The 72,089-nt window shown below is 47.5% G+C and overlaps 3 protein-coding genes and 1 non-coding gene across 4 annotated transcripts; 3 read left to right on the forward strand and 1 right to left on the reverse strand.

Annotated features, from left to right (window-relative positions):
* Positions 1-17,559: 17,559 nt before the first annotated feature.
* Positions 17,560-21,551, forward strand: LOC121796781. The gene is made up of 3 exons (XM_042195562.1): positions 17,560-18,309; positions 18,451-19,468; positions 19,861-21,551. Exons 1-3 carry the CDS (start codon positions 17,560-17,562, stop codon positions 21,549-21,551), a joined length of 3,459 nt encoding a protein of 1,152 aa, XP_042051496.1.
* A 7,589-nt stretch (positions 21,552-29,140) lies between these two features.
* Positions 29,141-29,243, reverse strand: LOC121797528. The gene has a single exon (XR_006049892.1). It is a non-coding gene; the product is annotated as a U6 spliceosomal RNA (small nuclear RNA).
* Positions 29,244-30,251: 1,008 nt separating this feature from the next.
* Positions 30,252-30,725, forward strand: LOC121796782. Its single transcript, XM_042195563.1, has one exon. It carries the CDS (start codon positions 30,252-30,254, stop codon positions 30,723-30,725), a length of 474 nt encoding a protein of 157 aa, XP_042051497.1.
* An 11,393-nt stretch (positions 30,726-42,118) lies between these two features.
* On the forward strand, positions 42,119-43,279 carry LOC121796783. Its single transcript, XM_042195564.1, has one exon. The coding sequence runs from the start codon at positions 42,119-42,121 to the stop codon at positions 43,277-43,279; it is 1,161 nt and encodes a 386-aa protein (XP_042051498.1).
* Positions 43,280-72,089: the final 28,810 nt, after the last annotated feature.

Raw genomic sequence — 72,089 nt, forward strand, 5'->3', positions numbered from 1 at the left:
AATCCGGAGCAACTCTTACGAAGCCGGGTTAGCCGATGACCAAGCCTAATCAAAACGTCCAACGCAACTTGAATACGTCCTCGGCCTCGGGCATGCATGCGACGGACTCGGGAATGCACGAGATGGAGAGGGGAACGCCCCGGCCTCCCGATGTAGCAATGAACGAGAATGACTCGAGCAATGGATCACATAATGGAACAATCCCCGGGGTTAATACTAATGATAACCCGACACACAACCCTTTGGGAGATGACACCGGGCCAAGTGTGAAGAACCCCAACAAGAAGAAATCAATGGCCGACATGGTGAGAGGGGCATCGACTAGTGAGGGTCCACAAGCCTTCGACCCGGAGAACATACAAAATATTGGCTTTGCGTCCACGGCAAACGGAATCCCATCCATCTACTTCTCCGGATCAGAAATCCAAAGGTTGGCATCATCTCTCGGTCATGCAATTGTAGGTAAGTTTTCGCATTCGATACCGGCCTCCTCTCAAATTCAAAAGGCGCTAGACAACATTAAGTTTTGTCGAGGTTACACTTGGAAATATATTAATGCCAAACATATTCTTGTTCAATTCGAGGACATGGCGGATTATGCTCGGCTCCTTAGTGGTCCCAAAGGTACTCCGGTGTGGTTCATTGACCGGCATCCGATGAGAGTCTTCAAATGGTCACCGGATTTTGATGCCTATTGTGAGTCCCCAATTGCGGCAATATGGTGCAACCTAATTGGGCTCCCGATACACCTGTTTGATCAATCGGCCATCTATGCCATTGGGAAACTACTTGGTACACCGATCCAAATTGATAGAGCTACGGCCAACAAGTCGAGACTCTCATTCGCACGGGTGTGCATCGAGATCGACATCACGGAACCGCCACCGACCGAAATCATCCTTGACATTTGTGGACGTGAATTGGTGCAACAAGTTAAGTGGGATAAGATCCCGGACTATTGTGGGGATTGTAAACACGTGGGCCACAAGAGTGAAGTTTGCTATGCTTCCGGAAAGATGGAGCGACCCCCAAAAAGAAACTACAACGTTGCGCCACCAAAACAGTAACAACATGTTGGGAGTGGAGCTAAGAAGAACAATGATGGCACGAAGATGAACGTTGATGATTCGAGACATACCGACAATAACATGGAATGGAAACAACAAGGAAAACACAAGGGGAAGGAAAACAACAACCGGATGAACCCGAAGGCTAGTGTGCACACGGGGGTGGTGTGGTCGGGACGGGACTTCTTGGGTGATATGCATGGCTCGGGGAGTGAGGTCACGACAATCGCCCATAATGCACGAGTCCCAAACCAAGGCAGACAGGCGCACACTAAGGCCCCTTCATTTGAACATGGACGAAAGACCAAATCGGGAGAGGAGGTCCGGCCCCGGCATGAAGGTCAATCGGCTTCGGACGACCTAGTCCAACCAAAAGGCCATTTCAAGCCATTTGCCTTCGAGAAGGCCGAGGATCCGGGGTCATTGAGTCACATGAGCACCAATCGTTATTTCTCCCTCATGGCCCAAGAGAACTTCACGGAGAATGATATGGAGGACGATGAGAATTGGGAGGACTCCTTCTCGCACAAGGAAGACGAAGATGGAGCCAATCCAGCCCTTGTGGAGGCCGAGACACCCCATGGAGGGAGCAATCTCCAAATCACTGAATTTCAAGGGGGGGCGTCAATCCCACCGGGTACGATCTCCGCTAGTTAATGATGTCTTTGAACTTTCTATTTTGGAACGTTAGGGGGATCGCAAATGCGTCAACCCAAAACGTCCTAAAGAGAATAATTAAATCTCATAATATTTGTTTTCTTGCAATAATGGAACCACTTGTCGACCCTAATGATATGGATTGGGATACGACGAAGGACCCGTTGGATATATTGATCCAAGAACCCCACGTATAATGATTGGCAGCGGATTTCCTTGATTGATAATCTGGTTTGATCCACTTCCAGAGCTTGGAAAACCTCGACCCGTTGGCTATGTAATCAGCCAAGAACCTCGGTATGGTTGAACGCCACAAGAACTTGCTCAAAGTATCTTGATAAGTTCCAAACAAGTGAAAAACTCTACAAAGAGAATTCAACTCACAAGACAAACTCTATTTTCGTATTTGATCAATGATGTCCTCAAATGACATGCTTACAAGCCTATTTATAGGCTAGAATGGACTCTTGAAAGTCTCATATCATTAGTACAACTTAAGACCTTTAGAATGACTCATAATAAGTGAAAAGTAACTCCTAACTATTGGTGTGACTTTAGGACATCTAAAGTCACTTATTTAACTCAAAAAGTAACTTAAAAATGACTCTTCATTTTTGCTGCTCCAACTTGGACGAAAATGCATCATTTATCTTCAATTTGGGCCTCCAAAATGTGATATATATTGACTCAAAACTTCATGCATTGGGCTGCCCACTAACTTGAATAATATTCACCATTTGGCCCAATGTTGAATGGTCTTGGAATTGGGCTTTTATTTCATCAACTAAAAGCATCATGGACTCCTTTATCTTCTTAGCTCTAGCTCTTGTAATTGGTCCACTTTGAATGATTAATGGATCCATCTTCTTGTCCTTGTTGATCAGCTTGGGTGTACCTCCATCATTCCCTTCTTCTTCAAGAGGATTCGTCCTCGAATCTAATTCACCAACATAAGGAGATAAATCAGAAACATTGAAAGTAGCACTTACATTAAACTCACCAGGTAAGTCAAGTTTGTAAGCATTATCATTGACTTTTCCAATCACTTGGAATGGTCCATCTCCTCTTGGCTGCAACTTGGACTTTCTTTTCGAAGGAAATCTCTCCTTTCTCATATGCAACCAAACCCAATCTCCCGGCTCAAAGATGACTTGTTTCCGACCCTTGTTGGCTTGCTTTGCATATTGTTCTGTCCTCTTTTCAATGTTGAGTCTTACCCTTTCATGCAATCTTTTCACCATTTCAGCCTTAGCTTTTCCATCAAGACTTGCACGATCTTCAATAGGTATTGGAATCAAATCTAGTGGACTCAATGGATTGAAACCATACACAACTTCAAATGGGGAAAAGTTAGTAGCAGAATGGACACTTCGATTATAAGCAAACTCAGCAAAAGGTAAGCATTCCTCCCAACTTTTCAAGTTCTTTTTAACTAAAGTTCGTAGTAATTGAGACAAAATCCTATTAACTACTTCAGTTTGTCCATCAGTTTGTGGATGACAAGTAGTAGAAAACAAGATTTAGTTCCCAACTTATTCCACAACACTCGCCAAAAATGACTCACAAATTTAGCATCTCGATCACTCACAATTGATCTAGGAACACCATGCAAACGGACAATTTCTTTAAAGAACAAATCAGCGATATGAGATGCATCATCAGTTTTGTGACATGGAATAAAATGTGCCATTTTTGAAAACCTATCAACAACCACAAAAACTGAATCTCTACCTCTTTTTGTTCTTGGCAAACCAACAACAAAGTCCATTGAAATATCCTCCCAAGGTGCACTAGGAATTGGTAACGGTTTGTACAAACCATGTGGGTGTGATTTAGACTTGGCTTGCATGCAAGTTATGCATCTTTTACAAATTCTTTCAACATCCACACGCATTTTAGGCCAAAAGAAATGTTCAAGCAAAACATTCATTGTCTTATGGACTCCAAAATGACCCATTAAACCACCACCATGAGCTTCACGCACAAGCAATTCACGCATAGAACCTTTAGGAATGCATAATTTGTTTTCTCTAAACAAATAGCCATCATGCCTATAGAACTTGTCAAATGCAGCATGCTCACAAGCTAAATAGATAGAAGAAAAGTCCGGGTCATTATCATACATTTCCTTAATCAACTCAAAACCAAGCAACTTAGAACTCAAAGTAGTGATCAAAATGTACCTCCGAGATAATGCATCATCCACAATATTTTCTTTTCCCTTTTTGTATTTGATTACATAGGGAAATGATTCAATGAATTCCACCCACTTAACATGTCTCTTGCTAAGCTTACCTTGACCTTTCAAGTACTTGAGAGATTCATGATCCGTGTGAATTACAAACTCTCTAGGCCACAAGTAATGCTGCCATGTTTCCAAAGCTCTAACCAAAGCATATAACTCCTTGTCATACGTTGGATAGTTCAATTGAGCTCCTTTCAACTTTTCGCTAAAGTACGCGATTGGCTTCCTATCCTGCAACAAAACAGCTCCTATGCCTACCCCAGATGCATCACATTCAAGCTCAAACATGTTATCAAAGTTAGGCAAAGAAAGAATTGGTGCAGTTGTAAGTTTTTCTTTAAGGAGATTAAAAGCATGTTCTTGTTTTTCTCCCCAATAAAAACAAACATCCTTTTTCACAATTTCATTCAAAGGTGCAGCAATTGTACTAAAATCCTTGACAAACCTCCTATAAAAACTAGCAAGACCCTGAAAACTTCTAACTTGTGCTACATTTTGAGGAATTGGCCATTCTAAAATAGCTTTCACCTTCTCTTTTTCCATTTCAATCCCATTAGCACTTATAACAAAACCCAGAAAAACAACTTTATCCATGCAAAAAGAACACTTTTTGAGATTTGCATACAATGATTCTTTTCGTAAGGTATCCAAAACTGCACGCACATGGTTAAGATGTTCATTCACATTTTTGCTATAGACAAGAATATCATCAAAATAAACAACCACAAATTTTCCAATGAATTTTCTCAAAACATGGTGCATCAACCTCATGAAAGTACTTGGTGCATTAGTTAAACCAAAAGGCATTACTAACCACTCATATAGACCAAATTTTGTTTTAAAGGCTGTTTTCCATTCGTCTCCTTCTCTAATTCGAATTTGATGATAACCACTTTTCAAATCGATCTTACTAAACACAACAGAACCATGCAATTCATCAAGCATATCATCTAGCCTAGGAATAGGATAGCGATACTTTACCGTGATTTTGTTGATTGCTCGGCAGTCGATGCACATCCTCCATGATCCATCTTTCTTAGAAACAACAATTACCGGAACAGCACATGGACTCATGCTCTCACGGATTTTTCCATTGTCCAACAACTCTTGCACTTGCCTTTGAATTTCCTTAGTCTCTCCGGGATTGGCTCTATAGGCTGGTCGATTTGGTAGAACTGCCCCGGGAATAAGGTCAATTTGGTGTTCAATACCTCTTAATGGCGGTAATCCACTTGATTCTTCCACGGGAAAAACATCTTCGAATTCCTGTAAAAGAGACACAAAAGCACTTGGCAAAGAAGTGGTTAATTCGTTAGTGGTAAACAAAGACTGTTTGTACACTAAGATGAAAACACTCTTTTTTTCAACTATTGCACTCTTTATTTCTCTTGCTCCCACATAAAAGTTCTTTTTTTCATTCGGACTCTTTTCACTTGACTCTTTTTCAATGCCCTCACCTTTTTTCCTCTCATTCTTACTTTTCTCTCGACTCTTTTTTTCACTCGACTCTTTTTCAATGCTCTCACTTCTTTTCCTCTCAACCTCACGAGCTCTCCTTGCTTGTGACAATTTCTGTTGGTCCTCTTGAACTTGTTGAGGTGTTAAAGACACAAGCATAATAGACTTGTTGTTGTGCTTGAAGGTGTAGTGGTTGTGAAATCCATCATAAGTCACTCTACGATCAAACTGCCATGGCCTCCCCAAAAGAATGTGACTAGCATGCATTGGCACAACATCGCAAAGAACATCATCTTTATAATTGCCAATTGAAAACGAAATTAGAACTCGCTTAGTCACTCGAATTTCTCCACATTCATTAAGCCATTGTAGCTTGTACGGATTAGGATGTTTTTCCGTTGTTAAGCTCAACTTTTCCACCATTTCAGAACTTGCAACGTTTGCACAACTACCACCATCAATAATCATTATGCAAAGTTTACCTTGGACCAAACACCTTGTGTGGAAGATGTTCTCCCTTTGCTGATCATCGTTTCTGTTTTGCATGTTTAGAGCCCTTCGAACCACCAAAAGTTCTCCATGTTCTGGTTCAATCTCCTCCAATTGTTTATCCTCCTCCTCCTCATCATCATCTTCACGTTCACTTTCAGATTCTATCTCTCCATTTGGCTTCAAAATCATCACCCTTTTGTTTGGACATTGAGATGCAATGTGTCCAACACCTTGACAACGAAAACATTTGATATCTCTATTTCGAGTAGAAGTAGAAGTAGAAATACCTTTACCCTTCTCAAATTCTTTGGACTTGGATGTCGACGCCTCATTTTGGGGTTTAGAACCTGCCCCAAAATAGGGTTTGGTTGAAGTCCACTCTTTTGTCCTTGAAGAATGAGAACTTGTTGAAAAATTCTTTTGGATTGTTCCCTTCTTCTTCAATTGTCCCTCCAGCTTCATGGCCATATGAACCATGTCCTCCAACTCCACATAGTGTTGAAGCTCCACAATGTTTGCAATCTCCCTATTCAGCCCACATAAGAATCGAGCCATAGTTGCTTCTCTATCTTCTTCAACATTTGCCCTAATCATGGCAATCTCCATGTCTTTGTAGTACTCATCAACAGATTTAGTACCTTGTTTCATAGATTGTAATTTTTGATACAATTCACGAAAATAATGAGAAGGTACAAATCTCTTACGCATTATGCTTTTCATTTCTTCCCAAGTCGAAACTGGTCTTCCTCCGTATCGCCTTGTACTAGTTGTCAATTGATCCCACCAAACTATAGCATAGTCAGTGAATTCAATAGCAGCAAGTCTAACCTTTTTCTCCTCGGAATAGTTGTGACATTCAAAGATGAGATCCACCTTTCTCTCCCACTCCAAATAAGCTTCGGGGTCACTCCTTCCTTGGAATGTTGGGATCTTCAGTTTGATGCTTCTCAAATCACCATCCACTTCATTTGTACGCCCTCTTCTACCGTTTCCACGTCTCTCATTTCGATGCCTATATGAAGCATCATCTTCTCCTCCACTCTCTTCCTCCTCGTTATTATTTTCATTTGTTGCCTGAACTTCTAGCCTCTCCAACCGCCCTGAAACACTTTCCAGAATCCGTGCAAACCTTGCAAATTGTTGTTGCATGGCTTTCAACGTAGGATCAACTGGAATATGATCGTCAGTAGAATCCATCCTCACAGTTCACTCGTGTATCACACAAAATTAAACCTCACAAAACACTCGTGTATATCACTCGTTGGCTTTTACCTCCCCTCAAATAACCTCACCACTCAAGCCTTTTACCACTCTTTCTCTTTTGCAAAGATAACACAAGTAAAAAAACAAATCAAAAACAAAACAAGAACTAATAACGACCAACCAAACTTCAGCCCTTGAATGAAGGATGAAAGGAAATGGTCAAGAAAATATGAGGTGAAATACGTATTGGGGTTTTTTTTTTCGGATTTTTTTTTTGGATTTTTTTTTCGAATTTTTTTTCTGATTTTTTTTTTCGGATTTTTTTTTGGATTTTTTTTTTTGGATTTTTTTTTCAAGGATATGAAAGATAAACAATGTAAGATAAAGCTATGGATAGATCAATACCAGTTGGCTCGTGATACCAAATGATATGGATTGGGATATACGACGAAGGACCCGTTGGATATATTGATCCAAGAACCCCACGTATAATGATTGGCAGCGGATTTCCTTGATTGATAATCTGGTTTGATCCACTTCCAGAGCTTGGAAAACCTCGACCCGTTGGCTATGTAATCAGCCAAGAACCTCGGTATGGTTGAACGCCACAAGAACTTGCTCAAAGTATCTTGATAAGTTCCAAACAAGTGAAAAACTCTACAAAGAGAATTCAACTCACAAGACAAACTCTATTTTCGTATTTGATCAATGATGTCCTCAAATGACATGCTTACAAGCCTATTTATAGGCTAGAATGGACTCTTGAAAGTCTCATATCATTAGTACAACTTAAGACCTTTAGAATGACTCATAATAAGTGAAAAGTAACTCCTAACTATTGGTGTGACTTTAGGACATCTAAAGTCACTTATTTAACTCAAAAAGTAACTTAAAAATGACTCTTCATTTTTGCTGCTCCAACTTGGACGAAAATGCATCATTTATCTTCAATTTGGGCCTCCAAAATGTGATATATATTGACTCAAAACTTCATGCATTGGGCTGCCCACTAACTTGAATAATATTCACCATTTGGCCCAATGTTGAATGGTCTTGGAATTGGGCTTTTATTTCATCAACTAAAAGCATCATGGACTCCTTTATCTTCTTAGCTCTAGCTCTTGTAATTGGTCCACTTTGAATGATTAATGGATCCATCTTCTTGTCCTTGTTGATCAGCTTGGGTGTACCTCCATCACCTAACCCGGACAAGTTTTCAAAAGTGTTGGGGCTGCATTATAAGGGATCGAATGCCAATGGGAAGATATGGATTTTTGTGGAGGAAGGGATGGGTTTTGAGGTGGTGGATGACTCGGAGCAACTATTGCATGGGCTGTTCACTTGCCCCCGGACTCCAACACCTATTTTAATCTCGGCCGTGTATGCTAAATGTTCGAGAGGAGAGAGGCTTGCTTTGTGGGAAAAAATGAGGGAGCTGACCCAAGTCTCGGAAGGAATGCCGTGGTTTATTGGAGGGGATTTCAACACAATCCTCTCTGCGGGAGACAGAATGGGGAGTGACACAAACCGCCTGGCTGAAATGGTGGACTTTGCAGAGGCTATTGAAGACTGTGGTCTCTTGGATCCAGGGTATGATGGATCAGACTTTACTTGGGCTAAGAATGGCCTTATGGAAAGGCTAGACAGGGTGCTGATTAATGAGGTGGCGTCTCAACGGTTCGAGGCAATACGAGTCACAAACCTCCCCCGTATTGCATCGGATCATGGCCCTCTCCTTGTCCGATGCAAGATGCCTAATACCCCCGGAGGAGGTAAAGCCTTTCGGTTCCAAAACATGTGGGTACGGCATGAAGGATTTAATGAATTGGTGAGGGAAGATTGGGGGACCCCCACGGAGGCGGCGGGTCTCCTCAACTTGAAGCTCAAGCTAGCAAGGATTAAGAGAACATTAAAACGGTGGAATAGAGAGGTATTTGGGAACATTCACGCCAACCTCAAGTCCTGTGAAGAAAGCATTGCCATAGCCCAAGCGGAGTTCGAAGATGATCCCTCGGTCCGGAATAGAACGGAGGTCAACAAACAAATTGCGGAGTACATCCTCCTTCTTAAGATGGAGGAGGACTTCTGGCGTCAGAAGGCGGCACTACGGTGGCTGGAAGATGGGGATAAAAACACCAGATTCTATCAAAGCTGGGTGAAGCAGAAGAGGGTTCGGCTACGGATACCCCATCTCTCCCGCCCTATTCGTCCTGGCCGCGGATTACCTCTCGAGACTTCTTGATAAACTCATCCTCGGCAACAAAGAAATGACGTTCAAAGCAACCTGGGGAAGTATTGAGATCAGCCACCTCGCCTATGCAGATGACATCATCATCTTCACGCAAGCGGCGGCGAACCCTCTCCGGAGGCTACGAGCATGCCTTGATCATTATGCCGAGGCGTCCGGCCAATAAGTCAACCTTGGGAAAAGCAATTTTTTCATTGCCGAGGTTCATGAAGGGTGGACAAACACAATACAAAGGGAAGGAGGATTCTCTCGAGGTACGTTCCCGTTCCTTTACCTTGGAGTCCCTATTTACCGAGGTGTGAAGCGCTCGAGCATGTTCTTGTTCCTCCGTGAGAAAATCGCGGCTAGGATCTCTGGGTGGGCCCATCGACACCTCTCCTTTGGGGGGAGACTTACTTTGATTAAAAGCACACTCGAAGCGATACCACTTCATATCTTCCAAGCTATCGAGCCTACGGGCGGTGCCCTCAAGCAATTGGATCAGCAAATGGCCCGTTTCTTTTGGGGGGCAACTAATGAGAAGAAGAGGACGCACTGGATAAGCTGGGAACATGCTTGTCTACCAACGGCCGAGGGGGGATTGGGCATCCGGAAGATCAAGGAAGTCTTAAGAGCCTTTAACATCAAGTTATGGTGGTGGTTTAGGGAACAAAATTCCTTGTGGGCTACGTACTTAATGGCTAAATATTGTCAAAAGGTCTCCTCGCTAACAGCTAGACCATTGGGGAGGGGAAGCCCTACGTGGAAGAGGATTCTGAAGGCTCGGCCTCTTGCTCAACCGCACATTCGATGGGTGGTGGGAGAAGGGAAGATGCTATTTTGGGATGACTTACGGCTTGGAGAGACGCCTTTGAGAGAACTTAGCCTTGATGATAGAGGAGGGCCTCTCGCTCGGGTGGCGGACTACATTAAGGATGGTGCATGGGATGAGCCTAAATTGCGGAATCTCCAAGCGCAAGCTGGCCTAGCACAACATATCGTACAAAAGATCCTCGACACACCCGTCATCTCGGATGGGCCGGATGTACCAAGATGGAGATTATCAACCAATGGAGAGTTCTCACTTGCTACTACATGAGAGACTTTACGAAGTCAAATGCCGATTGTGCAAGGCCTCGACGACATTTGGAGAGCGGGCCTCACGTCCTCTATGGCCATATTTTTATGGCGACTTCTCTCCAACCGCATTCCGGTGGACACAAAGCTGCAATGGAGACGAATGGAATTGGCCTCCAAATGCCATTGCTGCCCACATCGACCAGGGATTGAATCCCTCCAACACCTTTTCATTCAAGGGGACGGGGCTCACGGGATATGGAGGGAATTTGACACATGGTTCGAGGGTCCGTCACCACCCCTCCGGATCAATGACACCATACCGGAACGACTTGTGGTCTGGACGAGAAGAGTTCGGCAACCGGGCAAAAAACACCTAAGCAGGGCCATGCCGTATCTCATTTTATGGTTCATTTGGGCAGAACGGAATAGGAGCCGGCACCAGTCCGTACAATTTAGGCCTTTCAATGTCATTTGGTAAGTTCAAATCTACATCCGGAATAGTATGACGAACGGGATATACAAGAAGAAGCATTGGAAAGGGGTACGTCTTAAAATCAATGTCCCGAGGCATGATGAAATTCGGAGCCCTAGGCCGCTCGCAGTAGCAATCAAGTGGCAACCGCCGGAGGACCCCTGGATCAAGCTCAACACCGATGGTGCATACTTGGAAGAGTCGGATAAGGCCGGGGGAGGTGGTATCATCCGAGATCACACGGGCAAAGTGGTTTCAGCCTTTGCATCTCCACTTGAGGCCCACTCCGCCCTTGAGGCGGAGCTCCTTGCCATCCAACTCGGGTTAGAACTTGCCCTGGAATTCAACCGGCCTATCTGGATTGAGTCGGATGCACAACAAGTGGTCCAGCTCCTTAATAGCATGCGATGGGGGCCGGCACACACGAGCCGGGTGGTGGCGCGGATCTCCCTCCTCAAGCAACAACGAGGTGTGCGTATCACCTTCACCCCCCGGGAAGGGAATTGGGCCGGAGACTTACTTGCAAAGATGGGAATTGACAGTCTCGACTATTGCCGTATGAATGCCCACACGATGCCGAGACACCTCGCTGCAATTACTAGGATGGATGCACTTGGAGTCCCGAACATTCGGGTCCATCATAATGATGAAGAATAGTATAGTGTTTTGGAGGTTGGGAGGGTACCACCGTTGTTTTCTTGATTCTTTGTATTTTGTGTTTTGTAATGGTGTAGGATGAGGTCCGGGTTTATGGCTTGGGACCGCATACTACTCCTATGTTTGTGAAGACACACCACTTTTGGGTGTGGCCACGTATTGTAATCGTCACTTTTTGAAATATAGGGATGAGGGACCCACGAACCCTACACCATGAAGGTGTTTGGGAAAAAAAAAAAAAAAAGGGGGAGGAGGAATTATTCGAGACCATGAGGGTAACCTGCTTGCAGCCTTTGCATCCCCACTCAAGGCTCACTCAGCCCTCGAAGCGGAGCTACTCGCCATCCAATTCGGGTTGATACTAGCCTCGGAATTCAGAAGGCCTATTTGGGTCGAATCAGATGCACAACAGGCGGTCAAGCTTTTGAACAGTACAAGCTGGGGACCAGCCCACATCAGCCGGGTGATGGCACGGATCACAAACCTCAAACGCCGACAGGACACCCGTATCACCTTCATCCACCGGGAAGGGAATAGAGCAGGAGATCTCCTCGCCAAAATGGGACTAGAAAGAACCAACTACTGTCGTATGGATGCCATCACGGCACCAAGACTCCTCACAGCAATCATTAGGATGGATGCATTCGGAGTCCCGAACCTTCGGGTCCAAAATGAAGATAAAGAATAGGCTTGAGCGTCGGATCAAAGGAGTGTATTGTTTTCCTTTTTAGTTTTGGCTTAATTGTAGTTTGAGGTTCGGAAGGGAGTATGATGAGGTCCGGGCCCATGTGACCGGACCGCATACTACTCCTGATTTTGGTATAGGCACGCCACTATTGGGTGTGGCCATGTTTTGCATACATCTCCTTTGAAATATAGGGATGAGGGACCCACGAACCCTCCACCATAAAGGTGTTTGATTAAAAAAAAAAAAAAATCAATGGAGCACCGGCTGGTTTCTTAAAATCCACTCGTGGGTTGCGGCAAGGGGATCCTATCTCTCCTTCATTATTCATTATTGCAGCGGAATATCTATCAAGGGCGTTGGATGAGCTTATTTTGGGGAAGATGGAAATGACCTTCAAGTCTAAACGCGCATGCTCCGAGGTTAGTCATTTGGCCTACGCTGATGATATTGTTATTTTTACGCAAGCGGCCAAGGAATCCATCCAACGGGTTAGAGCTTGTTTAGACGAATATTCGGCCGTCTCCGGGCAGAAGAACAATCTATCGAAGAGCAATTTTTACATTACCGAGACTAACGGTGACTGTGCGGGCACGGTGGAAACGGAGGGTGGTTTTACTAGAGGTACATTCCCCTTCCTCTATCTTGGCGTACCTATTTACAAAGGTGTCAAAAGGACCGACAAGTTTCTCTTCCTCCGAGAGAAAATTTCAAGAAGAATTTCGGGGTGGGCACACAGACACCTATCATTTGGGTGCAGGTTGACCTTGATCAAGAGTACCCTCGAGGCCATCCCAATACATATGTTCCAAGCGATCGAACCAATATGCCTCGCCACTACGGAAGATTCTTCTAGGGCACTGTGGAGGGCAAACGACGTACACACTGGATTGCTTGGGAACAGATATGCCTCGCCACTACGGAAGGAGGCCTAGGGATTAGGAAATTTGAGGATGTCCTAAAGGCCTTCAACGTCAAATTGTGGTGGCGCTTTAGAGAGCAAAACTCCTTATGGGCCTCACACATGTATAGCAAATACTGTGCCTCAAAATCACCTTTGGCTCGACTGAACTTGGGTAGGAGCAGCCAAATGTGGCGACGACTCGCGGCCGCTTAGCCCCTGGTCCAGCCAAACATCCGTTGATCATTGGTGATGGACGAGCCCTGTTTTGGGACGACAAGGGGTGATCCCACGACAAGGGTTGCAGAGTTTTGGATGAATGGTAAGTGGGATGGGGCTAAGGTCGGCACCACATGCAACCAAACGGGTATGCCGCCTCACGTGGCTGAGGCCATCATGAGCACCTCTATCCTCCCTGACAGCCCCGATGTCCCGAGGTGGACTTTGTCTCGAGGAGGAAATTTCTCTCTGTCCTCGGCATGGGATTCTAACAGGGCTAGGCAGCCCCGTATCCCGGCTCTTGGAGACATCTGGCACGGTGGCATCTCAACAACAATCTCGGTTTTCATGTGGAGACTTATTTCGAATAGAATACCGGTTGACGCAAAACTACAATGGAGGAACATCTCCTTGGCATCTAAATGCCAATGTTGTCCTAGGCAGCCGGGGTTGGAATCCATTCAACACCTTTTTATTAATGGACAAGGGGCGAGCATGGTTTGGAGGCTTTTTGATGAATGGTTAGATGGTGCGAGCCATCCCCTTCGGCCATCGGACTCCATTCCATCTAGACTCGAAGCTTGGGCAAAGAGAATCAACCGGTCCACAAAAGACCACATGGCACGGACCCTTCCTTGCATCATCCTTTGGTATTTGTGGGTGGAGAGGAACAACAGCCGACATAATGGGGTTTGCTTCAGGGCTTATAACGTGGTATGTCAAGTCAGGCTATATGTCCAGAAACTGGTGGAAAGTGGGCGAGCACGGGCGAAGCACTTCAAGGATGTCCGTTTTGAGGGGTTAACACTCCCCCCCCCCTCGGCCGAAGGAACCAACAAGAAGGGCATTGGCTATCAAATGGCAACCCCCGGATGCTCCATGGCTCAAGTTAAACATCATGGGCAGATACGATGCGACAACGGACAGAGCCAGTGGAGGTGGGATCATCCGAGACCAGCTCGGTAATATGGTGGGGGCTTTCTATACGCCGATTGGTGCACACTCCGAGCTAGAGGCCGAGTTCGAAATCATTCACCGAGGTATGGCATTTGCCGAGAGGCAAGGCGCATTCATCTGGGTAGAGTCAAGTTCACATCAAGCTAGGGCAGCTATTTAGTCAAGCGAGGATGGATGTTGCTATGTTTCTAGAGAGAGACGCTCCTCCTTCTCTCTAGCAATACCCACATCTTGATTCATCCCGCCGCCCCCACGCTTTCACGTCCAGCCGCCATTACTCAATCAACACCGCCCTCAACCTCCCCTCTAACACTCCCAATCGGCGCATTCAACCCTCGGTCACCGTCTCACTCCTCCCTACCCCGGCGAGTCGTCGTGTTGCTCGACATTTTCACCAACACACGGCCTTGGCCGCCGAACCAACCTTGTGCTCCACGTCCGGCCATGCCGGACCCACCTCCAAACCCAGCCGCGGCTCCTCCGGACCCCGAGGAGGCTAGATCTATTCCGGACCAACTCATGGTCTTCCGATCAAGTGAGGACCAAACTCCGAAGATCCCGGCCAAAGAAATGAAAATGACAAGCAAGAAGGGAAAGATAGCGGCTAGGAAGAGCACGCCGGCTCCCATCACCAAAGGCCATGGCCGGAAAAGATTCGTACTCTCCCCTTTCCCGGAGGACAAACAACTCACGAAGAAGCTCGACTTTGGTGCGGTCACCTCCGAGCTAGAGAGCTCCGGATCGGCCTCCGGCCTTGAAAGTCCTAAATGTAAGGTAACACTCTTCTCGCCTCTCTCCATGGATGAAAAAGCAGCACAAGATAGGGAAGCCCATCCCATGAACTTGTCCGATGTGGATGGAACTCATATGGAGATGGTGGTGTATGGAAAAGCTCCGGCTGCCGACGCCGCGCCGTCCGCCCTTGAACCCGGCATGGGTGAGAAGACCGTTGGAGGTGAGGAAGACGGTCCCCTAGGCGTATCCCATGAGGATTCGGACGTCACATGTGTGACAAAAAGCACATTGGGGAGTGAGATAGTCAACTTTCCCGAAATGGATATGGGAACAAATTGCCTTTTGGAAAGTGCCTTTGTCCCATACCAAAAATGGGAGTCACATGTGGAGCATCATTCACCACCTCCAATGCAGCAAGTAGAGCCAAAAAGGATGGAGATCCCTCAAATTATTGACTTGACCGTGGCGGAGAGGCTTGACTCGACGGTGGCGCAACCCCTCCTCGCCGGGCCCACGCCGGCCAAGGTCGAATTGCCTAGAGTCAACCTTGTTACAAATGGGAAAGGAAAAGACACGGAGGCATGTAGGCCTTGCTTGGAGATTGAACCATCCTTGGAAGACTTCCCGCCACTAGAAAAGGGAAGAACCCGGCGAATCCTAGCATCTTTCGAATCCGGAGCAACTCTTTCGAAGCCGGGTTGGCCGATGACCAAGCCTAACCAAAACGTCCAACGCAACTTGAATACGTCCTCGGCCTCGGGCATGCATGCGACGGACTCGGGAATGCACGAGATGGAGAGGGGAACGCCCCGGCCTCCCGATGTAGCAATGAACGAGAATGACTCGAGCAATGGATCACATAATGGAACAATCCCCGGGGTTAATACTAATGATAACCCGACACACAACCCTTTGGGAGATGACACCGGGCCAAGTGTGAAGAACCCCAACAAGAAGAAATCAATGGCCGACATGGTGAGAGGGGCATCGTCTAGTGAGGGTCCACAAGCCTTCGACCCAGAGAACATACAAAATATTGGCTTTGCGTCCACGGCAAACGGAATCCCATCCATCTACTTCTCCGGATCAGAAATCCAAAGGTTGGCATCATCTCTCGGTCATGCCATTGTAGGTAAGTTTTCGCATTCGATACCGGCCTCCTCTCAAATTCAAAAGGCGCTAGACAACATTAAGTTTTGTCGAGGTTACACTTGGAAATATATTAATGCCAAACATATTCTTGTTCAATTCGAGGACATGGCGGATTATGCTCGGCTCCTTAGTGGTCCCAAAGGTACTCCGGTGTGGTTCATTGACCGGCATCCGATGAGAGTCTTCAAATGGTCACCGGATTTTGATGCCTATTGTGAGTCTCCAATTGCGGCAATATGGTGCAACCTAATTGGGCTCCCGATACACCTGTTTGATCAATCGGCCCTCTATGCCATTGGGAAACTACTTGGTACACCGATCCAAATTGATAGAGCTACGGCCAACAAGTCGAGACTCTCATTCGCACGGGTGTGCATCGAGATCGACATCACGGAACCGCCACCGACCGAAATCATCCTTGACATTTGTGGACGTGAATTGGTGCAACAAGTTAAGTGGGATAAGATCCCGGCCTATTGTGGGGATTGTAAACACGTGGGCCACAAGAGTGAAGTTTGCTATGCTTCCGGAAAGACGGAGCGACCCCCAAAAAGAAACTACAACGTTGCGCCACCAAAACAGCAACAACATGTTGGGAGTGGAGCTAAGAAGAACAATGATGGCACGAAGATGAACGTTGATGATTCGAGACATACCGACAATAACATGGAATGGAAACAACAAGGAAAACACAAGGGGAAGGAAAACAACAACCGGATGAACCCGAAGGCTAGTGTGCACACGGGGGTGGTGTGGTCGGGACCGGACTTCTTGGGTGATATGCATGGCTCGGGGAGTGAGGTCACGACAATCGCCCATAATGCACGAGTCCCAAACCAAGGTAGACAGGCGCACACTAAGGCCCCTTCATTTGAACATGGACGAAAGACCAAATCGGGAGAGGAGGACCGGCCCCGGCATGAAGGTCAATCGGCATCGGACGACCTAGTCCAACCAAAAGGCCATTTCAAGCCATTTGCCTTCGAGAAGGCCGAGGATCCGGGGTCATCGAGTCACATGAGCACCAATCATTATTTCTCCCTCATGGCCCAAGAGAACTTCACGGAGAATGATATGGAGGACGATGAGAATTGGGAGGACTCCTTCTCGCACAAGGAAGACGAAGATGGAGCCAATCCAGCCCTTATGGAGGCCGAGACACCCCATGGAGGGAGCAATCTCCAAATCACTGAATTTCAAGGGGGGGCGTCAATCCCACCGGGTACGATCTCCGCTAGTTAATGATGTCTTTGAACTTTCTATTTTGGAACGTTAGGGGGATCGCAAATGCGTCAACCCAAAACGTCCTAAAGAGAATAATTAAATCTCATAATATTTGTTTTCTTGCAATAATGGAACCACTTGTCGACCCTAACCCGGACAAGTTTTCGAAAGTGTTGGGGCTGCATTGTAAGGGATCGAATGCCAATGGGAAGATATGGAGTTTTGTGGAGGAAGGGATGGATTTTGAGGTGGTGGATGACTCGGAGCAGCTATTGCATGGGCTGTTCACTTGCCCCCGGACTCCAACACCTATTTTAATCTCGGCCGTGTATGCTAAATGTTCGAGAGGAGAGAGGCTTGCTTTGTGGGAAAAAATGAGGGAGCTGACCCAAGTCTCGGAAGGAATGCCGTGGTTTATTGGAGGGGATTTCAACACAATCCTCTCCGCGGGAGACAGAATGGGGAGTGACACAAACCGCCTGGCCGAAATGGTGGACTTTGCAGAGGCTATTGAAGACTGTGGTCTTTTGGATCCAGGGTATGATGGATCAGACTTTACTTGGGCTAAGAATGGCCTTCTGGAAAGGCTAGACAGGGTGCTGATTAATGAGGTGGCGTCTCAATGGTTCGAGGCAATACGAGTCACGAACCTCCCCCGTATTGCATCGGATCATAGCCCTCTCCTTGTCCGATGCAAGATGCCTAATACCCCCGGAGGAGGTAAAGCCTTTCGGTTCCAAAACATGTGGGTACGGCATGAAGGATTTAATGAATTGATGAGGGAAGATTGGGGGACCCCCACGGAGGCGGCGGGTCTCCTCAACTTGAAGCTCAAGCTAGCAAGGATTAAGAGAACATTAAAACGGTGGAATAGAGAGGTATTTGGGAACATTCACGCCAACCTCAAGTCCTGTGAAGAAAGCATTGCGATAGCCCAAGCGGAGTTCGAAGATGATCCCTCGGCCCGGAATAGAACGGAGGTCAACAAACAAATTGCGGAGTACATCCTCCTTCTTAAGATGGAGGAGGACTTCTGGCGTCATAAGGCGGCACTACGGTGGCTGGAAGATGGGGATAAAAACACCAGATTCTATCAAAGCTGGGTGAAGCAGAAGAGGGTTCGGCTACGGATACACAAGATCAACGTGAATGGGTGTGAACTCACGGAAGACTCGGCCATCCAAGCATCGGCGGTTGAGTTTTATCAAAACCTTCTTGCTCCATGCAATCCGGTACTCACGGAACCGGACCTAAGCCTCCTACACCGACTTCCCCCTTCGGAGTCTTTGGCGGCCCTCCCCGAACCTCCAGATGCGGATGAAGTGAAAAGAGCGGTCTTCGACATCTCGGCCAATAGTGCTCCTGGACCGGATGGCTATTCGGCTCTCTTTTTCCAAGCCTGCTGGAGCATTGTGGGATCCGATGTGGTGGATGCGGTTAGACAATTTTTCGGTGTGGCCTTTCTTCCCCGAAGCTTCACGGCCACAAGCATTGTACTCATCCCGAAGAAGCCCATTCCAGAGTCATGGGGAGACTACAGGCCCATTAGCTTGTGTAATGTGATCAATAAGGTGATTACTAAGATACTCTCCAAGCGACTGGCCCGTTTACTCCCACGCGTGGTAGCTTCCAACCAAAGTGGTTTTGTCAAAGGGAGACTCCTCAATGATAACGTACTACTTGCTCAGGAGATGTTCCATGAGCTACAACGAAGCACACCGGCCCCTAATGTTGCAATCAAGATAGATATGGCCAAGGCCTATGATCGAGTTCAATGGCCGTTTCTCCTAAAAGTCCTTAAACACATGGGATTCCCCGAGCCGTGGATGGACCTCATCAAGAGATGCATTGGGTCTTGTTGGTTCTCAATCCTTGTCAATGGGGCGCCGGCGGGTTTTTTCAAATCTACCCGTGGCCTTAGGCAAGGGGACCCCATCTCTCCCGCCCTATTCGTCCTTGCCGCGGATTACCTCTCGAGACTTCTTGATAAACTCATCCTCGGCAACAAAGATATGACGTTCAAAGCAACCAGGGGAAGTATTGAGATCAGCCACCTCGCCTATGCAGATGACATCATCATCTTCACGCAAGCGGCGGCGAACCCTCTCCGGAGGCTACGAGCATTCCTTGATCATTATGCAGAGGCGTCCGGCCAACAAGTCAACCTTGGGAAAAGCAATTTTTTCATTGCCGAGGCTCATGAAGGGTGGACAAACACAATACAAAGGGAAGGAGGATGTTCCCGTTCCCGTTCCTTTACCTTGGAGTCCCTATTTACCGAGGTGTGAAGCGCTCGAGCATGTTCTTGTTCCTCCGTGAGAAAATCACGGCTAGGATATCTGGGTGGGCCCATCGACACCTCTCCTTTGGGGGGAGACTTACTTTGATTAAAAGCACACTCGAAGCGATACCACTTCATATCTTCCAAGCTATCGAGCCTACGGGCGGTGCCCTCAAGCAATTGGATCAGCAAATGGCCCGTTTCTTTTGGGGGTCAACTAATGAGAAGAAGAGGACGCACTGGATAAGCTGGGAACAGTCTTGTCTACCAACGGCCGAGGGGGGATTGGGCATCCGGAAGATCAAGGAAGTCTTAAGAGCCTTTAACATCAAGTTATGGTGGCGGTTTAGGGAACACAATTCCTTGTGGGCTACGTACTTAATGGCTAAATACTGTCAAAAGGTCTCCCCGCTCACAGCTAGACCATTGGGGAGGGGAAGCCCTACGTGGAAGAGGATTCTGAAGGCTCGGCCTCTTGCTCAACTGCACATTCGATGGGTGGTGGGAGAAGGGAAGATGCTATTTTGGGATGACTTATGGCTTGGAGAGACGCCTTTGAGAGAACTTAGCCTTGATGATAGAGGAGGGCCTCTTGCTCGGGTGGCGGACTACATTAAGGATGGTGCATGGGATGAGCCTAAATTGCGGAATCTCCAAGCGCAAGCTGGCCTAGCACAACATATCGTCCAAAAGATCCTCGACACACCCGTCATTTCGGATGGGCCGGATGTACCAAGATGGAGATTATCAACCAATGGAGAGTTCTCACTTGCTACTACATGGGAGACTTTACGAAGTCAAATGCCGATTGTGCAAGGCCTCGACGACATTTGGAGAGCGGGCCTCACGTCCTCTATGGCCATATTTTTATGGCGACTTCTCTCCAACCGCATTCCGGTGGACACAAAGCTGCAATGGAGACGAATGGAATTGGCCTCCAAATGCCATTGCTGCCCACATAGACCAGGGATTGAATCCCTCCAACACCTCTTCATTCATGGGGACGGGGCTCACGGGATATGGAGGGAATTTGACACATGGTTCGAGGGTCCGTCACCACCCCTCCGGATCAATGACACCATACCGGAACGACTTGTGGTCTGGACGAGAAGAGTTCGGCAACCGGGCAAAAAACACCTAAGCAGGGCCATGCCGTATCTCATTTTATGGTTCATTTGGGCAGAACGGAATAGGAGCCGGCACCAGTCCGTACAATTTAGGCCTTTCAATGTCATTTGGCAAGTTCAAATCTACATCCGGAATAGTATGACGAACGGGATATACAAGAAGAAGCATTGGAAAGGGGTACGTCTTAAAATCAATGTCCCGAGGCATGATGAAATTCGGAGCCCTAGGCCGCTCGCAGTGGCAATCAAGTGGCAACCGCCGGAGGACCCCTGGATCAAGCTCAACACCGATGGTGCATACTTGGAAGAGTCGGATAAAGCCGGGGGAGGTGGTATCATCCGAGATCACACGGGCAAAGTGCTTTCAGCCTTTGCATCTCCACTTGAGGCCCACTCCGCCCTTGAGGCGGAGCTCCTTGCCATCCAACTCGGGTTAGAACTTGCCCTGGAATTCAACCGGCCTATCTGGATTGAGTCGGATGCACAACAAGTGGTCCAGCTCCTTAATAGCATGCGATGGGGGCCGGCACACACGAGCCGGGTGGTGGCGCGGATCTCCCTCCTCAAGCGACAACGAGGTGTGCGTATCACCTTCACCCCCCGGGAAGGGAATAAGGCCGGAGACTTACTTGGAAAGATGGGAATTGACAGTCTCGACAATTTGCCGTATGAATGCCCACACGATGCCGAGACACCTCGCTGCAATTACTAGGATGGATGCACTAGGAGTCCCGAACATTCGGGTCCATCATAATGATGAAGAATAGTATAGTGTTTTGGAGGTTGGGAGGGTACCACCGTTGTTTTCTTGATTCTTTGTATTTTGTGTTTTGTAATGGTGTAGGATGAGGTCCGGGTTTATGGCTTCGGACCGCATACTACTCCTAAGTATGTGAGGACACACCACTTTTGGGTGTGGCCACGTATTGTAATCGTCACTTTTTGAAATCTAGGGATGAGGGACCCACGAACCCTCCACCATGAAGGTGTTTGGATTAAAAAAAAAAAAAAAAGCTATTTAGTCAAGCGATTGGGGACCGGCAGCATGTCGTCACACAATGGTACGAATCCAAGGCATTATGAAGGAGGGTAAGTTCAAACTCAACTATGTTCATCCGGAAGGCAACAAGGTGGCTGGGTACTTAGCTAAATTGGGAAAGGAATCCCCGCATCATCAAGAGGTAAATATAGAGGCCGCTCCTAGGCTACTAACCGCCATGGTTCGCCTTGAACGGCTTGGAGTGCCGAACATCCGCTTGGAAGAAGATGACAATGGATTGGCAGGAACATATGGGGATCCCCAATGCCCGAGCCCAAACCGAAGAAAGAAGTTAGAAGAGGTTTGCTTGTGATTGGCTCGACTAATTTATTCTGGAGATTTTTTGGTATGATTGGCTTTGTAAGATTTGTAATAGGTTTGATTTGGTTAGACCTTGTGATAGGATTACTGTTGGGAGTATGATGAGGTCCGAGCACAGGCCCTGGACCGCCTACTACTCCTATTTTTTGTGTTGGCACATCACTTTTGGGTGTGGCCACAACTTTGTAATCTGCTCCTTTTTAATATATAGGGATGAGGGACCCACGAACCCTCCACCGTAAAGGTGTTTGATAAAAAAAAATAAAAAAAAATAAATAGCTCTAACCAAAGCATCAACCAAAGTTAGAAACAGAGTATCCATCTCCCTCGTTCCAAAATCGGCGCCGCTTCCCTCCCACTGTCTCTCCGTCGAAGGCCAACCGCTGCCACTGACTCCATCGCGGCTTCACCGCCTCTGGTCGCCGTTGTTCGCCGCCGCCCCAGGCGGTCAGCTCCTCTGTCGGCAGTGTCTAGTCTCACAATTGGTAAGTCCCTCTCCCCAATTCATTCTAATTCTATTTCTCCTAATCGATTTTGATTTGTTTCTCGGATGATTAAATTTTCAGTTGAGACAAAGGCTAAACTTAAAGATTGAAACTTTGTACAGAGCACGATGATTTAGAATTATCCTAAATGAATGCAAGGAATTCAAGGCTGGGAATTGATCGGTGATTACCTTCTTCGGCGGCAGAAAACTCTCTTCTCCAACTCGGTTCTTTCTCTAGATTTTAGTTCCCGATTTTTCTTGGTATTGAATTTATGTGTAGAAAGATCGTGGGATTGATTTGATATATATAGGCAAAACTAATAGATATTGAAAGATTTAGTGGTTGGAGAGATTTTAGGGTGTGGAGATATGGGAGAAACCGTATCATATTTTGATAATTTGAATTTGTTTGATATTTATTTGCAGATCACGGAGGAGGAAAATCATATCACTGAGGAGGAAAATCATATCACGGAGGAGGAAAATCTTTGTAGAATCTTTAATTATCTTTGAATTATTGACTTGGTGAGTCAACAGGAAAAGATTTAATTAGATAAATTTGATTTTTTTTCCTCTCCTTTATTTTTCGGGGTGTTACATATCGGCGGGCTCGGAGAAAGCGGTTTCATCCGCTCCGAAGATGAGTTTCTTCCTAAGTTGCTTGTCCTCCGAGAGTGGGGATGGCACAAACCTTTTACGGCCCTAACCTTTGGTGGGAGGCGCCGGCATGCTCTTCCTAGTCATAACCCGATTCTTCTTAGTTTTCAATTTCAATCCTTTGGTCGATATCTTCGACGTTGAGTCCTCGTTCGAGTGGAAGACCATATGATGATCCGGGATAGTCCTTGCCTCCTCGGGGTCCGACGGGGCCGGGGTGGGGTTCGAAGTGGGGTCCGGCATGGCCGGCCGAGAGACGACCTCGAGGAGCCGGTTGTGATTGCTCAAGGTTTGAATCAACGGGTTGAGGGAAGGTGTTGGATATGGTACCGCACGGAGTAGAATGGGAGTGCGGCGATGTTGGGAGCGGGTGGTTCGACGCCCGGCGGGGAAGCAAGCCTTGGGACGGTTGGGTGGAAGGGGTGGCGTGGTCTCCGACTTGGTGTTCGCCGGAGTGGAAGGGCCGTGGGTGTGTACGGGTGAAGGGCGGCGGATGTTAAGGTGGGTGGATTGTTAGAGAGATGGAGGAGCGTCTCTCTCTAAAAACTATAAAGTTGGCGCATGTGAAGGTGTTGATGCATGTGAGTCACAAGAGGAGGAAAAGGCAAAGGATACTTTACATGGGAAAGAAAATGTTGCTCCATTTATTTTTTTTTAATCAAACACCTTTACAGCTGAGGGTTCGTGGGTCCCTCATCCCTATATATAAAAAAGGAGCAGATTACAAAGTTGTGGCCACAAAAGTTGTGGCCACACCCAAAAGTGATGTGCCAACACAAAAAATAGGTGTAGTAGGCGGTCCAGGGCCTGTGCTCGGACCTCATCATACTCCCAACAGTAATCCTATCACAAGGTCTAACCAAATCAAACCTATTACAAATCTTACAAAGCCAATCATACCAAAAAATCTCCAGAATAAATTAGTCGAGCCAATCACAAGCAAACCTCTTCTAACTTCTTTCTTCGGTTTGGGCTCGGGCATTGGGGATCCCCATCTGTTCCTGCCTATCCATTGTCGTCTTCTTCCAAGCGGATGTTCGGCACTCCAAGCCGTTCAAGGCGAACCATGGCGGTTAGTAGCCTAGGAGCGGCCTCTATATTTACCTCTTGATGATGCGGCGATTCCTTTCCCAATTTAGCTAAGTACCCGGCCACCTTGTTGCCTTCCGGATGAACATAGTTCAGTTTGAACTTACCCTCCTTCATAATGCCTTGGATTCGTACCATTGTGTGACGACTTGCTGCCGGTCCCCAATCGCTTGACTAAATAGCTGCCCTAGCTTGATGTGAACTTGACTCTACCCAGATGAATGCGCCTTGCCTCTCGGCAAATGCCATACCTCGGTGAATGATTTCGAGCTCGGCCTCTAGCTCGGAGTGTGCACCAATCGGCGTATAGAAAGCCCCCACCATATTACCGAGCTGGTCTCGGATGATCCCACCTCCACTGGCTCTGTCCGTTGTCGCATCGTATCTGCCCATGATGTTTAACTTGAGCCATGGAGCATCCGGGGGTTGCCATTTGATAGCCACGGCCCTTCTTGTTGGTTCCTTTGGCCGAGGGGGGGGAGTGTTAACCCCTCAAAACGGACATCCTTGAAGTGCTTCGCCCGTGCTCGCCCACTTTCCACCAGTTTCTGGACATATAGCCTGACTTGCCATACCACGTTATAAGCCCTGAAGCAAGCCCCATTATGTCGGCTGTTGTTCCTCTCCGCCTACAAATACCAAAGGATGATGCAAGGAAGGGTCCGAGCCATGTGGTCCTTTGTGGACCGGTTGATTCTCTTAGCCCAAGCTTCGAGTCTAGATGGAATGGAGTCCGATGGCCGAAGGGGATGGCTCGCACCATCAAACCATTCATCAAAAAGCCTCCAAACCATGCTCGCCCCTTGTCCATTAATAAAAAGGTGTTGAATGGATTCCAACCCCGGCTGCCTAGGACAACATTGGCATTTAGATGCCAAGGAGATGTTCCTCCATTGTAGTTTTGCGTCAACCGGTATTCTATTCGAAATAAGTCTCCACATGAAAACCGAGATTGTTGTTGAGATGCCACCGTGCCAGATGTCTCCAAGAGCCGGGATACGGGGCCGCCTAGCCCTGTTAGAATCCCATGCCGAGGACAGAGAGAAATTTCCTCCTCGAGACAAAGTCCACCTTGGGATCGGGGCTGTCAGGGAGGATAGGGGTGCTCATGATGGCTTCAGCCACGTGAGGCGGCATACCCGTTTGGTTGCATGTGGTGCCAACCTTAGCCCCATCCCGCTTTCCATTTATCCAAAACTCTGCAACCCTTGTCGTGGGATCACCCCTTGTGTCTAAGCAAAGATCTCTGATTGGCCTATCCCCAAGCCAGATGTCGTCCCAAAACAGGGCTCGTCCATCACCAATGATCCAACGGATGTTTGGCTGGACCAGGGGCCAAGCGGCCACGAGTCGTCGCCACGTCGGGCTGCTCCTACCCGAGTTCAGTCGAGCCAAAGGTGATTTTGAGGCACAGTATTTGCTACACATGTCTGAGGCCCATAAGGTGTGTTGCTCTCTAAAGCGCCACCACAATTTGACGTTGAAGGCCTTCAGGACATCCTCAAATTTCCTAATCCCTAGGCCTCCTTCCGTAGTGGGGAGGCAAATCTATTCCCAAGCAATCCAGTGTGTACGTCGTTTGCCCTCCACTGTGCCCCAGAAGAATCTTGCCAGTTGTTGCTCCAAGAGCTTAAGGGCTCCTTTTGTTGGTTCGATCGCTTGGAACACATGTATTGGGATGGCCTCGAGGGTACTCTTGATCAAGGTCAACCTGCCCCCAAATGATAGGTGTCTGTGTGCCCACCCCGAAATTCTTCTTCAAATTTTCTCTCGGAGGAAGAGAAACATGTCGGTCCTTTTGACACCTTTGTAAATAGGTACGCCAAGATAGAGGAAGGGGAATGTACCTCTAGTAAAACCACCCTCCGTTTCCACCGTGCCCGCACAGTCACCGTTAGTCTCGGTAATGTAAAAATTGCTCTTCGATAGATTGATCTTCTGCCCAGAGACGGCCGAATATTCGTCTAAACAAGCTCTAACCCGTTGGATGGATTCCTTGGCCGCTTGCGTAAAAATAACAATATCATCAGCGTAGGCCAAATGACTAACCTCGGAGCATGCGCGTTTAGACTTGAAGGTCAATTCCATCTTCCCCAAAATAAGCTCATCCAACGCCCTTGATAGATATTCCGCTGCAATAATGAATAATGAAGGAGAGATAGGATCCCCTTGCCGCAAGCCACGAGTGGATTTTAAGAAACCAGCCGGTGCTCCATTGATTAACACCGAGAACCAACAATATCCAATGCATCTTCCAATGAGACTAAGAAATGTCTCCGGGAATCCCATACGGCGCATGACTTGGATCAAGAAAGGCCATTGTACCCGATCATAAGCCTTTGCATATCAATCTTGATTGCAACGTTTGGCGCGGGCCTCCTTCTATATAACTCGTGAAACATTTCTTGGGCTAAGAGGACATTGTCGTTTAGAAGCCTCCCTTTAATAAAACCACTTTGGTTTGGGGATATTACCTTAGGGAGGACGGGGGCCAGCCTTGAGGCAAGGACTTTTGTGATGATCTTGTTTGAAACATTGCAAAGACTAATTGGTCGATAGTCCGACCAAGATGCCGGGTTATCCTTCTTTGGTAATAGAACAATCATTGTCGCGGTGATGCTCCGTGGGAGAAAAGCCCTGTTAAAAAATTGTATTACCGCATCCCCCACATCCCGACCAATGATATCCCAACAACTATGATAGAAGGACGCGGTGAATCCGTCGGGGCCCGGTGTGCTATCAGCCGAAATGCTCCATACTGCCCGTTTGATCTCCTCTTCATTGGGGGAAGTAGCGAGGCTCTCCAAGTCCGAGGCCTGTGGGTGTCGCCGAATCAAGTTCAAATCTGGATCGGCCAGAGGGAGAGCCGATGGTGCAAGTAACTCTTGAAAGAAGTTAGACGCCGAGTCCTTGATCTCTCTCTCGTCTGTAATGGATCGGTCTCCCGCAAGTATGCCATGGATTCGAAGACGGGCTCTCTTTTGTTTGACCCAACATTGATAGAACTTCGTATTTCTGTCCCCCTCCTTGATCCACCGTACCGCTGCCCTCTGTCTCCATAAGTCCTCCTCCATTTTTAGTAAAAGGATGTAGTCCGCAATTGCCTTATTTACTCGGCATCTATTGGTCGGGGACGCATCAGCTTCGAAGGCTTGCTTGGCCTCTACTATATAGTTGCCTCGGCCTCTTTAAGGTTGGATTGGAGGTTTCCAAAAGTTGCTCTATTCCACTCTTTAAGGACTTTCTTCAGCCTTGCGAGCTTGATTTGCAAGTTAAGTAGTCCTCCGGCCTCGGTGGGTTGGCTCCAACTGGATTTCACGACTCCTCGAAACCCCTCGTGTCTCAACCACATGTTCTGGAATCGGAAGTTCCTACCTTGCTCCCCTATCACCTCTGTTTTGCATCGAACCAGGATGGGACCATGATCCGAGGCGACGCGAGGCAGGTTCGTGATTCTTGTTGCCTCGAAAACGCTCGTCCACTGCTCATTTATAAAAACTCTGTCAAGCCTCTCAAATAGGTTGTTCTTTGCCCAAGTGAAAGGTGCACCGTCAAAAGCCCACATCGACCAGTCTACAATCTTCGATTGCTTCCGCGAAGTCCAACATCTCCGCTTGCCTATTAGACTCGCTCCCGGACCTATCTCGTGGGTTAAGAATGGTGTTGAAGTCCACTCCAATAATCCACGGTCGACTCTCCAAGTTGTCTGGAAGATCCCGCAATTTGTCCCAAAGTGGATATCTTTCCGCGCGAGTACACTTAGCATAGATAGCCGTGACCGCCACAGGTTGGCTGCATGCCTCCAAGCGAAGTATACCGTGGAGAGCTTGCTCGGAGTCGTCCATAACATCAAAGTTAACTCCCTCTCTAGTAAAGATCCAAATTTTCCCCGACGTGTTAGCGCCTTTGAAGTTGAGTCCGAAAAGCTTCGAATACAACTCCGGGTTTGGCGCGGTGAAAGGTTCCATTATTGCCATGTAAGAAATATTATGAACAGCAATTAGTCTTTTGATAACGTTGCGGGACGAGGTTTTCACAATTCCCCGCACGTTCCAAAACAAAAGGTTACAAGACATAATTAATTGGATGAGGACTTACCCGAGCGGGATGAAGACCGCCCTGTTACATCCATCTTCCGATCATTTTTGTGCCTTGAACTCTCGCCGAGGCAAGAGGTTACATCCTCCCCCGTGTTCGGGATTGGTTGCACCACAATTTCCATTCCAATCACCTCATCTTCCTCGGGATGATCCGTTTCATAGGCTTCTTTCTCCATGAGTGCATGGTATTTATTAATGCTCATGAAGTTTCCTAGGTCCCCCTCGGGTGCCATCGATCCATCCTCCTCTTGACCCCTAGCCGGGGTGCCTCGTTTGATTGGAGAGGAAGGTCCGCTTGAGGCCTTGCGTGCGGAGCGTCCACGCAAATTCTCGCGAACGATAACCTCGACTTATTAGCTGTTGCACGATCAATTTGGATCGGGTTTCCTAGGAGTTTTCCAACCGTAAACAAGGCCGAATGGTCATAGAGATGGATAGGAAGGCCAATAAGGTTACACCATATGGCTGCTATCGGTGACTCGCAATAAACGTCGAAGTCCGGAGTCCACTTAAAGACTCGCATTGGGTGTCTATCCACGTACCACACAGGAGTATCCTTCGGACCATTAAGCAACCTCGCGTAGTCATTAAGATCATCTAGTTGTATTAAAAATTTGGACCATTTCTCGATTTATGCGTGTCATCCTTGCGCAGGGGCCATGCTAATCTTCTCTGTATCGTTCCAATTTTATCGGATGTCCCCGAAGGGACGATCATCTAGTTGTATTAGCACATGCTTTGCGTTAATATATTTCCAATTCCAACCTCTAACAAACTTCATATTGTCTAAGGCTTTTTGTATTTGGCTTGAAGCCGGAATGGAATGTGAAAACTTACCTACAATAGTAAATCCCAACGTGTCGGCCAATTGTTGTGTCTCACTTCCGGAAAAGTAGATCGTCGGGACGCCATTGCTCGACGAAGCGAACCCCATGTTTTTTATTTTCTCCGGCTCAAATATGTGATGGCCTTTTGGGTCCGGTTGGTTGCGGAGGATATCCGCCATAGTCGGTTGTGGTTGCGGCCTTCGGTCCTTACTCGGGTTGAGATGCGTGCCTTTTCCCGTCGGATGAAGCTCCCCCCGAGGCACCTTTTCCACCAGGTTCATGACCCCATGCTGAACCCCACCGGCCGAGCTTTGCCCGTGTTTCGGCCTTCCCTTCCATGATGACGCCTCCCCTGTTTCGAATGAGCTACATAGTTTTTGGTTCGGCCCTTTTCGAGAAGAGGGAAGTGCTCGAGATACTCCTGGTTCGGGTCAAGGTTCCTAGCCTGCTCCGCGGTTAGTTCGGCGTTATGAGACTCGACTCCAATAATTGCTTGAGGCCCACTCGAACCATGCCCGTTGCCGGCGTCGACTTGTTGGAGGGGTTGTGACGAAATCCGGTCCAAGGCCTCGGCTGAATCGAGATTAGCTAGTTGCAAAATGGATTGTTTTGGCTGCACATGTAACTCTTCCATGAAGGAAGAGTTACATGTGCAGCCAAAACAATCCATTTTGCAACTAGCTAATCTCGATTCAGCCGAGGCCTTGGACCGGATTTCGTCACAACCCCTCCAACAAGTCGACGCCGGCAACGGGCATGGTTCGAGTGGGCCTCAAGCAATTATTGGAGTCGAGTCTCATAACGCCGAACTAACCGCGGAGCAGGCTAGGAACCTTGACCTCTTCCATGAAGCCTCGAGAAACAGCAAGCCAAATCAGGTGCCCTCACGAAAATGGCGACTTCCCTCATTGCGAAAAGAGCCACCACTTCCATAGGAAGAGCTTCTGACCTCTTCAGAACATCATTCGCCTTCCTGCGCGGTCTTAGCACCACCACCACCACCACCACCTCCCCCGCCGACGTGGCGGCGGCCGACGGAGCAAAGAAGCCGAAGCGGAAGAAGAAGAAGAATCTCTTCGAGGTGGCCCAGTTTCTTCCCAACTGGGGCCTTGGCTATCACATGGCCAAAACTCACTGGGCCGAGGTCTCCTACGAGATCACCAAAATCAATCTCTACAAAGATGGAAGACATGGGAAAGCTTGGGGGATTGCTCACAAAAATGGCTTGCCGGCTGCAGATGCCCCGAAGAAAATCAGCGGTGTCCACAAGCGCTGTTGGAGATACATCCCCATGACAAAACAAATAGAACAAAGTGTGCCAAAACAGGAAGCAAGCATCCCAAAACAAGAAGTGGAAGCTGCGTGATCATTTTCATTTGTTCGTTCGTTCGACCCAGTTTGTATGAGAAGCTGTAGTCTGTAGAAGCAATTTATAAAAAATGCCAGTGTATCCCAGGTTCAAGTGCCGTGAACGGAGTTCTTGTCTACTTTTGATAGTTATATAGCATAGCATTATGTTAGATTCCATAATGAAGGTTAGTCGGCTCTTTTAATGGAGATTCTGTGGTGAAGATCAATGGCAGTCGGTCTAGTTTTTCGATCATCGACTGTGTCGATATCTAGACTCCAATCCTGGTTTTCTGGTGTTATTGAAGTTGGTTTGATCAAAAAAAAAAAAAAAAAAAAAAAAAAAAAAAAAAAAAAAAAAAAAAACTCTTCCATGAAGCAATCACGTGAGTCAAGGTTTGGGAATGAGACCAATTGCCTTTCACCAATGAGTCTTGTCTTTATTGCCATATCCGGAAAGTTGACCATAGTACCTTTTGTTTGTCTTGTTTCCACTCCAACCAAGCAAGCTAGCTCCCTAGAGTGTACCATCTGGTCAGCCACCATTGCAACGGTCATATTGTCGCCGGATGAGGGCTGCGCCGCCGCCGCCGCCTGCGTGGAGTCGGAATTCAAAGATTCCAGCCGTTCGGGTAGTTCCAACGCTCGGGATTCCGTTTTACTTACCTCGAGAGGGCCTTCCTCACCACCAATTCCGTCCTTTGGGAGTTCGGAGAAGACAACACTCTCTTTGCGAGTCGGTATCACTTCTTCCGGTGCCTTCTCCTTTGACCGGCCATGGCTACCTTCTCTTCCTTGTCTTTCCGCGCTTCCCACCGCCATGTCAAGATCCTCTATAAGGTTTTTCTTGAGGCCGCTTGTACGGATCTCCTCCCCGCGTCGTCCTCGGCAAAAGCTTTCTTGACTTCCAGTTTGTCGACGGGGAGGGGGACGCATTGTATCTTTTCCTCCCGTTACCTTTCGTTGCCGGCCTCGGAGTGGACTTCCTCATTTTCAGCCGGTCTCCTACACTTCGACGGGCCTCTTTTTTGCTCGCCGTCGCACTTGTAATGGTATCGCCGGCGGATTGGAACAAGGTCCTCGTTGCATCACTCTCATCGGTAGCCGAATCGTCCATGGTCGACGTCCAGCTCCCCGCGAATGGCTGGGTGGTTCCGGTCGTCTAGTCCGATGGGGAGACCGCCAACGAACGATGGAGCAAGCATTCTAGAGAGAGAAGTTAGAGAGAAGGTAGAGAAGTTATGTTTCAAAATTGGTTCGAGGCAAGCCCTCAAATGTTGCTCCATTTGGGGAAAATGTCGGTTGGAATTCAAATTTAGCACCTTGTGCTATCCATCTCCCTCTCGACAATGACGGAGGTAAGGATGACCGTGGCCCCTGAGCCCGGAGTCCCCGCTAGAAAACTTGGCGCCGCCGGCGAATGCTTGGAAGGAGGTTAAAGATCTTTTCTCACATGGGGGGAAGGGGTCCATGGCGGGAGCCTCAAACCCACACATAAACCTGACTCTAGTTCAGAAGGAGAAGAAGAAGCTGAGACTTCAGAAAACAATAAGGATAATCTTCTTGGATCCTTAGTTTTTGTTAATGTTATCAATAGAGTAATTACTCATAAATGGTATATTCAAATTACCATCATTGTTAAAAAAGAATATCTGGTAACTGCCAGAGCAATGGTTGATTCGGGAGCTGATCTTAACTGTATCAATGAAGGATTAATTCCCTCACGATACTTTTCAAAAACCTCGGAATCCCTAAACACAGCCAATGGAGAAAAACTAAAAATAAATTATAAACTTGAAAATGCAGCTGTCTGCAATAATGGAATCTATCTTGAGATACCATTTATAAAGGTAAAAGATCTATCTCATGACATTATTCTTGGAAATCCTTTTTTACATATGCTTTATCCCATCCAAAGCATTTTTTTTTGAAACACCTTATCGGTGGAGGGTTCGAGGGTCCCTCATCCCTATATATCATCCAACAATTTCAGTTACAGTTCTCGGTTACAAATGATCTTAATCGAAGCCAAAAAACAAAACTATTACAACCAACTCAAGAACAAAAGCTATCAAATGCAACTCACAAATAACTTGGCTCTAAGCACTTAAGAGTAGGTCGGGGTCGTGTCATGGCTGGCTCTATGGTGATCAATTAAGTCTCTCCATCTTCACGAACGCGGATATTCGGGGTCCCCTTCTGCTCCCACCGGATGATATCTGTAAGAGCCTCCGGCGCATCTTGTTCGGACCAGGTTTGGCTGCAGATCATGTCCGTACCCATCTTCGCGAGTAAGTCGGCCGCCTTGTTGCCTTCCCGATGGATGAAAGTTGTTCGGAGGGTGTGCCTGCGCTTTAGCAAGGCAATGTGCGCCATGGCGTGGCGAGTATGGGCCCATTGTGCCCCTTTGATAAGGTTAATGGCTTGCTTGGCATCCGACTCGAGCCAAATTAGTTTCGCAAGGGCCTCGGCCATCTTTAATCCATGCTGTATAGCAAGCAGCTCGGCCTCGAGGGGTGATTGTGCTTCGAGGGCTAAGGCATAAGCCAAAATCAACGTGCCCGAATGATCCCGAATAATGCCCCCTCCCCCGGCCTTACCAGACCTATCGAAGTATGATCCATCTGTGTTTAGTTTGATCCAAGGCTGATCCGAAGGCTCCCATTTGAACATCATTGCAAGCGGAAGTGGTCTTAGGCATTCGGCACGGCTAGGGATGGCGACTCCAAGCCGAACTCCCCTCCAATGTTTTGGCTTGAGTCTTCCATTCTCCATGTTGTTACGGATAAAGGTAATGGTCTGCCACACAACATTATTCGCCCTGAACTGGAGTTCATGATGGCGGCTTCTATTTCGTTCTGCCCAAAGGAACCAAAAGATGATGTAAGGCAAGGCTCGACTAAGATGTTTCCTACCTGGTTGCTGCGTTCTTCTCGCCCATACTTCAATTCGTGTGGGTATGGTGTCGTTTATCCCAAGTGGTGAAGACGGGCCCTCGAACCATCCATCAAATTCTTTCCATACTCTTCTCGCCCCTACGCCTTGGATGAAAAGGTGTTGGAGGGACTCTGTGCTCGGCCGGTGGGGGCAGCAGTTGCATTTGGATGCGAGCTTGATCTTACGCCATTGAAGTTTCGAATCAACAGGGATCTGGTTAGATAAGAGCCTCCAATTAAAGATTGCCATGGAAGTTGTGAGACCAGCCTTCCATATGTCTTCGAGTCCCTGGATAATTGGTCCTTAGGACCGGGACACCTCCCACGTTGAGGCTAAGGTGAAGTTCCCTCGCCGGGACAAGGTCCATATCGGGACGTCCGGATCTTCGGTTATTATTGGGGTGTTGTGGATCCGATCAATGATTGGTTGCGGAAGACCAGCTTGATCATGTAGCAATTGAAGTTTAGGAACATCCCATGTGCCGTTAGTGAAGAACTCCGAAACGGTTGTCATGGGATTGCCCCTCTCATCAATGCAAGTCTCCCTAAGGGGGATATCACCGAGCCATATGTCATCCCAAAAATAAATTCTTCCTGTTCCCACAAGCCATCGAATGTGCGGGTGGGCATGACCCCATGCCTTGGTCAATCTCTTCCAAGTTGGGCTCCCTCTACTCGTGGGTTTCGGGGCAAGTGGTGAGCCATTGGAGCAATATTTCTGCATCATGTACTGTGCCCATAAGGAATTCTGTTCTCAAAATCGCCACCACAGCTTGATGTTGAAGGCACGCAACACCTCCGAGAACTTCCGCATGCCGAGTCCTCCCTCGTTAAAGGGAAGGCACATCTGGTCCCAACTAATCCAATGAGTTCTCTTCCTTTCATTAGTCGAGCCCCAAAAGAAACGGGCCAATTGTTGATCTAGTAGCTTGAGGGTACCGGCCGTTGGCTTAATGGCTTGAAAGATATGAATGGGGATCGCCTCAAGTGTGCTCTTAATAAGAGTGAGCCTCCCTCCAAAAGATAGATGTCGATGCGCCCATCCGGATACTCTTCTAGCTTCTCCCGAATGAACATAAACATTTCCGTCCGCTTGGCCCCTCGGTATATAGGAACCCCCAAATATAGGAAAGGGAACGTACCCCGAGCAAATCCTCCTTCCTCTTGGATTGTTCGTGCCCACTGCTCGTGCACGTCTGCAATGTAGAAATTGCTTTTATCAAGGTTGATCTGTTGCCCTGAAACTTTCACATAATTGTCGAGACACGCTCTAAGCCGACGCATTGGGGCTGCAGCCGCTTGGGTGAAAATGATAATATCATCAGCGTAAGCCAGGTGGCTGATTTCCATGCACTTCCTGGAGGCCTTGAATACCATCTCCTTCTTGCCAAAGCATTGATGAAAAAGGAATTACAAGTTCTGTAAATTCACAGAAAATCTTTTTCAAATTTATAACTCAACCTCGATATCACGAGATTGATGTTATTTAAAAAAGAATCAAGAGAAAGAAAATATTTTAAATTATCTCAAGAATTAAACTATAAATAATTAAACGAAAGTTTAAAACAAACTGCTATTCTAAATAGAATAACACAATTTCAAAATTTTATTGAAAAATCTGTTCGTGCAAATATTCCAAATGCATTTTGGGAAAGGAAGAAACATATTGTTCATCTTCGTTATGAACCAGATTTTAAAGAAAGCTCAATTCCCACTAAAGCTAGGCAGCTATGGGGCCAAGGTATATGGAATTTTGTAAAAAGGAAATAGAAGAGTTATTACTCAAAAAACTAATTAAACCTTCTTATAGTCCTTGGAGTTGTCCAGCATTTTATATTAAAAATGCAGCGGAACTCGAAAGAGGAGTACCCAGACTTGTTATTAACTATAAGCCACTAAATAAAGCTCTTAGATGGATTAGGTATCATATCCCAAATATAAAAGATTTACTTAACAGGCTTTATTCAGCCAAGATAATGTCGAAATTCGACATGAAATCTGGATTCTGGCAAGTACAAATTGCCGAAGAAGACAGATATAAAACGGCTTTCACTGTTCCGTTTGGACACTATGAATGGAATGTGATGCCTTTTGGAGTTAAAAATGCTCCATCTGAATTCCAGCATATTATGAATGATATATTAAAATCATTCACACAATTTTGTATTTGCTATATTGATGATTTGCTAATTTTCTCTGAATCCATAGATCAACACTTTAAACATCTCAAAGCATTTATTAATGCTGTTATTCATAATGGTCTCGTGGTGTCTGGCAAGAAACTAAAGCTCTTTCAAACAGAAATAAAATTTCTTGGGCACACTATTAAAGCGGAGACTATTTTCCCTATTGATAGGTCCATTTGTTTTGCGGAAAAATTCCCCAACGAAATAAGAGATAAAAATCAACTTCATAGGTTTTTAGGAAGCCTTAACTATGTTGCTGAATTTTATAAAAATCTAGCCTTTGATGCTAAATCTTTATTTGAAAGGTTAAGAAAAAACCCCCCTGAATGGAAGAAAGTCCACATAGAAGCGGCGGTTAAAATCAAAGCAAAGATAAAGGAAATCCCTTGTCTTGCTATTGCTAACCCTGATGCCTACAAAATTGTAGAAACTGATGCCTCAGAATTATGTTTTGGAGGAATCCTTAAGCAAAAGATTGATAATAAGGAAGTCCGAGTTAGATTTGCTTCCGGTGTTTGGCAAGGTGCTAGAAAAAAATATTCAACAGTTAAGAAGGAAATTCTTTCTTTGGTACTTGGTATTCAAAAATTCGAAAGTGATCTTATAAACCAAAAATTTCTTGTTAGGATCGATTGTAAATCTGCTAAAGATATCCTTGAAAAAGATGTTAAAAATTTAGCATCTAAGCAAATTTTTGCTAGATGGCAGGGAATCCTCTCTGTTTTTGACTTTGACATAGAGTTTATTAAAGGAAGTGATAATTCGTTACCTGACTTCTTAACTCGTGAATTTTTGCAGGGAAATTATGCATCGACAAATAGACAAGGGCAAGAAGAAGGCTAATAAACCTTCAAAGGAAGACCTACCTATGCAGTCTTATAAGGCCGCATTTGCCAAAACACAAGAACATCTTAAAGCTGAAATTCTTGAAAAGACTCCTAAAGAAAGGAGACTTAGAGATGATGCTTATGCATTGGCAATCAAGTCTAATCAGACTAGCAAGATGGAAACGAAAAGGAGCTTGAAATGGTACTTGGTAACAAATTCTAGAGAGAGATGCTCTCCCTTCTCTCTAGCAATCCCTTCCCTTTGATTTTTACCGTCTTCCACCCTTTCTCACCCACGACCGCCGTGGCCCTTCCCACACCATCCACCACACCACATCGGCCCTCGGCGTGCTCCCCCTACTCCCCAAGGCTGACCCCGACCCTTGCTTTCCTTTGATAACTCAATCTCCGGGTACTTGGATTGTTCATAGGCAAAGGTGTGCACACCGCCGTGGCTCGCGAACCAGCCCTCGAACCGGGGCCGGACCCTCGGTCGGCCATGTCGGTACCTCCACCCGACCTCGAGCTTGGAGTGGAAGAGCCTCGAACCCTCACGGACCAGCAAATGGTGTTCCGATCTCCAGAGGAAGAAACCTCCAAACCCCCAACTAAAGCCATGAAGATGAGGATGGCTAAGGCGAGATGCGAAGCTAGGAAGAATACGCCGGCGCCACTCTCTAGAGGGAGCGGCCGGAAAAGGTTCGTTCTCTCTCCCCTTTCGGAAGACAAACAACTCCGGAAAAGGCTCTCTTTTGACGCCGATAAGAGCCCTGGGCCCGAGCACCCGAAATGTAAGGCGACGCTATTTCCGGCAAACACCGATGAGAACAAGGAAGTCTCTCCCATGGGGAGCCCCCACCCCACGTCCCCACCCAACGAAAACGAAGTTCAAATGCTGCTGAAGCCTCGTGAAGATGAAGAAGAGGCAACGCCGGCGCAACCCGTCGGCCTTTGCTCCGATAAAGACAAGATGACCGTTGGTAAGGATGGAGACACATCTTCATGTGTATCCCAAGGGGATTTGGCTCATTCACGTGGTCCCCAAAGCTCCTTGGTGGACGCATTGGTCAACTTTCCCGAATCGGGCATGGGAACAAAACATCTTTCCGAAAGCGCCTTTGTCCCATACCTAAATAGGAAGTCACGTGTTGAACCATGCTCCTCCCTCCCAATGCAGCAAATGAAGCCAAAGGAAGGTAATGTCTTGCAAATATTCTCCTTGGAGGCGGCGGAAACCCTTGATGCATCCCTATGTCTCAGCCTCTCCTAGCCGGAAATCCTCCGGTTGAGACCTACACAACAACGGCAAATGCACCCCTATCCATGATGAGTAAGATGGCCGAACCATCCGTGCTGCTACTTGAGAATGGCCCCTCCATTGAAGACTTCCCGCCGCTTGAAAGGGGAAGGACCCGGAAACTCCGAGCGCAAGAGCGGGTGGCCTGGCCGAGGTCCCCTTAAGCTCCGAGAGACTCCCCCATCCGTGGCCGAGGGCATGGACCCGGCACGCTCGAAGGGACCCGAGATAGAGTTGGAGACGCCGAAGCCGCCCGACGTAACAATGGATGAAAGGGACCCGCCCGAAGGAGCACATAATGAGGCGAACCATGGCGCGGGACCGCAAGACAACCCGGCAAGTACCTATCCCGAATGTGGTAACGAGGCGAAGGAAAGGAACACCAACATACCCAAATCCATGGCTGATATGGTGCAGGCCAAGTCGAACAATGATGGGCCGCAAGTCTTCCTTCCGGAGAACATCCAAAATATCTGCTTTGCTTCTACATGCAGTGGTGTTCCATCAATCTACTTTTCCGGGGCGGAAATCAAAAAGTTGGCCACATCCCTCAGCAATGCTATTGTAGGTAAGTTTTCCCATTCTACTCCGGCTTCGCATCAAATTCAAAAAGCACTAAATAACATTAAATTTAGCTGAGGTTTCACTTGGAAATATATTAATGCTAAGCATATCCTTCATTGACCGACACCCGATGAGGGTCTTCAAATGGTTGCCGGACTTTGACGCGTATTGTAAGTCCCCAATCGCGGCTGTGTGGTGCAACTTGATTGGACTTCCGATCCACCTCTTTGATCAATGCCATTAGAAGCTCCTTGGTACACCGATCCAGGTTTTTTTTTTTTTTTTTTTTTTTAAAAGCACCCCGAGGGTGGAGGGTTAAGGCGGACCCACACCTGTGCATTACCAACAGCAATTGCAGCCAAAACAAACAACCATTGAGCCGCCCAAAAGTGACGGCTCACCACTACCAATTAGAGTACAACGAGGGCCTCCCAATAAACTAGGGTGGTCATCTAAATACTCTTAGCATCCCTATTACAATTATAATGATGCAGCCATCGCATCGTCAAAAACTTAAGTCCGTCACCTAGTTGAGGCCCGCGATAGGGGTGCCCCCACATGGGACAACCCCTCCCGGATCGAGGTCCTCGATGAAGCCCTCCATTTCCCGGCTTAGGAACCCACATGATACACTCATTGAGCCAATGCCCGGCTCATTTGCACCCGAGTCGTCGGCCCCAAAAGTAACCGTTGCTACGTTCTCCTTAAGATGCAACTTATCATTGTGGAGAGCTCTGATGTACCCATCACCCTCGTGGACCTTTCCTTTCTTCTTCCTAGACACCACTTGGAAACCATCGTCATCTACCTGGGCTTGCACCCTCGGTGTTGCTTTCAAGCTAGGAGCCGCTTCCGCACCGCTCTTCTCTTTGTGTGTCCCCGGCTCGGTCTCCCCCTTTGGCATAGACCCTTGGCCCGGCTCCGGGTTGTGGGTGCCATGCACGTTAGTTTTCAGCCTCCATTCCCGGCGGATGGGATTTGACGCAAAGTGGGGTCGGCGGGGTTGTGGTGGTCGGGTGGGATCCGTGGTGGCCTGCTCCTTTCTCCTCCCTAGGATAAGGCATGTTTCCTTGACGTGCCCAACATGCCTACATTCCGCACAAAATAGGGGAATCCGATCCCATACCACCTTGTACCTAGAGTCTTTGCCTAGGATGTTGAGAATGATCTCCACCGGTGGAGGCGTCGAGATATCAATCTCAATACACATCCGGGCAAAGGTGAGTCGGGTTTGGTTGAAGGTCGCATGGTCCACTTGGATTGGCTTCCCCAACAACTTGCCAATCGCAATGAGGGCTACTTGGTCATAGAGATGGATCGGGAGTCCCACCACCTTACACCAAACGGCGGCAATAGGTGTCTCAAAAAATGTGTCGAACTCCGGAGTCCATTTGAACACCCGCATTGGGTGATGCTCGACAAACCAAACCGGCGCTCCATTGGGACCATTGAGCATCCGGCCGTAATCTCGTACATCACGGAATTGGATTAGGATGTGCTTGGCGTTAACGAACTTCCATTTGAATCCATCGACGAAGTTGATGTTGGAAAGGGATTTTTGGATTTGTTGTGGTGTTGGGAGGGTGTGGGAGAACTTTCCGATAATGGCGTGCCCTACCTTGTCCACCAAGCACTTTGTTTCCTCGTTTGAGAATGTAAGCGAAGGGATCCCTTCACACCATCCGAATGTCCCCATCTCCGTGTCGTGATCAGCATCAAGGTTCGCGGGCTTTTCACCTAGATCTGGCTCAACAGGTTGGGTCTCGGCTTGAGCGGCCTTGTCCGTGATGAATTCCAGCGAGTGACCCAACGTCGGCGGACTCCCAACGGGGGAGGCCACGTCGATGCCTACCTCAGACGCCGAGTGCTTGGGTAGGATTTCCGGCTGGTCCCTGTCCTGGTCCAGCAGCTTGTCCGGCGGGTCCGACGGGTTATCCGGCGCCGACGGCTTCCCGTTGAGCCCGGCCTCACCCCCTCCATTGTTATCCTCGGCCTTGAAATTTGTACCATCACCAGATTTGAATTGCAAGAGGCTTTGACCCATAAGGGAGTCACATGTCTCACTAGCTAGTACATGCCTATCCTTTTCCGGAAATGGTGCAGCAAGAGTGGGTGGGTCAAAAAGCATGTTGGCACCATACCTTTCCGAGGATGTGTCCTCGTCCAAGACAGCTGCACTTGCAGCCGCCTCCACGCGCGTTGACCGGAGTACCCCTTGTGCAACGGCCTCATTCACCTCCGGTAATTCACCCTCCAGCCGAGTTCCGGTCACGACTTCCGGCTGGTGCCTGGCCGAGCCGTCCTTTTGTCCCATGGAGAAACGGAGCTCCCACGCGAGTAATGGGAGAACTCCCGGCACCACCTCAAACGCTCCGGTGCTGGCTTCAAAAGGGCCAGGTCGTGCCTTTCTCTTCCACCTGCCCTTCTCTCTCTCCCCGGGCAGGGAGCTCCAACCGTCTTTTCCGGCAATGGCGCTACCTCCACCATTAGTTCCGGCAATAAGCTCATCGAACTCAAAGACAATCTTCTTCCTCACCCTTCCGGTCTCCGTCAATGGCACACAAGCGCTGCGTTTTGTATTACCACCGTTTTTAATGGGGTGGGGAGTGGCTGACTTTTTCATATTCCGTTTCGCCTTAGTTGGTCGGAAAACCCATTTCGGCGAGGGAGAGGGACTCGTGCCCTTGACCTCCTTCCCCGGTGAGTCCCTTCCGGGCTGGACCATGACCGACGTTAGGCCGGCCGCATATCCACCTCACCCAAAGGTGAGGGAGACCGTCGGCGTTGGACGTGAGATGGTTGGGGCAAGACTTTCTAGAGAGATGTGGGAGCTTCTCTCACTAAGATAATGTGCTTTTTTAATGTGGCTTAGGTACACCGATCCAGGTTGATAGAGCAACGACCAACAAGTCAAGATTGTCATTTGCGAGGATTTGCATCGAAATTGACATTACACAACCACCTCCCGATGAGATCATCCTTGATATATGTGGACGTACGGCGGTGCAACAAGTGAAATGGGATAAGATACTGTCTTATTGCATGGAGTGCAAGCATGTCGGCCATAAGAGTGAGGTTTGTTATGCGGCAGGGAAAACGGTCCGGCCTCCAAAGCACAACTATAACATAGTCCCACCAAAACAGCCACAATTCGGGGGACACGGGGACAAGAAAGCTAATGAGAAACCGAGGCAAAATGATAGTAACAAGGAATGGAAACAACAAGGGAAGAACAAGACCAAGGAAAGCAACTCACAGTCAAGCTTAAGGGCACTCGAACATAATATACCAAATTGGTCGGGTTCGGACTTCATGGGAGACATGCAAGACGTCGGTGGTGCGGACTTGGTCATTTTCTCGGACGAGGTGGACCGAAATGGTCGCCCCCGACCCAAACATGATAGGGGATCGCTCACTAGATCTTCCTCTTTCGGAGGCGGGCGAGGGGGTTCGGCGAGAGGATAAAGCTCGAGCCGACACGCTACACCCTTGGCATCGGGTGATCTAGGGCAGCCGAAAGGCGCGTTCCTTCATTTTGATCTTGAAAGGGCCGAACAACAAGAGGCGAAAATCACATGAGTACCAACCGATATTTCTCCCTTATGGCTCGGGAGGACTTTGAGGATAATGAAGAAATGGCAGATTGGGAAAAGGATGACCCTCCCAATGGAGCCGAGGATGGAGACAATCCTATGATTACGGAGGCCGAGACATGCAATGCCGAGAATAGTCTCCAAATCACCGAATTTCATGGAGGGTTTTCAAATCCGGGCTTTGATGGTGCGGATTACACTTGGGCTAAAAATGGCCTCTTGGAAAGGCTGGATAGGGTGCTGGTTAGCGTGATGGTGGCGCCTCTATTTGAAGCGGTAAGGGTCACAAACCTCCCTCGAGTAGCCTCGGGCAACGAGCCGGTCCTAGTTAGAGGCAAACTACCAACCATTCAAGAGGGTGGCAGAGCGTTCCGATTCCAAAACATGTGGGTTAGGCATGAAGGGTTTGCCGATCTGGTGCAAACGGATTGGATGGCCCCTACGGAGGCCGGGGGATTACTCAACTTGAAGATCAAACTAACTAGGGTTAAGAAAACGCTCAAACGGTGGAACAAAGAGGTCTTTGGGAATATCCATGCCAACCTCAAAACATGTGAAGAGAACATCGCCGTGGCACAATCTGAATTTGAAGAGAACCCCTCGGCCCGGAACAGAATGGAGATTAACAAGCAGATCGCCGAGTACGTTCTCCTTCTCATAATAGAAGAGGACTTTTGTCGTCAAAAGGCAGCCCTGAGATGGCTGGAAGAGGGGGATATAAACACTAGGTTCTACCAAAGTTGGGTGAAGCACAAAAAGATTCGATTGACAATTCACAAGATTAATGTCAATGGGAGGAAACTCAAGGATGACCGTGAAATTAGAGACTCGACAGTGGACTTTTTCCAAAATCTTCTTGCGCCTAACTACCCGGAGCTCGCTGAACCGGACCTTGACCTCTTGCACCAACTTCCCTTCTCGGAGCAACTGGAAGACCTCCCTCAACTGCCATCGCGGATGAAGTTAAGCGAGCAATTTTTGACATCTCGGGAAATAGTGCACCCGGCCCGGATGGGTTCTCGGCCACCTTCTTCCAAGCGTGCTGGGGCACGGTGGGGGGCGGATGTAGTGGATGCGGTTAGGCAATTCTTTGGTGGCGCGTACCTCCCCCGAAGCATTACGGCCACGAGCATTGTACTTATACCGAAAAAGGCGGCACCCGAAACTTGAGGAGATTATCGGCCCATCAGCCTATGTAACGTTGTCAACAAGGTGGTCACAAAAATCCTCATGAAGAGACTCACCCCCTTTCTACCCCGCGTCGTCTCACCGAACCAAAGTGGATTTGTGAAAGGGAGATTGCTAAATGACAATGTGCTCCTCGCACAGGAAATGTTCCATGAGCTTGCAAGATGTACCCCGGCCCCAAACGTTGCAGTAAAGATTGACATGGCAAAGGCTTATGATCGAGTTCAGTGGCCATTCCTACTCAGGGTCCTCAAGCGAATTGGCTTCCCGGAGCCATGGATGGCACTTATTGAAAGATGTATAGGATCTTGTTGGTTCTCGATCCTCGTTACTGGCGCCCCTACAGGTTTCTTCAAATCAACCCGCGGGCTCAGACAAGGCGACCCCATCTCCCCCGCCCTGTTTGTACTTGCAGCTGACTATCTCTCGCGGGCTCTTGACAAACTCATTCTCGGGAATAGGGAGATGACTTTCAAAGCCACATGGGGGAGCTTAGAGATCAGCCACCTCGCATACGCCGATGACATCATCATTTTCACGCAAGCGGCCACAACATCTCTTAGGAGACTCAGAGCGTGCCTTGATCATTATACTGAGGTCTCGGGCCAACAAATCAACCTTGCTAAGAGTAATTTCTATATTGCTGAAGCACATGAAGGGTGGGCGAACTCTATTCACACGGAAGGGGGCTTCTCTAGAGGTATGTTCCCTTTCCTTTATCTTGGTGTCCCTATCTACTGAGGGGTTAAGCGATCGGATATGTTTATGTTCCTTTGGGAGAAAATTGCGGCAATGATTTCAGGATGGGCACATCGGCACCTGTCCTTCGGGGGGAGACTCACTCTAATCAAGAGCACGCTTGAGGCGGTCCCACTCCATATCTTTCAAGCAATTGAGCCCACGGGTGGTGCACTCAAGCAGTTGGATCAACAAATGGCCCGCTTCTTCTGGGGTTCGACTAATGAGAAAAAGAAGACACACTGGATAGGTTGGGACCAGATCTGCAGTCCCACTGTTGAGGGAGGCCTTGGAATCCGCAAGTTCAAAGAGGTACTCCGCGCCTTTAATGTTAAGCTATGGTGTAGATTCAGGGAACAAAATTCCTTATGGGCACAATATATGTTGGTTAAGTACTGCAATAAGGCGTCTCCACTTACGGCTCGGGTGGTGGGAAGAAATAGTCCGACCTGGAGAAGGCTCCTAAAGACTCGGGCGCAGGCTCACCCATATGTCCTATGGGTGGTGAGTAAAGAAAGGAAGGATGTATTTTTGGGATGATTTTTGGCTCGGAGATACCCCACTCAGAGAACTTAGCCTAGATGATAGGGGAAACCTCTTGGATCATGTTGAGGATTTCATCATGGATGGGGCATGGAATGAACCGAAGCTCCGAATGCTCCAGGCACAAGCCGGACTCCCAGAACATGTAATCCTGAAGATCCTTGACACGCCAATCATTTTGGGGGAAGAAGATACGCCGAGATGGACGTTGTCTCAGACAGGGGAGTTCTCACTTGCGACAACCTTTTTTTTTTTTAAACACCACGAGGGTGAAGGGTTAAGGCAGACCCACACCTGTGCATTGCCAAGACCATTGCAACGAACAAACAGAACACCGAGCCGCCCAAAAGTGACGACTCGCAAAGACCTATTAGAGTACAACGAGGGCCTCCCTATCAGCTAGAGTGGTCATCTAAATACTCTTAACAACCCTTTTACAATTACAATGATGCGATCTTTGCAAAACCAAAACCTAAGACCATTTCCTAATTGAGACCCGCAATAGGGATACCTCCGCATGGGACGGTTCCTCCTGGGTCAAGGTCCTCGATGAAACCCTCCATCTCCCGGCTGGGGAGCCCACAAGAGACATTCATTGAGCCAATACCCGGCTCATTCGCATCCGAATTACCACTCCCAAACGTCACCGTAGCAACGTTCTCCTTCAAACACCAATCATCAATGTGGTGGCCTTTGGTAATCAAATCTCCCTCATGCACCTTGCCTTTCCTCTTCCTCGACACCACTTGGAACCCATCCTTGTCCACACTTGGTTGGTTTCGATTTGCTGCTCTTGAGGCCGACGAAACAACATCCATTGTACCTTCCTTGCGCTTCTCTTGGTTGGCACATTCTTTATCCTTGTTACTATGCTCATAACTCGTTGAAGTGCCGGCCCAAGTATCCACCTTTGGACGCCATTCTCGGCGAATGATCTTGGAGACATTGCTCGAGTAGTGCGTCTTTGTTGGCGTTCGGTGGTTCTTACTGCCATCACGTTCCTTCCTTCCCAAAGCATGACACTTATCAATGGTGTGCTCAACATGCTTACAATTGGCACAAAACAAAGGTATACGATCCCATGCCACTTTGTGCCTTGATTCTTTACCTAAGATATTAAGAATAATCTCTTCCGTTGGGGGCGTAGAGATGTCAATGTCAACGCATATCCTAGCAAAGGAGAGGTAGGATTGGTTAATTGTGGCATGATCGGCTTGTAATGGCTTGCCTAGGAGCTTGCCGATCGCCATGAGGGCCGATTCCTCAATGAGATGGGCCGGGATTCCCATGATGTTACACCATACGGCAACAATCGGTGACTCGAAAAAATATCAAAGTCCGGCGCCCACTTGAACACCCTCATCGGATGTATATCAATAAGCCAATTTGGATTCTCATTGGGGCCATTTAGCACCTTAGTATAATCAGCCACTTCTTGGAATTGTATTAAAATGTGCTTAGCATTCAAGTGTTTCCATGTGAAAGCACCAACTAGCCACATTTTTATTTTTTATTTATTATTTTTTTTTCAAACACCTTTACGGTGGAGGGTTCGTGGGTCCCTCATCCCTATATTTCATAAGAGGTTGAGTACAGATCCTGGCCACACCCAAAAGTGGTGTGCCAACACAAAGATTAGGAGTAGAAAGTGGTCCAGATCCAACAACCCGGACCTCATCATACTCCCTTCCAAAAGACAAAATACAATTGAACATGAACAAAAGATAAAACACTCCATCCTTCCTCGGCAACAGTGCTACTCGTGTTCTTCAAACCGAACTCGAATGTTGGGTATTCCCATTTCTTCCATTCTAATGATGTCATTTAGGGGTCTTGGAGCTGATTGGGCAGAGTAACGAAGGTAGCTTTGCTGGTCCAAGCCCATCTTAGCGAGCATATCCGCCGCTTGGTTCCCCTCCCGGGGGATGGATGAGACGCGGATGATGTGCTGTTGCTTGAAGAGGAAGAGCCGCGCCATGACCCGACGGACGTGTGCCGGCCCCCACGTTTTACCATTGAGGAGTTTGGCGACTTGCTCAGTGTCCGTCTCCATCCATATGAGCTGCGCTAGCTCGTTCGCAAGCTCGAGTCCACAATGAGCCGCCATGAGTTCAGCCTCCAAAGCTGAGTGGGCATCGAGAGGGGTCGAGAAAGCCGCAAGCAACTTTCCGGTCCAATCACGGACCACTCCTCCCCCTCCTGCTTTATCCAAAGCTTCCATGTATGCCCCATCCGTGTTAACCTTGATCCACGAGCCCTCGGGGGGGTGCCACTTGACCGGCATCACCACTGGTCTCGGCCCTCTTGAGACTGTCTGGCTCGGAATGCTCATTCCCAAATGCACCCCCTTCCAGTGTTTCGGCTTGATGGTCCCATTGGCCATGTTGTGGATAAACATCTGAACTCGCCACACCACGTTGTACGATTTGAATTGGGTTTGCTCATGCCGGCTTCTGTTACGCTCCGCCCAAATGTACCAAAGGATGAGGTACGGAATGACTCGGCAGAGATGTTTTCTATCATCCTGTTGCATCCGGTGTGACCAGACCTCTAATCTATCCGGAATGGTGTCATTTATCCGCAGAGAGGGTGCCGACCCTCCAAACCACCCGTCGAACTCTCGCCATACACAAAATGCACCTCGGCCTTGGATGAAGAGGTGCTGAAGGGATTCGGTGTTAGGGCTCCTGGGGCAGCATTGGCATTTTGAGGCCAGTTCGATCTTCCTCCACTGGAGTTTGGAGTCGACCGGGATGCGGTTCGACAGGAGGCGCCAGTTAAAGATTGCAATAGAGTTAGTCAGGCCGGCCCTCCAAATGTCATCGAGCCCCTGAATCCTTGGTCTATGTGTGCGAATGGTGTCCCATGTTGTTGCTAATGAGAATTCTCCAAGTCTAGAAAGGGACCACCTTGGGAGATCCGGTTCCCCAGCAATGACCGGAGTATCTAAGATCTGAGATATTACCTGCTGTGGTAGGCCGGCCTGGTCGTGAAGTTGTTGGAGCTTGGCTTCATTCCACTCGCCATCCATGAGAAAGTCCTCAACCAAGGAGTTGTGGTCGCCCCTATCATCAAAACTTAGGGACCGAATAGTGGCGTCGCCCACCCAAATGTCATCCCAAAAGTAGATTTCTCCTTTGCCCACCACCCATCTAATGTGAGGGTTCGCCTGATGTTTCGCTCGCATGAGTCTTTTCCAAGTTGGGCTATTGTGCCCGGAGGGGTTGGCCGCAAGGGGGGAAGTCTTCGTGCAGTATTTCATCTTCATATATCTAGCCCAAAGCGAACTTTGCTCTCGAAAACGCCACCATAGCTTGATGTTGAAGGCACGGAGCACTTCTTTAGATTTTCGAACCCCGAGCCCCCCTTCGGAAGTCGGGAGGCATATCTGATCCTATCCAATCCAATGTGTTTTCTTTCTCTCATTTGTCGAACCCCAGAAGAACCGAGCCATCTGTTGGTCCAATTGCTTGAGAGCCCCGGAGGTAGGCTCGATAGCTTGGAAGATGTGGAGTGGCACCGCTTCGAGTGTGCTCTTGATGAGAGTAAGCCTTCCTCCAAACGAAAGATGACTGTGCGCCCAGCCCGTAACTCTCGTAGCAATCTTTTCCCGGAGGAACAAAAACATGTCTGTACGCTTCACCCCTCGATAGATAGGGACCCCAAGATAAAGGAAAGGGAAAGTACCTCGAGAAAATCCACCTTCGGCTTGGATTAGGTCGCCGCATCTCTCGTGTTTCTCGGCAATGTAGAAATTACTTTTTGCGAGGTTGATCTGTTGTCCAGAGATTCCCGCGTTTTCATCAAGACATGCTCTGAGCCGTCTCAGCGGGGCTTCCGCCGCTTGAGTGAAAATCACAATATCATCAGCATAGGCAAGGTGGCTAACCTCCATGGAGCCTCGTGAGGCCTTAAAAGTCACCTCCTTCTTCCCTAGGATTAATCTGTCCAAAGCCCTTTTTTTTTTTTTTTTTTTTTTTTTTTTTTTTTTTTTTTTTTTTTTTTTAATCAAACACCTCTACGGTGGAGGGTTCGTGGGTCCCTCATCCCTATATTTCCACAAGAGATAATTACAAGGCGTGGCCACACCCAAAAGTGGTGTGCCGTAACAAAATCAAGAGTAGTATGCGGTCCGATCCCACAAGGTTCGGACCTCATCATACTCCTTTCCAAAAAACAATTAACCACAAAGCTAGTCACTATTGTCTCCCGTCGTCTCATGATCAACTTTGATGCCCGTCCCCGTCTAGGTTTCGGATGTGCGACACTCCCATCTCGTCCAATCTAACCAAGTCCAATAGTTCTCTCGGTGCTGAGTTGTAGTGCATTCGTAGGCCACTGTCTTGGACTAGCCCCATTTTCGCAAGGAAGTCCGCCGCTTTGTTCCCCTCCCTGTGTATGAAGGTGGCTCGGAATTTGAGTTGGCGTTTGAGAATGGTTAGTTGCGCCACCGCTTGCCGAGCGAGTGCCGGCCCCCATCCCGTCCCATTGACCAATTTGATTGCTTGCTCTGCATCTGACTCAATCCAGATTGGTAGGCCGTATTCCTTGGCTATATTTAGCCCGTGGATCATGGCCAACAGCTCCGCTTCTAACGCCGAGTGGGCTTCAAGGGGTGTGCTGACGGCGACGAGCATCTTACCCGAGTGGTCTCGAATAATCCCGCCAGCCCCTGTACTGCCGTTCGCTTCATTATAGGAGCCATCCGTGTTGAGCTTTATCCACGGCTGATCCGGGGGGTTCCATTTGATTGCCATGGCTAGGGGTAGCGCCCTGATTGCCGCCGCTTGTTGAGGAATATTGATTCCAAGTTTAACTCCCTTCCAATGTTTCGGCTTCAAGCTTCCATTAGACATAGCATTTCGAATGAACATGTGGACCTGCCATACCACGTTTTGTGGTTTAAACTGTGTGCCTTGGTGGCGGCTCCTGTTTCTCTCCGACCAAATAAACCAAAGGATGAGGTATGGAGTGGCTCGGCTAAGATGTTTCTTGTTCGGCTGTTGGCACCTTCGCGCCCACACTTCGATTCTCGTAGGGATTGTGTCATTGATATGGATGCGTGGGAACGGGCCTGTGAACCAGCCGTCGAACTCACTCCATACTCTGCGAGCTCCATATCCCTGGATGAAGAGGTGTTGGAGTGACTCAGTGTTCGGTCTGTGGGGGCAGCATTGGCACTTAGAAGCTAGCTCAATCTCCCGCCACTGAAGTTTCGTGTCAACCGGCACCCGATTGGAGAGAAGCCTCCAGATAAAGATGGCTATTGAGTTGGTGAGGCCTACCTTCCAAACGTCCCCCAAACCATGGATGATCGGGTTTCGTCCTCGAAGTGTGTCCCATGTCGAAGCCACCGTGAATTCCCCATGCTTAGAGAGGTTCCACCTCGGGATATCCTGTTCGTCATGGAGGATCGGTGTATTAATGATGCCATCGATAACATGCTGAGGGAGGCCGGCCTGATTGTGAAGGAGTTGAAGCTTGGGCACATCCCAACCACCATTTGTAATGAACTCCGAGACCCGGGTGGTTGGTCTTCCCCTATCATCAAGGCTAAGTTCCCTCAGAGGGCTATTGCCAAGCCAAATGTCATCCCAGAAGTAGATGTCCCCTTGTCCCACTAGCCATCTCATGTGCGGTTGCGCGAGGGGCCATGCTCTTGAGAGCCTTCTCCACGTAGGGCTACTCCTGCTCGGCAATCTCAAGGTGAGCGGTGTGGAGTTGGAGCAATATTTTGCCATCATGTATCTTGCCCAAAGGGAGTTTTGCTCCCGAAATCGCCACCACAGTTTGATATTGAAAGCGTGGAGGACCTCCATAGTTTTTCGGATCCCAAGGCCTCCTTCATCAGTGGGCCGGCACATTTGTTCCCATCCAATCCAATGGGTCCGCTTCTTTTCATTCGTAGACCCCCAAAAGAATCGGGCCATTTGTTGATCAAGTTGCTTGAGGGTACCGGCCGTGGGCTCGACGGCTTGAAAGATGTGCAAGGGGATCGCTTCAAGAGTGCTCTTAATCAACGTAGTAAGCCTTCCTCCAAAGGATAGGTGACGGTGTGCCCATCCTGAGATCCTTCTTGCAATCTTTTCCCGTAGAAAGAGGAACATGTCCGTGCGCTTGACACCACGGTAGATAGGGACACCGAGATAGAGAAAAGGAAAGGCCCCTCTAGAGAAGCCTCCTTCCGCCTGGATCGAGTTTGCCCAGTGTTCATGGGCCTCGGCAATATAGAAATTACTCTTGGCGAGGCTGACTTGTTGGCCGGAGACTCTTTCATATTTTTCGAGACAGGCTCTTAGCCGGCGCATAGGATTTGCCGCCGCTTGAGTGAAGATGATAATGTCGTCCGCATAGGCTAGATGGCTGATCTCCATGCATCTCCGGGAGGCTTTGAACGTCATGTCCTTTTGGCCGAGGATGAGCTTATCTAATGCTCGGGACAGGTAGTCCGCCGCGATTACGAACAGAGCAGGGGAGATCGGGTCTCCTTGCCGAAGTCCTCGAGTTGATCTAAAGAAGCCCGAGGGTGCCCCGTTAACAAGGACCGAGAACCAGCAACACCCAATACACCTCTCCATAAGTGAAATCCATGAATCCGGGAAACCCATACGGCGTAAAACTTTGAAGAGGAATGGCCATTGGACCCTATCATAGGCTTTAGCCATGTCAATCTTTACTGCCACATTAGGCGCTGGGGAGCATCTAGCAAGCTCATGGAACATCTCTTGAGCCAGAAGTGCGTTGTCGTTAAGGAGCCGACCTTTGACAAATCCACTTTGGTTTGGGGAGATGACCTGTGGGAGGAAAGGAGAGAGTCGAGAGGTGAGTACCTTGGTAATGATCTTGTTTAAAACATTGCAGAGACTGATGGGTCGGTAGTCGGTCCATGATTCCGGCGAAGCCTTCTTTGGGATAAGGACTATGCTTGTGGCCGTGATGCTCCTCGGCAGGAAGGCCCCTCTGAAGAACTGTCTGATTGCGTCCACTACCTCCGGTCCCACAATAGGCCAGCAGGCTTGATAGAAGGTGGCCGAGAAGCCGTCGGGTCCGGGTGCACTATCTCCGGAAATGCAAAAGGTGGCACTCCTGACCTCGTCCGCACTTGGAGCATCTGCGATGTCAGCGAACTGCTCGGCTGAGTGGACCTGCTGGATTAGGTCGAGGTCTGGATCTTCAAGTGTCGGATTATTGGGGGCAAGGAGTTGTTGGAAGAACTCCACTGCGGACTTTTTAATCTCGGCTTCCTCGGTGAGCTCCTGCCCATTGACACGTATTGAATGGATGCGGAGACGAACCCTCTTTTGTTTCACCCAGCTTTGGTAGAACCGGGTATTTTTGTCTCCCTCGGCAAGCCACCTCAGAGCTGCCTTCTGTCGCCAAAAATCTTCTTCCATTTTCAGCAAAAGGATGTACTCGGCAATGTGTTTGTTGATCGCTGTCCTGTGATCCGGGGTCGGCCTTGCTTCGAAACAAGATTGGGCCAAAGCAATTTCTTCCTCCTTTTCTTTTAGATTAGCATGAATGTTTCCAAAAACCTCTTTGTTCCACTCCTTAAGGGCCTTTTTAACTCTGGCCTGCTTGATTTGAATGTTTAGGATTCCACCCGCCCCCGTGGGCTCCTCCCATGCTTTTTGCACTACGGCCATGAATCCTTCATGTCGGATCCACATGTTCTGGAACCTGAAAGCCTTGGCTCCAGCGGATGTGTTCATCTTCGTGCACCTGACAAGAATTGGTCCATGGTCCGAGGCAATCCGGGGGAGGTTCGTAACCCGAGTAGCCTCGAAGGTCTTAGTCCAATCCTCGCTGACAAGCACTCTATCCAACCTTTCAAAAAGGCCATTCTTGGCCCAAGTGAATGCCGCTCCATCAAAACCAGGGTCAAGCAGCCTACAATCTTCCGTTGCCTCCGCAAAATCTACCATCTCGGCTTGCCGGTTGGTATCACTTCCAACTCTGTCTTGATGAGATAGCATGGTGTTGAAATCGCCACCGATGATCCAAGGTGTTCCCTCAAGAGGCCCGGCAATCTCTCTCATCTTGTCCCATAGGTGATGTCTTTCAGCCCTTGTACATTTGGCGTACACGGCTGAGATGGCCACCGGCCTAGCAAGGCGGTGGGATTTGAGGTACCCGTGGAGAATTTGTTCCGAGTCAACCTCAATATCAAAAGTGGACCCCTCTTCCGCAAACATCCAAATCTTCTCGTTCATGTTCGAACCAATGAAGGACAGCCCCAAGGCATTAGAGAAACGGTCCGGGTCCGGTTGTGTGAGCGGTTCCATTATTGCAAGAAATAAAACATTATGACAACCACAAACTGGGCGGGTGAAATAGGGTCACCTTGTCTAAGGCCACTGGATGACTTGAAGAAACCGGAAGGAATTCCATTAATTAGGACCGAGAACCAACATGAGCCCACGCACCTCTCAATCATGGATATCCACCGGGTCGGGAATCCCATCCGGTCTAAAACCTTGATCAGAAGAGGCCACTGAACTCTGTCGTAGGCTTTAGCCATGTCGATCTTGATCGCAACATTGGGGGCCGGGGAGCTTCTCGATAACTCATGGAACATCTCTTGCGCTAGGAGGACGCTATCATTTAGCATCCGCCCTTTCACAAACCCGCTTTGATTTGGAGAGACAACCTGAGGGAGGAGGGGAGTAAGTCTTCTCGTGAGGATTTTGGTTATGATCTTATTAGTGACATTGCACAAGCTAATGGGGCGGTAGTCGCTCCACGAGTCCGGGGCGAGCTTCTTCGGGATAAGCACGATGCTCGTGGCCGTGACGCTTCGGGGAGGAAGGCCCCCCTAAAAAATTGCTGGATTGCGGCAACATCCATCCCAATAGAATCCCAACATGATTGATAAAAGGTGGCAGTGAAGCCATCCGGTCCTGGGGCACTGTCTCCGGAAATGTCAAAAACGGCTCTTTTCACTTCCTCGGCATTTGGTGGATCCGGTAGGGCATCCACCTCGGGTGATGGAGGGAGGCGTTGGATCAAGCTCAGATCCGGCTCCAAGAGCGTGAGAGGCCCTGGGGCAAGGAGGTTTTGGAAGAATTCCACCGCCGAGTTTCTAATCTCCAAGTCATCCGAGAGTTCTCTCCCCCCTACATTAATCTTGTGAATGCGCATCCGTAATCTCTTTTGTTTTTTTTTTTAATCAAACACACCCCAAAGGGTGGAGGGTTGAGGCGGACCCACACCTGTGCATTACCAAAACCATTGGTTACAAACAAACATACACCGAGTCGCCCAAAAGTGACGACTCGCCAAGGCATGACAAATTAGAGTACAACGAGGGCCTCCCTAACAACTAGAGGTGGTCATCTATATACTCTCAAAATCCAATTACCATTTGATACAACCTTTGTATCCCCAACACTTCTATCCATCACCTAGCTATGGCCCGCAATAGGGATACCTCCGCTAGGTACATGCCCTCCTGGATCAAGGTCGTCGATGTGGCCCTCTATCTCTCGGTTGGGCGCCCACATGCGACACTCATGGAGCAAAAGCTCGCGTCATTCGCACCCGATGGGACACTCCCAAATGTCACCGTAGCAACATTCTCCTTCAAATGCCATTCATCCAAGTGTGGAGCCTTGGTGTGCATATCGCCCTCATGCACTTTTCCTTTCCTCCTCCTCGACACCAATTGGAAGCCATCCTCATCCACATTTGGGTGACTCCTACTAGCCACTCTTGACTTCGACGATCCCGCACCCAATGTACCCTCGATGTACTCCGCGTGATTGTTACAATCTTTGGACTTCTCCAACTGTCCAATGGACGATGGAGTGCCATTCGCCTTTGGGCGCCACTCACGTTGGATGATCTTAACGGCATGGCTTGCAAGGTTCTCCTTGTATGATGCTCGGCGACCCTTGTCTCTACCCCGAGACTTCCTTCCCGCTGCATGGCAATCCTCTTTCTCATGCCCAACATGTTTACAATTATCACAAAACAATGGAATACGGTCCCATGCCACTTTGTACCTCGAGTCTTTGCCTCGGATATTAAGGATGATCTCGTCCGTCGGGGGAGTAGAGATGTCAATCTCTACGTAAATCCTTGCGCAGGAGAGTCGGCTTTGATGAATTGTGGCATGATCGGCTTGTAGTGGCTTGCCAAGGAGCTTACCGATTGCCAAGAGGGCCGATTCCTCATAGAGATGAGCCGGTATACCTAATATGTTACACCACACGGCAACAATTGGCGACTCAAAGAACGTGTCAAAATCCGGCGCCCACTTGAACACCCTCATTGGATGGCAATCAACATACCAATTCGGACTCCCATTAGGGCCATTTAGCACCTTAGCATAATCGGCCACCTCTTGAAATTGGAGTAAAATATGCTTAGCATTCAAGTATTTCCATGTGAATGCTCCAACTAGCCCCATGCCACTAAGACTTTTTTGAATTTGGGTTGTGGAGGGAGTGAATGGGAGAACTTCCCGACAATAGTTAGCCATAGCTTCTCCGAGAGAAAATGATATGAATGTAAGGTAAAGGTAAGAATAGATCAATACCAGATGGCTCGTGATACCAAATGATATGGATTGGGATAGGACGAAGGACCCGTTGGATATATTGATCCAAGAACCCCACGTATAAGGTTTGGCAGCGGACTCCCTTGATTGATAATCTGGTTTGATCCACTTCCAGAGCTTGGAAAACCTCGACCCGTTGGCTACATGATCAGCCAAGAACCTCGGTATGGTTGAACGCCACAAGAACTTGCTCAAAGTATCTTGATAAGTTCCAAACAAGTGAAAAACTCTACAAAGAGAATTCAACTCACAAGACAAAGTCTATTTTCGTATTTGATCAATGGTGTCCTCAAATAACATGCTTACAAGCCTATTTATAGGCTAGAATGGACTCTTGAAAGTCTCATATCATTAGTACAACTTAAGACTTTTAGAATGACTCATAATAAGTGAAAAGTAACTCCTAAACTATTGGTGTGACTTTAGGACATCTAAAGTCACTTATTTAACTCAAAAAGTAACTTAAAAATGACTCTTCATTTTGGTTGCTCCAACTTGGACGAAAATGCATCATGTATCTTCAATTTGGGCCTCCAAAATGTGATATATAGTGACTCAAAACTTCATGTATTGGGCTGCCCACTAACTTGAATAATATTCACCATTTGGCCCAATGTAGATTGGTCTTGGAATTGGGCTTTTATTTCATCAACTAAAAGCATCATGGACTCCTTTATCTTCTTAGCTCTAGCTCTTGTAATTGGTCCACTTTGAATGAACAATAGATCCATCTTCTTCTTGTCCTTGTAGATCAGCTTGGGTGTAGCTCCATCATTCCCTTCTTCTTCAAGAGGATTCGTCCTCGAATCTAATTCACCAACATAAGGAGATAAATCAGAAACATTGAAAGTAGCACTTACATTAAACTCACCAGGTAAGTCAAGTTTGTAAGCATTATCATTGACTTTTCCAATCACTTGGAATGGTCCATCTCCTCTTGGCTGCAACTTGGACTTTCTTTTCGAAGGAAATCTCTCCTTTCTCATATGCAACCAAACCCAATCTCCCGGCTCAAAGATGACTTGTTTCCGACCCTTGTTGGCTTGCTTTGCATATTGTTCTGTCCTCTTTTAAATGTTGAGTCTTACCCTTTCATGCAATCTTTTCACCATTTCGGCCTTAGCTTTTCCATCAAGACTTGCACGATCTTCAATAGGTATTGGAATCAAATCTAGTGGGCTCAATGGATTAAAACCATACACAACTTCAAATGGAGAAAAGTTAGTAGCATAATGAACACTTCGATTATAAGCAAATTCAGCAAAAGGTAAGCATTCCTCCCAACTTTTCAAGTTCTTTTTAACTAAAGTTCGTAGTAGTTGAGACAAAGTCCTATTAACTACTTCAGTTTGTCCATCAGTTTGTGGATGACAAGTAGTAGAAAACAAGAGTTTAGTTCCTAACTTATTCCACAACACTCGCCAAAAATGACTCACAAATTTAGCATCTCGATCACTCACAATTGATCTAGGAACACCATGCAAACGGACAATTTCTTTAAAGAATAAATCAGCGATATGAGATGCATCATCAGTTTTGTGACATGGAATAAAATGTGCCATTTTTGAAAACCTATCAACAACCACAAAAACTGAATCTCTACCTCTTTTTGTTCTTGGCAAACCAACAACAAAGTCCATTGAAATATCCTCCCAAGGTGCACTAGGAATTGGTAACGGTTTGTACAAACCATGTGGGTGTGATTTAGACTTGGCTTGCATGCAAGTTATGCATCTTTTACAAATTCTTTCAACATCCACACGCATTTTAGGCCAAAAGAAATGTTCATGCAAAACATCCATTGTCTTATGGACTCCAAAATGCCCCATTAAACCACCACCATGTGCTTCACGCACAAGCAATTCACGCATAGAACCTTTAGGAATGCACAGTTTATTTTCTCTAAACAAATAGCCATCATGCCTATAGAAATTGTCAAATGCAGCAAGCTCACAAGCTAAATAGATAGAAGAAAAGTCCGGGTCGTTATCATACATTTCCTTAATCAACTCAAAACCAAGCAACTTAGAACTCAAATTAGTGATCAAAATGTACCTCCGAGACAATGCATCAGCCACAATGTTTTCTTTTCCCTTTTTGTATTTGATTACATAGGGAAATGATTCAATGAATTCCACCCACTTAACATGTCTCTTGCTAAGCTTACCTTGACCTTTCAAGTACTTGAGAGATTCATGATCCGTATGAATTACAAACTCTCTAGGCCACAAGTAATGCTGCCATGTTTCCAAAGCTCTAACCAACGCATATAACTCCTTGTCATACATTGGATAGTTCAATTGAGCTCCTTTCAACTTTTTGCTAAAGTAAGCGATTGGCTTTCCATCCTCCAACAAAACAGCTCCGATGCCTACTCCAGATGCATCACATTCAAGCTCAAACATGTTATCAAAGTTAGGCAAAGAAAGAATTGGTGCAGTTGTAAGTTTTTCTTTAAGGAGATTAAAAGCATGCTCTTGTTTTTCTCCCCAATAAAAACAAACATCCTTTTTCACAATTTCATTCAAAGGTGCAGCAATTGTACTAAAATCCTTGACAAACCTCCTATAAAAACTTGCAAGACCATGAAAACTTCTAGCTTGTGCTACATTTTGAGAAATTGGCCATTCTAAAATAGCTTTCACCTTCTCCTTTTCCATTTCAATCCCATTAGCACTTATAACAAAACCAAGAAAAACAACTTTATCCATGCAAAATGAACACTTCTTGAGATTAGCATACAATGATTCTTTTCTTAAGGTGTCCAAAATAGCATGCACATGGTTAAGATGTTCATCCACAGTTTTGCTATAGACAAGAATATCATCAAAATAAACAACCACAAATTTTCCAATGAATTTTCTCAAAACATGGTGCATCAATCTCATGAAAGTGCTTGGTGCATTAGTTAAACCAATAGGCATGACTAACCACTCATATAGACCAAATTTTGTTTTAAAGGCTGTTTTCCATTCATCTCCTTCTCTAATGCGAATTTGATGATAACCACTTTTCAAATCGATCTTACTAAACACAACAGATCCATGCAATTCATCAAGCATATCATCTAGCCTAGGAATAGGATAGCGATACTTTACAGTGATTTTGTTGATTGCTCGACAGTCGGTGCACATCCTCCATGATCCATCTTTCTTAGAAACAACAATTACCGGCACAGCACATGGACTCATGCTCTCACGGATTTTTCCTTTCTCCAACAACTCTTGCACTTGCCTTTGAATTTCCTTAGTCTCTTCGGGATTGGCCCTATAGGCTGGTCGGTTTGGTAGAACTGCACCGGGAACAAAGTCAATTTGATGTTCAATACCTCTTAATGGAGGTAATCCACTTGGTTCATCCTCGGGAAAGACATCCTCGAATTCTTGTAAAAGAGACACAAAAGTACTTGACAAAGAAGTGATTAATTCGTTAGTGGTAAACAAAGTCTCTTTGTACACTACGATGAAAACACTCTTTTCTTTAACTATTGCACTCTTTATTTCTTTTGCTCTCACATAGAAATTCTTTTTTTCTTTTCCATCATTCTTACTTTTCTCTCGACTCTTTTCACTCGACTCTTTTTCAATGCCCTCGCTTTTTTTCTCTCAACCTCACGAGCTCTCCTTGCTTGAGATAATTTCTGTTGATCTTCTTGAACTTGTTGAGGTGTCAAAGAGACAAGCATGATAGACTTGTTGTTGTGCTTGAAGGTGTAGTGGTTGTGAAATCCATCATAAGTCACTCTACGATCAAACTGCCATGGCCTCCCCAAAAGAATGTGACTAGCATGCATTGGCACAACATCACAAAGAACATCATCTTTATAATTGCCAATTGAAAACGAAATTAGAACTCGCTTAGTCACTCGAATTTCTCCACATTCATTAAGCCATTGTAGCTTGTACGGATTAGGATGTTTTTCCGTTGTTAAGCTCAACTTTTCCACCATTTCAGAACTTGCAACATTTGCACAACTACCACCATCAATAATCATTATGCAAAGTTTACCTTGGACCAAACACCTTGTGTGGAAGATGTTCTCCCTTTGTTGATCATCATTTCTGTTTTGCATGTTTAGAGCCCTTCGAACGACCAAAAGTTCTCCATGTTCTGGTCCAATCTCCTCCAATTGTTTATCCTCCTCCTCATCATCATCATCTTCACGTTCACTTTCAGATTCTATCTCTCCATTTGGCTTCAAAATCATCACCCTTTTGTTTGGACATTGAGATGCAATGTGTCCAACACCTTGACAACGAAAACATTTGATATCTCTATTTCGAGTAGAAGTAGAAGTAGAAATACCTTTACCCTTCTCAAATTCTTTGGACTTGGATGTCGACTCTTCATTTTGGGGTTTAGAACCAGCCCCAAAATTGGATTTGGATGAAGTCCACTCTTTTGTCCTTGAAGAATGAGAACTTGTTGAAAAATTCTTTTGGATTGTTCCCTTCTTCTTCAATTGTCCCTCCACCTTCATGGCCATATGAACCATGTCCTCCAACTCTACATAGTGTTGAAGCTCTACAATGTTTGCAATCTCCCTATTCAGCCCACATAAGAATCGAGCCATAGTTGCTTCTCTATCTTCTTCAACATTTGCCCTAATCATGGCAATCTCCATGTCTTTGTAGTACTCATCAACAGATTTAGTACCTTGTTTCATAGATTGTAATTTTTGATACAATTCACGAAAATAATGAGAAGGTACAAATCTCTTACGCATTATACTTTTCATTTCTTCCCAAGTAGAAACCGGTCTTCCTCCATATCGCCTTGTACTAGTTGTCAATTGATCCCACCAAACTATAGCATAGTCAGCGAATTCAATAGCAGCAAGTCTAACCTTTTTCTCCTCGGAATAGTTGTGACATTCAAAGATGAGATCCACCTTTCTCTCCCACTCCAAATAAGCTTCGGGGTCACTCCTTCCTTGGAATGTTGGGATCTTCTGTTTGAAGCTTCTCAAATCACTATCCACTTCATTTGTACGCCCTCTTCTACCGTTTCCACGTCTCTCATTTCGATGCCTATATGAAGCATCATCTTCTCCTCCACTCTCTTCCTCCTCGTTATTATTTTCATTTGTTGCCTGAACTTCTAGCCTCTCCAACCGCCCTGAAACACTTTCCAGAATCCGTGCAAACCTTGCAAATTGTTATTGCATGGCTTTCAACGTAGGATCAACTGGAACATGATCGTCAGTAGAATCCATCCTCACAGTTCACTCGTGTATCACACAAAAAATAAACCTCACAAAACACTCGTGTATATCACTCGTTGGCTTTTACCTCCCCTCAAATAACCTCACCTCTCAAGCCTTTTACCACTCTTTCTCTTTTGTAAAGAAAACACAAGTATAAAACAAATCAAGAACAAACAAGAACAAATAGCAATCAACCAACTTTAGCCCTTGAATGAAGGATGAAAGGAAATGGTCGAGAAAATGATGTGAAAAATGTATTTGGGTTTTTTTTTTCTGGTTTTTTTTATTTGCTTCTTTTTGTAAAGCAAAAAAAGATAATGGATAAAAGAAGGTAAAGATGTTTACTATATGTACTTTTTTTTTCTTTTTGCAACAACTAGATAAAATGAAGATAAAGTTGTGCTAGCCTTTCTCACTTTTTTTTTTCGAATTTTTTTTTTTTGAAACTAAGATATGAATGTAAGGTAAAGCTAAGAATAGATCAATACCAGATGGCTCGTGATACCAAATGATATGGATTGGGGTAGGACGAAGGACCCGTTGGATATATATTGATCCAAGAACCCCACGTATAAGGTTTGGCAGCGGACTCCCTTGATTGATAATCTGGTTTGATCCACTTCCAGAGCTTGGAAAACCTCGACCCGTTGGCTATATGATCAGCCAAGAACCTCGGTATGGTTGAACGCCACAAGAACTTGCTCAAAGTATCTTGATAAGTTCCAAACAAGTGAAAAACTCTACAAAGAGAATTCAACTCACAAGACAAAGTCTATTTTCGTATTTGATCAATGGTGTCCTCAAATGACATGCTTACAAGCCTATTTATAGGCTAGAATGGACTCTTGACAGTCTCATATCATTAGTACAACATAAGACTTTTAGAATGACTCATAATAAGTGAAAAGTAACTCCTAAACTATTGGTGTGACTTTAGGACATCTAAAGTCACTTATTTAACTCAAAAAGTAACTTAAAAATGACTCTTCATTTTGGTTGCTCCAACTTGGACGAAAATGCATCATGTATCTTCAATTTGGGCCTCCAAAATGTGATATATAGCGACTCAAAACTTCATGCATTGGGCTGCCCACTAACTTGAATAATATTCACCATTTGGCCCAATGTAGATTGGTCTTGGAATTGGGCTTTTATTTCATCAACTAAAAGCATCATGGACTCCTTTATCTTCTTAGCTCTAGCTCTTGTAATTGGTCCACTTTGAATGAACAATAGATCCATCTTCTTGTCCTTGTAGATCAGCTTGGGTGTAGCTCCACCAATGCGTGCATCAGCCTCAAGGTGGAGGTAAGTAGCACATGGTATTGCTTGTGAGTACAAATTGTCATTTTCCCCATTTGGAGCAACACCTTCTTCCCCATGCAAAGTGGTCTTTGTCTCTACCTCTTTTTGCAAGTCACATGATTCCAACACATCACATGCCACCCCATCATCTAGCCTAGGACCCATGTGATGTATTGTACTTGCACCGGTTGGGTGGTGGTCCAGCTCACTCCGGCTCGCCGGCGCCGGCGAAATTCCGGCCACCTCCTCGGAGTTGAGCATTTCCATTGCAATCTTCTTCTTCTTTTCATCCATCTTTGCTGTCGACTCCTTCATTGGCTCAACTACCTCCCGTAAACCGGATTTGACTGGTGGGTACTAGGTCATCGTCCGAGATTCCGGCAGCAAAATACCGTTCATGGTCGAGAAGGAGTAAGTGACCCGTAGCTGCTTCGAAGGGGCCCGGCCTCGCCATTTGAGCAAACGTTCTCATCGTATACCCATCGGAAGGCTGCTCTCCTTCCGGCGACGCCGTCTCCTCATCATTTTTCCCGGCGAGTAGCTCCTCGGCCATTTCGAAGATCATTTTTTTCTTGATTCGACTAACCCCCGAAATAGTCTCAAGGCCTCACAGTATAAATCCTAACATTAAATAATTACAAATATTTTTTATGGGGTGTGAACCATTGCTAACTTGCTAACTCATCAACGTGGTGTATTAAAAATGTCAACACGGTCACATTAAAAAGCCAGACTCAAGTTCCAATTGAAGAAAAAGTTTAGAGAGAGAGGCTCCTCCTTCTCTCTACAATCTCACCTTGGCCTCACGCCATCAACACCAACACTCCACCGGCTACCCTACCACGGCTCACCCCGCGCCGGTCGCTAGAACCACTCCGCCCAACACCCCGTTGGCCTAGACGAATCGCCATGCCGTCTTCGCGCTAGCCCTTCCCGCAACCCATGTTCCCGGAGCCACGCCTGGACTGGCCCTTGACCAGCCTCGCCGGAGACTTCACCCCTAGCCTAGCTATGGGCCATCCACCGGACCCCGACGAGGCCATAACCATATCGGATCAACAAATGGTATTCACGACGGAAGAGAAGTCACCGCCGAAGCAAATCTCCAAGAAGTTGGCAACGAAACTCAAGAGAGCAAAACTTGTGCTGAGGCGGAGCACCCCGGCACCACCTACTAAAGGGGACGGTCGGAAGCATTTCATTCCCTCTCCACTTCCCGAAGACAAGCAATTAAGAAAAAGGATCGATTTTGGCGATGTTGAGAGTGACTCGGCCGATAGCCCCAAGTGCAAAGGCCCTATCTTCCCGGCGACTCCGGCGCATGAAATGGAGGACGCATCTAGGCCGGAGGAGCATAAACAATTTGGGAATGATAATGCTCGAGATTTGGAAGGAGTAGAGGCCGAACTAGCAGCATCTCCCCGATAAACTAAGTTTTTCGGCCAAAAGGCCGGTCAGCTAGCCGGCGTGGAACCCACCGTCACCGGAGGGGATGACAACCCTATGAGTCAAGACAAAACATTTGTACTCGGTGCTCCAAAAGCAAAAGGAATCTTGGGGGAAGAGGAAGTCAAACTTCCCGAAATGGTAATAGACACAAAAGCTCTTTTTGAAAGTGCTTTGGAGATTTGCCATGCTGAAGAGTCACATGCAACACTAGACTTGGGAGGCCATGTGCAACCAAATCCTACCAACCTCCTCTTGCATCTTGTCACCCCTGACACGCCGGAGATGTTAGACTCCATGGTGGCGCAGCCCCTTCTCGGAGACAAATGGCCGGCGGACCTAGCCGAAAATGCCGGACCAAACCTCGCCCTACCATGGACCTCCAGACCAACCCCCGAACCACCCTCGGTAGCAAATGGCCCATCGGTCGAGGATTTCTCGCCCCTCGAACGAGGCCGGACCCGCAAAATCCGAGACGCCTTCGAAAGTGGTCGGCCACTCCCGAGCCAACCCCCACAGCCGGACGCCACACCACATCGAGCTACGTCAGGGCCCTCGGCCCCTGACAAGGCTGCCGAGATGACCGAGAACATGGCCTCGGTTGCGGACGGGAGGCCGGCCAAGGATGACACGCCGATGGTCGATATGTGCGAGCACCGTGGACCGCAAGCCATGGTTGGAGCCAAACCACTAGGCAACGCTTGGGCAACGCGGCACAAGGCCCCAATGAGAAACTCCCAACCCGAAAGAAATGAAGATGGTGCGCGGATATGGTTCGGATGTCGTCGAACATCGAAGGGCCGAAAGTGTTTGAGCCGGATAACATCCCAAATATTGGCTTTGCGACTACTTCCAATGGCATTCCGGCAATCTACTTCTCCGGAGCGGAAGTCCAAAAACTAGCCTCGAGCACGCCATTGTGGGTAATTTCTCCCACTCTATACCCACTTCATACCAAATACAAAAGGCATTAGATAATATCAAATTCAATAGAGGTTTTACATGGAAATATATTAATGCTAAGCATGTATTTGTTCAATTCAAGGATATGGCGGATTATGCCCGATTGCTTAGCGGTCCGAAAGGGACGCCGGTGTGGTTTATTGATCGAAAGGGACGCCGGTGTGGTTTATTGATCGGCATCCCATGAGGGTTTTCAAGTGGTCCACGGATTTTGATGCGTATTGTGACTCCCCGATCGCGGCAGTTTGGTGCAACATCATTGGCCTCCCAATCCACCTTTTTGATCACGCCGCCCTCCCGATACAAGTGGATCGTGCTACGGCCAACAAGTCGAGACTTTCGTTTGCTCGCATTTTCATTGAGATTGACATCACGAAGCCACCTCCCGAGGAGTTCATCCTAGATATTTGTGGACGTGAGACGGTGCTAAAAGTGAAATGGGACAAGATCCCGGCATATTGCAAGGCCAAGTATTGTCACAAAAACTCCCCCCTTGCGACCTCCCCTTCGGGGAGAAGTAGCCCGACATGGAAGCGGCTAATGAAAGTGAGAAATCAAGCAAATCCGCACATTAGATGGGTGATCGGTCAGGGCGATGCCTACTTTTGGGATGACATTTGGCTTGGTGAATCTCCCCTTTGCGAGATCTGCCTTGACGATAGGGGCGCCTCATCGACCAAGGTCTCGGACTACATTGGGGGTGGAACTTGGGATGAGGCTAAGTTACGTCAACTTCACAACCAGGCTGGAATGCCACAAGAGGTTATAACACAAATCCTCCATACCCCAATCGTCGCGGGAGAACCGGACGTCCCTCGATGGAAGCTTTCTCGGCTCGGGGAGTTCTCGCTCACTACGACCTGGGAGACTATCCGTACGCAAAGGCCGAGAATCCAAGATCTCGACGAAATTTGGAGGGCTGGCCTAACAAAATCTATTGCAATCTTCAATTGGCGATTATTGTCAAACAGGATACCGATTGACTCCAAGCTCCAATGGAGGAAGATTGAGCTTGCGTCGAAGTGCCAATGCTGCCCACGGAGGCCTAACACCGAGTCCCTTCAACATCTCTTCATCCGAGGGTGGGGAGCAGCATGTGTCTGGAGGGAGTTCGACGGTTGGTTCGAAGGCTCGGCCCCATCTCTTAGGGTGAACGACACCATCCCGGACAGGTTGCAAGTGTGGTCCGCTAGGACCCAACAGCATGATAGGAGACACCTTAGTCGAGTCATTCCATACCTCATTCTGTGGTTCCTTTGGGCGGAGAGGAATAGGAGTCGACATGAGCAAATTCAGTTCAAACCGTACAACGTTGTTTGGCAGGTTCACATGTTCATCCACAACAACATGACCAATGGTCACATCAAGCCGAAGCATTGGAAGGGAGTGAAACTCGGAATGAGCCCTCCGAATCACCCCGAGACAAGGGGGCCGAGACCGTTAGTTATGCCGGTTAAGTGGCACCCCCGGAACGCACATGGATCAAGCTTAACACGGATGGGGCGTTCTTTGAGGCAACAAACAAGGGTGGCGGAGGGGGTCTTGTTCGGGACCACAATGGGAAATTACTTGCAGCATTTGCAACCCCCCTCGTTGTTCAATCGGCTCTTGAGGCCGAGCTCATGGCCATACACTATGGGTTGGAGCTAGCGAAGGCGTTCAACCTACCCATATGGATTGAATCAGATGCGGAACAAGCTATTAAGTTGCTCAATGGCACGACTTGGGGCCCGGCACAAGTTCGCCGCGTCATGGGCCTTTTGCTTGGCTTCAAACGTGGACATATTTTCCGGGCCACCTTCATTCATAGGGAGGGCAACAAAGCGGCTGATTTGCTCGCCAAAATGGGAGTGGAACAAGATAATTTCCAACAAATGTCCCCACAAAATGTTCCAAGAAGGATTAGAGCCATCATCCGGATGGACGACATGGGAGTCCCCAATCTTCGGGTGAGAGATGATGACCGATCTTGATTTGTACCGGACGCCGTAGAGTATGTGGGTGTCGGGCCATCCCCGGATTGACCCCTACTCTTGTGGTGTTTTTGTAATAGGGTGTGGTGTAAATTGTTTTTGTCACTCTAGCTTTAGAAAGATTGGTCCCCTTGTAATCAAGTAATGGCTTTTTGTTGATATATAGGGATGAGGGACCCACGAACCCTTCACCGTGAGGGTGTTTGATAAAAAAAAAAAAAAAACGGTCACATTAAAATATCAACACATATTTGTGTTGACATTTTAATAAACTGTATTGATATTTAAATATTAATGTCAATACAGTTTACCAATTTTTTATCTCTACCTCTCTCTTCCTTTACCAATTTTACATTAAAACCCGTGACAACCCAAAAGTGCATATTCTTTGGGGACGGAGGGAGTAATTAAATTAATAAATTTGATTACGATAATATATTATACGGAATATAAAAAATGCCTTTATAAAAAATTTAAATATTCAACTTCAAATGCTCATAAACATGCATGATTTACTTAGTAATTAATTTAGCATAATAAAATAAACTTAATTAAGATAAACATCTCTCTTACTTTATTCTCTTCACTTAACACACAAAATAAAGCTATATAAAATCTCGTGCCGCCCAAGGAAGTGTCTTCTTCCTTGGGATGGAGGAAGTATTTTGTAAGCACATCCTCTTATCCTATTATTTATTCCCTCCGTTCATGAATAGGAGTCCTGTTTTGCCATTTCGGTCCGTCCTCGAATAGGAGTCCCGGTTCTCTTTACCATATTTAAAAATAAATATCACCACTTCTTTTGCACTAATATTTTTTGAAATGCCATCAAATTACAAAAATAAAATCCCCAAAATTATAACCATCATATTTAGAAATAAATATCACCACTTCATTCTCTCTCTCTCTCTCTCTCTCACATTCCCTCCATCCTCTCACTACCTCTCTCACATTCGGGAACCCTAACACCATTTGTCGCTGCCTCCTCCTCCTCAAACCCTAATAGCCGCCTAGATATGTTAAATGGACTCCTATTCTTTCCCCAGTCTCTCTCTCGGCGACCGCTAATCCTCTTCCTTTTCTTACTCCTCAAACCCTAATCGTTGTTTCCTCGCCTCAATCGCGTGAATGGACTTTTGACCCCTCAGAGACGTCGATTCTGACCCCTATTGCAACCCATTACTCTACAATCCCCACATACTCGTGGGAGAAAACCGATTTCATGAACATCGTTGTTCCTAAGATGCCGATGTCAAAGGACTTTCTTTGATGGAGATTGATTCCATCTCCACTCTAGTCGCTGAAACGTTGGTGATTGAATCGTCTTCTTGGATGGGGTTCGATTGCATGTCCACTATTGTCCCTTAAATGCTGTCGTCAAACGAGCGAGAAAACGACCCGTTGAAGAGGAGTGGTTCAGGGAATATTTAGAGTTTCTCTTGTCTGCCATGATAGATCTCTTTTGTTTAACCCAGCTTTGATAGAATTTGGTATTCTTATCGCCTTCCGCTAGCCATCTAAGCGTCGCCTTTTGTCGCCAAAAGTCCTCCATCTTGAGGAGCCGGATATACATGGCAATACATCAGTTGACTTCGGCCCTATTCTCTGGGAGGGCCTCTCCTCAAAGCCCGCTTGGGCAGCCACAATTTTTTCCTCCAAGGCCCGAACGTTGTCATGAATGTTCCCGAAAACTGCCTTGTTCCACTCCTTAAAGGTTTTCTTTATTCGTGCAAGTTTGATTTGTAGATTAAGAAGTCCCTCATGTACCAGGTTCGCGAAACCCTCATGCCTAGTCCACATGTTTTGGAACCGGAACGGTCTGCCCCCAGAATAGGTGCATGGGGTTTTACACCGGGCCAGAACGGGGCCATGATCCGAAGATACACGTGGCAAGTTAGTCACCCTAGTCGCTTCGAAGAGCTGTGCCCATGGTTCGTTCACCAAAATTCGATCAAGCCTTTCAAACAGGCCATTCTTGGCCCATGTGAAGGGTGAGCCATCAAAGCCCGGATCCAGAACTCTGCAGTCTTCAATAGCTTCCGCAAAATCCACCATGTCGGCTTGTCGGTTAGTGTCACTTCCCACCCTATCACACGTCGAAAGAATGGTGTTGAAGTCTCCCCCAACCATCCAAGGAGTATCTTCGGAAGCCACAGAAATTTCCCTCATTTTGTCCCACAAAAGTACCCTCTCACCCCTTGTGCACTTCGCATATACTGCCGAAATACTAATGTGACCCGTGAGGCGGGGGGACTCAACTCGGCCATGAAGGACCTGCTCCATGTCACACTCAACACTAAAGCTTGCACCCTCTTCAACAAAAACCCAAATCTTCCCATTTATATTTGAGCCTTGGAAAACCAGCCCCAAGGCCTAGGAGAACTTGTCCGGGTTTGGCGCCGTGAACGGCTCCATTATTGCAAGAAAATTAACATTATGAGACTTAATTAATCTTTTTAAAACGTTTTGGGTGGGCGCATTCGCGATCCCCCTAACGTTCCAAAACATGAGATTAAATGACATAATTAACAATGGAGTTCGTACCCGGCAGGAGTAACGCCCCCCTTGAATTTTGGTGCATTGTTGTTCTTGCTGAGCGTGACTTGACTCGTCCTCCGTGATTAGCATGGAGGGGCCTTCGGCGTAGGTGTTCGGCTGCCCCTCTACCACAATGCTCTCTATATCATCGAACTCGTCTCCATCATAGGCTTCATTATCCATGAGTGAATAATATTGGTTGCTGCCCTCATAGACCGGGCATCGAATCACTGCAGCATCTCTTCATCCAAGGGGCTGGCGCCCGAGGTGTGTGGAGGGAGTTTGACTCCTGGTTCGAGGGATCTTCACCACCTCTCCGGATCAATGACACCATCCCAGAGAGGCTCGAAGTTTGGGCACGGAGAGTCCAACAACCCGGTAAGAAACACCTCAGCCGGGCAATGCCGTACCTTATTCTTTGGTTCATTTGGGCTGAGCGAAACAGGAGTCGTCATCAATCGGTGCAATTTAAGCCTTTCAATGTGGTATGGCAAGTGCAAATGTTCCTTAGAAATAGCATGGCCAATGGATCCTACAAACCGAAGCATTGGAAAGGAGTCCGCCTCAAGATCAACGTCCCGAGTCAGGCCGAGCCACGAAGGACCAGGCCCCTCGCGATGGTGGTCAAATGGAACCCGCCGGATGAACCGTGGATCAAACTCAACACTGACGGAGCATACATGGAGGCAACGGATAAAGCCGGGGGGGGAGGTCTTGTTCGTGACCACGAGGGCAACATGCTTGCAGCCTTTACCTCCCCACTCGAGGCCCACTCAGCCCTCGAAGCGGAGCTTCTGGCCATCCAATTCGGGTTGACGCTCGCCGCAGAATTCAGAAGGCCTATTTGGGTTGAGTCGGATGCACAACAAGCGGTTAAGCTCCTAAATGGCACGCACTGGGGACCGGCCCATATTAGTCGGGTGATGGCACGACTAGCAATCCTCAAGCGCCAACAAGACACCCGTATCACCTTCATCCACCGGGAAGGGAATAGAGCAGGAGATCTCCTCACCAAAATGGGATTAGAAAGAAATGACTACTGGCGTATGAATGCCCTCACGGCACCAAGGCACCTCACAACGATGATTAGGATGGATGCAATGGGTATCCCGAACATTCGGGTCCATAATGAAGAGGAAGAATAGGCTCGAGTTTTGGTGGAAAGGGTTATAGCCTTTCTTTTATTGAATTGTATTTTACCTTTTGAAAGGGAGTATGATGTGGTCCGGGCTTGTGGAACCGGACCGCATACTACTCCTAATTTTCGTTTAGGCACACCACTTTCGGGTGTGGCCACGTTTTGTATCCAACCACTTTTGAAATATAGGGATGAGGGACCCACGAACCCTCCACCGTGAAGGTGTTTGATTAAAAAAAAAAAAAAGAGTGAATAATATTGGTCGGGCTGGGCCCCTCACGATTTTCCATTGAGGATGGTCGGGCTGGGCCCCTCACACCATGCTTTAACGGGCCAGCCGACCCACTACGCCCATGCACACCCATGCCCTCGGCACTAGGAGAGACGTCCCTTCGGGGATAGTGGAAAGGGAGGAATCCTGTCCGATGCTTGGAAGGAGTCCAACCATGTTTTCCTCCTTTCTCTTGTTGCTCACCCTCCTCCGGGTCGATAGGTTCGAGGAGTTTGCCTAGAATGTCCGGCCCCATCCGGTGGACTTCCACGGCATCGATTACCCTCGAGTCATTGTTGTGTTGATCCCCGGAATTTTTTCCTTTTCTTTGAGATCTCCATTCCTTACCATTCAAAAAGGTTTTTGGGGTATCTTGTGCCTCTTGCTTTCCATTCTCGTATTGCGGTTGTTTGGGAGGGATGGTGTTGTAGTTTTTCTTGACCGGCCTTTCCAACTTGCCTACCGCATAACACACGTCACTTTTGTGTCCAACGTTTTTGCACTCCCGACAATAAAATGGGATCTTGTCCCATTTAACTTGTTGCACCATCTCACGGCCGCAAATGTCTAAGATGATCTCCTCGATGGGTGGCTTTGAAATGTCAATATCGACGCAAATGCGGGCGAAGGACAGCCTAGATTTGTTTGCCGTGGCCCGATCGATTTGGATCGGTGTGCCCAATAGTTTGCCAATGGCGTAGAGCGCCGCTTGATCAAAAAGGTGTATAGGAAGCCTAATTAAGTTGCACCAAATTGCCGCGATCGGAGACTCACAATAGGCGTCGAAGTCCGGAAACCACTTGAAAACCCTCATGGGGTGACGATCAATAAACCAAATAGGCGTTCCTTTCGGACCTCCAAGGATCTTTGCATAATCGGCAATATCCTCACATTGAATAAGAATATGTTTAGCATTAAGATACTTCCAAGAAAAGTCTCGGCTCAATTTAATATTTTCAAGCGCCCTTTGAATTTGATGTGAGGTCGGGATAGAGTGAGAGAACTTACCGACGATGGCGTGTCCAAGGCTTGTAGCCAATTTTTGAATCTCCGCACCCGAGAAGTAGATCGCCGGAACACCATTGGATGTTGTTGCAAATCCGATGTTTTGGATGGACTCCGGGTCAAAAGCTTGCGGACCATCTGTTCGTGTCGTTCCTCGGACCATGTCCGCCATAGAGATTGGCTTCGTGGCTTGTCGCACGGCGGGGTCAATGTCGGCTCGATGGCTGCTCCATGCACCTCCTTCTTTGGGCGGGGTCTCGCTCTCGGCCCCATCTTGTTGGCCTCGTAGCATGTTCCCGTTGACACTCGGGGTATTGGCTCCAATCGTCGATCCCACCAAAGTGTCGGTTCTACTTACCCCAAGGTCGGCGCCATTTGCCCGAGCCTTTGTCCGAACCTCCCCGGTACTTGACTGGCCGACTTCGAAGTTGTTTCGGAGCTTCCGGGTTCTCCCACGCTCGAGAGGAGGGAAATCATCGATGGGTGGATTGTAGGTAATCATCAAGACGTCCGAGACTTGTTCATTTGGCGAAATGAGGAGGGGTTGAGGGCCCCCCGCCGAGTAGGCCACCTCTGGCTGTTTTCCGGCGAGGAGAGGTTGTGCCGCCATGAGATCCATCGACTCCGCCGCTTCCAAGGAAGCAATGAGCATGAGGTTGTCGTGTGTTGGCTGCAAGGGATGTGCAACGGTCAAGTCCTCACGTGAGTGGGTGGGTTGGAAAGGGACCAAGTCTCTTTCTAAAAGTGGTTTTGTACTTGTATCCATTTGAGGTAATTTGACTTTCTCTCCATCCAAGGATATGTGGGCATCACATGGGAGTGTCTTGTCCGTTTGTGTTGGTCGTGGGGGCTGAGCATCACCTTGGCCGACGGGTGTGGAGACTCCGTCGGGGGTCTGGTCGGAATCCGGCGATGGCGTATCCTCTCCTTGTCCGGCAAGGTCGTCAGCCATACGAACGTTGAGATCCCCTTTATCATCAAGGTTCGGGATGACCGGAGAGGGATCCACCTTACCGTTTGGGTTCTTGGGGTCGGAGCTAGCCTCTTCTCCAAAGGAAAGCTTCTTTCGGAGCTGCTTATCTTCCGGGAGGGGTGATAGAATGAA

Source organism: Salvia splendens, chromosome 3 (assembly GCF_004379255.2).
Source record: "Salvia splendens isolate huo1 chromosome 3, SspV2, whole genome shotgun sequence".
Taxonomy (NCBI): Eukaryota; Viridiplantae; Streptophyta; class Magnoliopsida; order Lamiales; family Lamiaceae; genus Salvia; species Salvia splendens.

Coding starts and splice junctions, on each gene's coding strand:
- LOC121796781 (XM_042195562.1), top strand. CDS start 17,560: ATGGAACCACTTGTCGACCCTAACCCGGACAAGTTTTCGAAAGTGTTG. Junction 18,310..18,450: donor TAAAACGGTGGAATAGAGAG/GTATTTGGGAAC, acceptor CTCCTTCTTAAG/ATGGAGGAGGACTTCTGGCG. Junction 19,469..19,860: donor GTTCAAAGCAACCAGGGGAA/GTATTGAGATCA, acceptor ATATCTTCCAAG/CTATCGAGCCTACGGGCGGT.
- LOC121796782 (XM_042195563.1), top strand. CDS start 30,252: ATGGCGACTTCCCTCATTGCGAAAAGAGCCACCACTTCCATAGGAAGA.
- LOC121796783 (XM_042195564.1), top strand. CDS start 42,119: ATGGCTCGGGAGGACTTTGAGGATAATGAAGAAATGGCAGATTGGGAA.